Raw genomic sequence first — 72,089 nt, forward strand, 5'->3', positions numbered from 1 at the left:
TTTAGAACTTTACAGGTTTAACATACAAAGAAAAATGTCACTTTACTTTCTGTTGACAAAGACATAAATCATTTTAGTTTTAAAAAATTCCTCTCTGTGATCATGCCTCCCACATACATGGATGAGCAAAGACTAAAACAGGATCATAATCTTTTGTAGAACAGTTAAGAGAAAGTTTTAGCCTTATAGTTTATTGATTTCATCTAATCAGACAATAACATTTTCTTCTCCATTGTCAGTTATAACTTCTAAATCATGCCTAGTCATGCAGTAAAATAATGCAGCAAGTATTTCCAGAGTAAGAAGAGACATAATCAGTTTTTTTAGGGAAAAAATCCCCCATATTTTCTTATAAGGTAAAGAGAAACAAATGCAATATCAGATTGTCTGTCCAGAGGAAATCTTTAAATAACTAGACAAATCATTAGAATATATTTAAATTTTGATAGAAGACTTTATGATATGAGGACTTTTAGAAATAAATATTCATTCTTTGACTAAAATAGAAATGAAAGGACATATCATGGGTAGAACAATCATAAAGAGTTCAAAAATGCGAAAGTATACAGGAAACATTTTGTATTCAACAAATTATTTTGATAATAATTGTCAGAAACTATAATACTAAAGTTTCAAGAGGAATGTAGAAAAACTAATTCAGCAAGAGATAGGTCAAGGAAAATAAAAACACTCTGATTATTTGTTTGTTTGGATTTTTTTGTTTTTATGATGATTATGATGGTATAGAATAGGGCTGGATTCAAAAGTGTTCTTTGCATCATGATCTGCATCATTGACCTTTATTTCAATAAACTAATGGAAAAAAAATATATATAAAGCCTTGGTTTTATTTCTTGCTGTCACCGCTATAGTGCTGCATTTGCACTATAAAATCTTGAATATGTGAATTTTTTGTACAAACCAGTGGAGAAAAATCAATTATGTCATAGTTGTCTTTTTAGGAAACTGTTTACAGAGATATATATCTGTGAAGATTTGTTATTATTACAATATTACATTGTTGAATATATTATCTAAGAATGCAATGTTACATGGTAGCATGTAATTTGGATTTCTCAAAACCACTGGAAATAAAATTAAAAACTTCAACAGATTTAGTTATTTGAAACAGGAACAAGATTCCTTTTAAGATAAGAGAATAAACTTTTATCTTTCTTTGTAACTCACTTTTTTTTTTTTTTTAATTTTCTAACAAGCATCCCATCTGGAAGAAACCAAAAATGCACTAATTATATTTCCACTGTATGGCAGTAATGATCAATCTTTTGTATTCCACTGAAGTTTGTATGGAAACACTAAGGCTAGGTAGAGAGAAAAACCAGCAGTCACATGTCCATGCTTTGCTTCTTTTGACAGGTTTAGACCTAACAAAATGTTTTTGCAGACCTAAAGATATTTAACAGAATGGACAATCTTTTGGGAATCATTACTGTTAAAAGGCTAATGAATGGAATTGTAAAATTAAGTTGTTATCATAACTCAGAGACATGATTTCATAGCTCACAGTTAATTTGTTATTGACATAAATGGCAGCAATACATGGATTTCCAAAATTTTTTATTTCCTTCTCTTCCTCCTTAGGACTAATGTTTGGACTGAAATCTGTCTGATACTCTTTAAACCAATATTGATGAGGTACAGCAAGGTGCAACCTGCTGTAACAGGAAACATTTAAGATACCTCTTTTGTTTCTAAGACAACAATAAAAGTCTCTGTTTCAAGGTGGCACTAAGTTCAACTTAAAAACAATTTATATTGGTTTGGGCTGGAATAGATTTAATTTTCTTCTTAGTGGACATTTTCTGCTTCCCATCCTGCCAGTGAGTAGACTGAGGGTGCAGAATTTGGGAGGGGACACAGCTGGGACAGCTGAACTCAAAATACCCAGCAATAAAAGCTGGGGGAAATAAGGAGAAAGGGAGATTATTCAGAGTCATGGTATTTGTTTCTCCAAATCACTGTTATGCCTGATGCAGTCCTGCCTTCCTGCAGGTGGCTGAACACCTTCCTGCCCACAGAGCAGTGGGTTAATCCTATGCTTTGTTTCTCTAGCATGTGCCAGTAGTTGCTGTACCTGATAAATTGTCTTTATGTCAGCCCATGAGTTTTCACACATTTGCCCCTCATTGTACTGATAAATCTTATACTTTTTTATATAGCTTTGCTAGCTGAAGTATTTTCTTTATTGTGGTTTTCATAGGTAACACAGGCAGTGTGCTTCTGCAATCTGTATATTAACTACAAAGGGCTGGCCTGAAATGAATATGTGCTATGTTCTGCAAGTCCTTTAAACATGGCATTGCACACAGAAACAATTCAGTTATTGCTATTAAAAGAAAAAATAGTGGAAGAAAACTGAAAACAAAAATAAATTGGACATGGCATTTCAGGAAAGTAAAATAGATGATGATGAGTACATTTTTTGATACATAAGATTTCTTATGTTGGCTAGTTGCTAATAACTGTAAAATAAAAAAGGAATGGTATATCTTGTGGTGATTTTCCACTGAATTCCTATTTGCTTTGGATGGGTCCATTCTAATTTATTCTTCTGAGCTAATTCAGCCTTAAATCATCTTATTTCTCTCTGCCCTTGTAACTCAACTGGGATTTTTCCACATACCTAGTCATAAATCTAGTTGTAGTCTAATAATATTGCCAGCAGCTGCTAAAAGCTTTGTTCAGCATGCTCAAATTAAATTCACTTATTGGTAGCACTTGAAAATGCAGGTCAACCTTTTTTTTTTTCCTTTATTTGTGTCTGTGTATACGCAGATTGTGAGTGTTTATGTAGTGAAAGGAGATATAAAACAGATACAATAGCCATAATAGCCATGTCTCTTTTTCTGTGTAAACAGTTCCAGGCAATCCCACTTCCCCAGTTTATGTGTTTTCCTTAGCACTTCCACTGGTGGCAAGAGAACTGCTTTATGTTTTACAAATTTAGACTAAGACTTTTCATACTTGTCATCTAGTTGAAGTGAAATGTGAAGAAGTGTTAAGAGATGCCATGTTGGATTTACTGGACAGCTGTGAAAGCCCAATGCTGTCTTTGTGTGTAAACTGTAGCTTCTGGAAGGGAAACACTCACATTGAATATTTCTTTCCTTTCTGTGCTGGTGAAGAGAACATCCTCTGTATCTAAATTATGTGAGAATTTGTAACTTGTGGGATTTCTGCAAGCCTCACTGGATGAAGATCTGGTTTGTGGTCAGGGCTCAAAATGTAGGGAGTGGGACTACATCTGACTGCCAACTTGTCAGCTGCAGCATTCCTCAGGGTTCATTCTAGGGCTAGTTCTCTTCAGGATTTTTATCAATGATCTGGGTGCAGAAGTTGGATGCACCATTAAAAAGTTTGCTGCTGTTATTGAGTATTGTCCCTGCACATGGTGGGGGGCATAGGATGGGATGGTCTTTGAGGTCCCTTCCAACCCAGACCTTTCTATGGTCCTACAAGAGGTGGGACAAAGAGCCTTGCAGAGGGGTTTGGGTGTATTGGAGCATTGGACTACTAACATTAATTTAAAAAATTGGAATGGCATCTAACTTCACCAGGGGTGAACTCATGCCAGGCAAAAGTACTAATAGGGAGAGGAATATGTGGAGAGCAGCACTGCAGAAAGGAATGTGGAAGGTTGAGTGTGGGACAGGCGTGTGCCCTGGCAGCCATCCTGAGATGCATGAAACACAAGTGTAACCAGCCAGCATACTTCAGTGGGCACAGGGAAAGGCCACCACAAAGGTCTTGAACACCTCTCTTATGAAGAAAAGCTGAGAGGCTTGAGGCTGTTTAGCATAGAGAAAGTGATTGAAATATCTGATTGCTGCCTTTCAATAGTCAAAGGGGGCTTACAAAAAAAAAGACAGATAGAGACTTTCTAGAAAGGCCTGTCGTGTCAGTGGAAGGGCCAAAACTTCCAATGCTTTTAAACTTTAGGAAGGTTGATTTTGATTGCATGTAAGGAAAAAATTCTTTGCAAGGAAGATGGTAAGATGTCACAACAAGGTGTCCAAAGAAATTGTGGATCCTTCCATCACTGGAAGCGTTCACAGTATATTGGATTGAGCAACCTGACCCAGTGAAAGCCACCAGGGCAATGCAGTTGAACTAGATAATGTTTAATTGTCCCTTCCTACCCAAACCATTTAAGGCTCTGGGATATCTTTAACAGTGATGTGAAAAAGTAGCTTGACACTTGTCTGGAGCTTTCACCTTTATTTCATTTATAATTCACAGAAAAAAAAAAAAAAAACATAAAAATCAAAACATATATATTTAGAAGCCATGACAAATATGAGGGAATGAATTGATAATTATGTTCTACCTTTACATAATTTACATCAATAGTTAACTTGAATTGAGAACATCCAATGGAAGAAACCATGCATATGTGTATATGTAATTCTCATTAGAAATTAATCTCAGATAAGGATCACAGTTCATATAAATCCATCATAGTGTTGTCATGAGGAAAATGACTGGTAAAATTCTAATGCTTTCAGCATTCTGAGATTTCAAATGAATTTAAGATAAAACCTGAATTTTTCAAGCTATGAAAAGACAGGTGTTAACCTCTCCTGAGTCTTTTTCCAGCCACCTGCCAGTCTCAGTACAAAAACTAACACAAAAATGTAATACACTTTCATATCCATAGAAAGCCTTTACAAAGATTAAAGCTTTGCACAATCTTTCCTCCGTGAAAAAAAACCTCTTTTTTCCCTTAGTGAGATCTTTTATAACTGATTTCCATTGTGTGCTAGATATTTTTATAATGGATGTGATTCAGCTTTCTGGTTTCTTCCAATACTCCCCTCCCCCAAATAAGAAACACAACTTGTTATAATTGAATGGAGGTGGCTACAAGCTGACATCTGTGTCAATGTGAAGAACAAGGGCAAAGTTTCTATGGCTGTCTTTAAAGAACAGAAGGACAGGCTTTTCCTGGAATTCTGAAAGTAGTCTAAAGGCTTACACATCTAGACTTCCTTTCTAAATGAAAGATGAAAGGACTGCAGAAAAAAAAAGAATCAATGTCCTGTAAATTAATAAATAAGTTCTTATTTGGGGAAATATTGAAGACAAAAGTTAGAAGTCTATACACACCCTCTAAGGTTCAATGTTTGATAGTAAACTCCATATCATACCGGTGTTTTTATACATATATTGCTTACCTTTAAGTAGACATTTTTGTCAGGGATTAAATACCTTTGTGCTAAGTTCTTTTATCTAAGTGCTGCAAGCATAAATGCTGCCTATAAATAGAAGCTGTTCTTAACTTTGCCATCTGAATAGAAAACTTTATACTGGGACTTTAAAGACATGCTGACAAGCGCAGTACTCCATAGGAGTAACCCTGATTGGATCATATCTTATTTTTCAGAATGGAGCTACGTGAGGCACTGTGTGAACTGCAGCAGGTGAAGTTGCAATTTTTTTTAAAAAAAGCTATTTTTCAGTAGCAACACATTACAGACATTTAAAAGACAAAGGCTTTTTTGACTGTGAGAAATTAGAAAATAGCATTTTAGACGATCCCTATTTTGCTGGTTTGAACCGTAAGTTTGCAATAATGATTATTTAATCAAATGTCCACTAAATACAAATATTCACATCTAATATAAGAGAATATAGAATATATCAAGTTTCAAATCTGTGCTAATCATAATTGTATTGGTATTTTCTTTAGTGAAAAGTACATTTCTGCAATAATTTTTCCTATACCATCTTTTATCCAGAAGGTAATTTTTAAGAGTATGAGAATGAATCCTGAGAAAGTTTTTACCCACAGTGTGATTGAGCAGTGGGACAGGCTCCCAAGGGAAGATGTCATAGCAGAAAGCCTGACAGAGTTCAAGAAGCATTGGGACAATACTGTCAGGCACAAGGTGTCATTTTTGGGGTGTCCTGTGCAGGGCTACGAACTGTATTCAATGGTCCTGATGGGTCTTTTCCAAATCAGCATTCTCTCTGATTGTATGATCACTCCAAACATATTAAAGATGAAAGACAACTCTCTTGACAGGATGTTATAACATATCCAACACATCCAAATTTCTAGCAGATATGATAGAGAAACCTTTAAAAAATTATTAGCCAAACAAAATTGTGGAAATAATTGTTTTTTTCTTTAAATGAAAAACACTCTTGAGAAAAAAAAAACTTTATCTAGGAATGCTTATCTTTTTAATTACAATATTAAAATATGAAAATTAGTTTTCAGCTTCTCTCATTAGGCCATATCAACTTGTGTTTCTTAAGTTTACTTAGGATAGATTCTCTAGACAGGTACTTCTCTCTATAGGTGTAGGATTTTGATGTGGCAAACATGAATCTCCTAAAGAATCACTAAAATATTTCATAGACCTAGGCCATAACTATATATGAGAGGAGAAGAGAGTTGAGATGACAAATTCATTGCTGTTTCATAGTTAAATTTGAAAATTAATGTAAGAAACCTTTGTCTTAGTTAAAATAATTTTTTTCTGGCATTTAAATGTATTTATAATTAATTTTCATTATTTTTACGAGAAAAGTAGCATTTGAAGAAATATTAAATCTCGGAGCATTTACACACTGATTTTGCCATGTAAATAAAATCTTGACTTTGTACACATTTATTAACATTTACTTTAATAGGAACCATCCTCTCTCCCACCCTCCAAGTAATTACATTATTGAATTTCTTTGGCCATGTTTGACACTCAACATCTGGTACTAAATTTAGTCAAGTCATCTCTGGCTTTCATTACATTAATGTCAGAAGACAGAGTTCAATCATTCTGCTGATATTAGACATCTTTTTTTTCATTATTAGAAAATTCATCATCCAAATATGTCTTTCTCTTTTCATTGACAGCGAAGAAACCTTTGGAAATCATCTTGGAAGAGACATTCAGCTTTCGGTTTTCTACACTTCAGGTAGGTGAAACCTTCCCTAAGCTCCATTATGAGGTCACCCTACCTGATGTTGAATAGACTTAGTCCTGCCTGGCTCAGAAGTCAAATGACATCAAACCTTTGGTTTATATTCTTACACAGTACTTCAAATGTCATATCATAATCTCATTAAATGCCTGTATTTGTTTCAGATGCACTCTTATTTTTTATTCAAGTTTTTACTTTGGGTGCTTAACTAGAAAAAAATATTTAGCCAGTAAGTAATTATATTTTCTGTTTAAAAAAAAAACGTAAAAAACAATCAACAAGTAAATAACAACCAAAGAAAACAAACAAAAATCACTAAATCAAAAGGAACTGTTTTGAAAATATGATATTTTTCTAGACTATGTTTAATTAGAAAGGTATTTTGTTTAAATACAAGTCTTCTTTAATTAAGAATCTTTTGGTGTACGAGACATGTTTCTTTTAACAATATTTCTAGTCAAGTATCTCATAAAACAGATGTTTTTTAAACAAGAAATTTTTTAGCTTTGGTAGCAACATCAAATCAGCATGGTGTACAAGCAGAGTGTAAGCAAGTTGTATGCATTACGAGGTATCTTGGTGAACTGGCATCTAACTGTGGTCATTATTAGCACTTTTACCCTTATCACTCCAGTGCATGGGTGTCATGCCAGTTGCCTTTATGTACTGCAGGGCCCTCATTCTGCAAATTGAAAAGCATTCTATAAAGCATTTATGCATTTATTTCCTAATCTCACTATCCTCAGTTAGTCATTGCCAGATCCATTCGACTTGACATAAATCACATGTCAAACTTAAAAATATTTAACATTTCAAAATATAATGCTCAAGAATATGTGCCATTGCCAGTTTACAATTATTTACTGTTTAACTCAATCCCATTAACAAGCCACTCCTCTTTCTATGCATTCCTGGAGGAAATAAACTGGATAATACTTTAAGGTGAGCATACCAGACTACAAAGAGAAACAGGAGACTCTTTCTGACATGAGAGACACTCATCCCAATACTTTGCATTCAAACTATTGTCAGTAATAATGAGAATGTTATCCAAACTATACTGTAGTAACAACAACGACAGAAAATATCTACAACTTCATAGATTATGCAAGTTAAATACCCTCAGGCAAAAGATGGATTCCAGCAAAATATGCATAAAAATATGCACTTCAACCATTAAACTAGAAAGGACGAGAAGACCACATCTATCACAACTTCTGAGAAATTACTCTGTATGTGATAAAGGCCCTTAAAGTCAGGAGACAGATCATGAATCCCAAATGGAGAGAGAAGCTTTTTTCTAAACCAGAATAAAGCACCTCTCTTTAAGAAATGAAGCATAAGGCCAGCAGCTCTGCTCAGCATTCTCTTCTAGCAAATCATTTCTGCTTGGTTCAGCAGCCTGGCTTCATGGATTGCTTTAGGTCTGTAACAGTCCTCAAGCACTTCAAAGGGGTTTGGGCACTAAAAACAGAGTATGTATTTTCCTCCATGGCAAAATATATGGAAGAACAACAAATTTCCACAACAGGCATTTTTAGACCTACCTCCAAACCCAAACGCTTTGTTGTCTAATGGCCAAGAGTTTCTTATCAGTTCTGTGTAACTACTTGTTATCAAATTAAAGAAAATACCACTCTGCCTGGATGTTCTGCTTTCTGGTATTTTAAACGTATATATAGATAATTAATGAAAGTTGCTTTTTTTCCTTCTTTATGAGAAATAGGAACTCATAAATATAATATTGTTTCAAAGTTGTAACAGTTAAAAAACACTAGTGATCTAATGAGGGATTTTTTGGTATTGGTATAGTTGTTCATTTATTGGTTGGTGTGTGGTCTTTTGTTGTGTTTTGGTTTTTTTTTCCCCCTGTAGTAGTATAATCTGGAGCGGTGAATCATCATGGAATGGAATAAAATTGAATTCAGATTCTGAATCTGCTAAAGCCAGTAGTTCCTGTGTTTTAAACATCCTCATTCAGAGCAGACACTTCAGAAGGGCAAATTTGAATCTGATACATATCCCTATAACACCACAGGGTGATTTTTTTTTGCCTGTTTTGAAACTGAAAGTGCTGTACAGATACCCATGGAAAAGAAGATTCTTCACTCATGCAGATATTTATGCAGATACATTGAAGTACAAGCTTGAATCTAGCACTTGCATAACTGGTAGTTATGTCTTGGGGTTTCTTGGTTTTAAGCTGTGGTCTGTGTGATGGGCTGACCTTGGAGGGATGCCAGACCTTCACCCAGCCCCTCATACCCACTCTTCTCTTACTCCCCCTTCTCAACAGGGCAGGCAGAGAAAACCAGATGAAAAAGCTCATGGGTCAAGATAAAGACACAGCTTGCATGTTGCAGGGGGATGGGGAATGGAGGTTGCAGTCACTCCATAACAATTCCTCTTTGATGCTCTCTGCTCATCCTGAAATTGGGAAGTGAAGTAACTGCAACAAAGGTATAATTAATTATTTTTCATTAAACAGTGACATTATAAAGGCCTTGGCCCAAAATGCTTATATTTTTCCTGCCTCCAGATAGTTATTAAACTATAGTTATTAGTTATATAGTTATAGCTATTATTTATATTAAATGTACATAATTTTATGTGAATTTTCTGGGTATTTGTGGTTACACAACAATTTTTGCTTTTCCATCATGTCTTAGTATTTTTCATTAAAAAAATAAAGTGAAATTTTCTGTAGTAAAAAAAGCTAGGTAAAGTCTCCGTAAGGTTTGGACATGTTTATAGGAGTTTAACTTAATCCCATCCATTAATGACTTCTTATCAAATCCTCTTTAACAACAAATTTCAACTTTTAAATTCAGTGTAACAAATAAGAGATTTTTGAGCTAAATGCATTCATTTTGAAAACTGGAAGCAGATATGCTCCAAGATAGGACTGTAATTTGCCTTACTTTTCCAAATATAACCACTCAGGGCAAGACTGTCAACATAAATTAAACATTTCTGCGGTAAGGAATAGATCTGGTTAACTTTAATGTGTTCACAATCTGATTTATTTTGTTGACTGTATCACAGACTATTCAAGAAGCTGTTAGTGTAGAAGAAACCAAGAAGGATTTACACCTAACTTTAAGCAGGAACAATTTTCATAGTTGTATATAAAATACTCTTTTTGCTAAATGCTTCAGATTTTCTTTTGCATTTACATATGAAAGTATTGCTTATTTTCACCTCTTGTAGTCGATATTTTAATTATTGCTACTGAAAACATCTATTATTAAACAGAACAGGATTTTTTTATGTCCAAGTTGGCAATCATCATTTATATTTTACATAATTTAATTTTTTTCTAGATTTTTTGTCTCTGTTGTGACTATCAGAAGTAAGTTGGTGGATATGTAGTGTTGGCAGTACAAAGCAATACCTGTCCTTCTAACCAGACACAGCTTTCACTGACACTGGACAGATCAAGACTGAATCTTAACAGCCCAGCCAACGTCAAAAACGCAGAGTCCAGCAGGCTCAAATGCCCACGTTTTTCCATCTTCATTTTCCTCAGGCCAGCACGTCCTTGCTTGCAGGAAACCCATCTGGTTCTGCTGTGTAGGAGGTGGCTGCAGGAGGTCAGAATGTGAGGAGCCCAGGCTGGTGCAGAAATGTCTTCTGATCGCCAGGAAGCCCCAGGGCAGCGCGGCCCGGCTCTGCAGAGCTCTCCCAGCCTCTCATGCGAAGAAGTCAAAGCAGCTCTGGGCAGCAGCTGAGCAGTGCTTGGAAAGAAGTACAACTGAATCTTCCTTATTCCCCACGGATCCGAAAAAGAGATATTCCTTCAGAGTACGTGCAGGAGAAAGGCTCTGCTGAATGGTATTTTAATGTACTTCTGTCAAAATTGTATTTGTGCATTTTGCTGTTTTATCCGAAATGTAGTTTTTTAGTTTTGTTTTTCTTTTTTTTCTTAATGCCGATTTCTCTAACATTGCCAAACATTAGCAATTTGTACCACTATTAAGGAGTTTATCAGTAGCAAAGGTATGAATATAACATCAATCTGACAGCAAATATTTTTATTGTGGAATAGTCACTAAATGCACTACTAAAATGCCAAAAAAATCATGAAGGACTTGGTGTTCAAGAGTCTTTTTAACAGCTCAGATCAGGTTCAACCAAAGGTCAGTAAAGCTTTGAACAGACCTTTACTACTGTTTTTGGGCAATTTCTGTGTTTTATACATGTATTTTGAAATAACAGAAAGAATAGAAAATACCAAAGCACTTAAATTAAACAGGAAGTAGGTACCTAAATCTAAAATTTTAATGCCTGTTCATCTGTCACTGAAGTGAAAGGAGTTTATATAATGCAGACTTTACAGATAGTATTACTAAACATTTCCAAGTTAGAAATCCTGAACATCATAGCATCTGCCCAATTATTCCTGAAAACCCTAGTTTAAGAAATAATATGACACAGAAAGTATAGTTGAGCCTCCTGTATACTTCTATAATGCTTTTGATGAAAGGTTGTGAAATGCCTTTAAACAAACCTGACAGGCTGAAGTATCTTTTAGTGCAACGAAAATCTGTGCTTCAGTTTCCCCTACATGCATGAAGGATTGCAAATGTACATTTCTCATGCTCATGACAGTCACTTAAGCACTAAACAGGAGGCTGTCAGTTAGGTAAAAGAAACAGTAGTAATATTTTAATAAAAATAAGGAATGGTTTGTAGTGAAAGGGCCTTAGAGATCATTCAGTTCCAACCCCTTGTTGTGGGCAGGGACTCCTTTCATAAGACCAGGCTGTTCAGAGCTCCACCCAATGTGGCCTTGAACACCTCCAGGGATGGGACATCACTTCTCTGGACAACCTGTTCCAGGGTCTCACCACCCTCATAGTAAAAATTCCTCCCTAATACCTAAACTAAATATATTTTCATATAATTGAAATTCATTCGCCCTTGTCCAATCACTACAAGACCTTGAAAAAAGTACCTTTTCTTGTGCACTGTGTAGGATCCCTTAGTTTCTAACACAGGGTCCTCAATTTCCTTGCAGGGATAACTCTGAGCACAGAGGCACCCATGCTCCTTTTCACATCTGATAGTTTACGTGTGCTGTACAAACACACATTGTTGCCACAGTGTACGCTCAGGAGTTGGATACAGCTGAGTGGTGGGTCAAAAATGTAAATTTAATTTCACCAGATACAAGCCTTCAAAAGCAGGCATAATATTTAGGCACAACTCATTTCACTGTTAGAGAATGTGCTAGGGGGCTTATCACTCTTCATTGACTTTGAAAAATATCCAGCAAAGTTTATGTAGACTAAAACGCTAAGTTGTAAACTGTTAATCCATTTTGATTTATGCCTCCATACCCACGAGATGATTAAGCCTTACCATTTAAATCAGCCTTCAAAGTACTCAACCTTGTCATGATTTTGCCTTTTAATCCTTTAAAACTGAGTCCAGAGCAGAAATTTTCTGAATACATTATTCAATTTCAAATACACAACTTCAATCCATAATTAGTCTTTTTTTTCTATTTTATTCAATCATCCAGGGATTGTTAAAGCATAATGGCCTCTGGCTTTTTGAGGCCCCTTAGGCAAATCATAATGTAGCTATAAAATAAAAATAGTGTAGTCATGCCTACTGCTAAAGAGATATTTGATATAATGTGTTATGCATTTTCTTCAAGCTCACCAGTGAAAGATACAACATGAAAGCCTGGAAATTATTAAAATGAGATTCCTGTGAGGGAATTTTGTTACATGTTGCATGCACCAAAGAGATACAATATTGAAGTGAATATTAAATGTTCAAAATGACTATCATTAACTATCACAATTCAAATATATTTTACCCCTTTTTGGTCATTTGAATGTAAATTCAGGTTATTGTACAGATTCAGAAATTTAGTTTAAATGTAGATGGCTTTTTCTGAAAGATGTGCTATGTAATTTTAGCCAATATGAGGAAAATCAGAAAACTTTCTCATTTAGCCACCTTTTGCTCTATTTTGTTTTAAATTTTAACATTAATACTTATCAAAAAAGGAAGCTTTTGCTAATAACTTTGCTGAAGATTCCAGAATGTTAAATACAGTTGCTTACAAAACTCATGGCATTTAAAATATTAATTTATATACGTCATGGAATACATGCTAATTCAATGTTATAGTAAACATATGTATGTAAAACTCAGACTGGTAAGTTAACTGTATTGTGGTGTAATGTTCATGGTCATTCTTAATGTCTACAGCAAATCTATTGCAAATGTCTTTATTGTGCCTGCATATGTAAAACTGTAATGAATAGATTCTTTCCATAAGTAAAATACAGTTTTTATTTCTAAACCAGAACCAGTATTCCAATGAATCCTGGGGAGAAAAATGCATCACTTTGCATCAGTTAATAAGATGGGATGTGGTTAATTTTTTTTTTTTTTGCATATTCCACAGAATAAAAAAGGCATTTACTTTTAATATGGGCATCTGTGCTTTAGACCAGATAACTTTGTTGATGCTGACAGTTGTTCTGTAGGCTAGAATCATTCACAAAGTCTAAAGCATACATTTGACAGCAAATGCTTATATAAAATGATTTAAATAAGATGACAAAATCTATTTAGCAGTACTAATGTCTCTGAAATAATGGAACTGTTTCTAAATTATATAATTTAAGAGACAGGTTGTGTCTGTACAAGCAAAACAATGGCAACATGTAAAGCACGTGATGAAACAGAATACATCAATACAAGCAGGTGAGATTCTAGCATTTATTCCCATATTCTGTGGAAAGCTATTTGTTCTGGCTGCGTTGGGAACAATATTGACTGGAATATCCTGTTACAGAGGTTATGAATATAGGAAGGATGAAAAATACAGACAGAGAGAAAGCAGCAGATATAGTTTGTCATTTATATTCATTTTAGTCTCTTGCTAAAGGTTAGAAAAAAAATGTTGTTTGTACAGCATATTGTCATTAATACAGGTCAAGATAATAATCAGTGAAGACACTAAAACTCAACCCATCCAAAAAAATTCAGATGATTCACAAGACATGCAATACTAAGCTTAAATTCAAGATATTCAAGCCACTGGCCAGAGTAATAATTTAAAGCTGAACTGGTCATTCTTGCTTCAACTCAGTTCTTTCCTGCTTTCTCCACATCAGCCTGGAGAACATAGTGATCTTCAATGTAAACAAGGCCAAGCTACGACATCTCTTTTTGTGGACCAGTTCTTTAGGTTTTCTGCAATTATTCCTCATCTTTCCTAAAGAATGGTGTAAATTTTGTGAGCTTTATTACGAAAAATTCATAACATAGTGAGCATCTCCACACCTGCTGTTGAGCTTGTTCTATGGGCAGAAGAGAAGTTTAAATTCTTTGAACCAGGGAAAGAGGAAGCCTGTAGCAGTGAAGAAGTGCAGCCTTGAGAGCTGTCAAAGGCTCCTTTACGGTCAGGGGATAATCAGACAATTCAGGCAAGGGAGGCTGGAGGGACGGAGCACGTTAAGAGAAGCACCTACATTTGATCAGCAGACTAGTCTCTTGGCTCCAAGGGCTTTCTTACCTAGCTCTCCACTAACCTTGACAGATGGCTAGACAACTACATTTGGACACTTAAATCAGTGTCTCTAGTCTAATGCTGCATCAATTTTCATTGATTATAAAAAAAAAAAATCTAAAAAAAATTTAAAAATTTAAGCCGTGGTGAACTAATAGAAGATAGGCAGATGAAGGAGAAACACCCTCCTAAAATTATTTTTTTAGAATACTCTGTGACCATAAAACAATTAAGAGTTTTCCGTATTTTTACAATCTTGAAATTACAGAAAATTGAAGAAGGAAACATACGTGTTATTTCTGAATATTCAACATACATACTATTGCAGAGAATACCTGCAATATTTCCCTTGTTAGTAGCATCAGCCCTGAGGGAATTTACCAGACTATGGTCACTGTGCTTGTGTGACCCTTTTGTGTATATAGTGGGAGTATGTGTCCATTGAATGGAGTATGATACATGTTTTTTTTCAAAGTCTAAAGTCATCTTCACTGTCACTGTGTTGCAGCATATCCAGAATTAAATATTTTTGGAAATTCCTCCAGATTAAAAAAAAAAAAAATCCTTGTCAACTGACAAATTTGTACAGGATCCAAAAATTTTAAAGACTGGAGTTATTTTAGTCAAAGATTATATTGTCAGTAATAAATATATCTAGTGCTTGTGTAAAGTGTTTTTTTACAAATATTTTATACGCCTATTATTGTTGATGTCTATTGTCCCTTATTATGACTTTCAAGCCCTCTGATCTGAATAAAAACACAAAAAAACCCCCACCTTATTGCAACTTTTTCTTTTGTATTAAAAAAATGGTTTTGATTTTGTAAGTCTTACATCTCATGAAGTCTAGAGAAAAGAGCTGGGAATTTTGATAGGTATGAGAAAAGCAAAAAAATTGAAAGATTTTAAGGCTAAATGCATATAGATTAAATAGTATTGTATAATATTGTAAAATATCTCAAACTTCTTTTCAAAGTTAAGCATGCCCTCCCTACTGAAGCACAGAAAATGCTCTGACGTGCCTTGTGAACGTCCCTGTATTGTGCACTGCCTTTCACCTTCAGAACCCAAAGCATTAGTAACTTTGCAGTTATTGACTCACAAACCCTAGTTTTTGATCTGTGTTTTCACTCAGAGGAGAATTTCAGATAATTTAATAGAAATTTTTTAAAGTTTCATGTATCAAATACTATGTGACGATTTGCCCATGGATCAGTCACAGCTTTGGGAGAACGCAAATTCATTTGGTATAGTTTGCTCCTTTCAGCTTGGGCTGACTCACTTTCCCTCACCTGTGCTTTGCCTTGTTCCTAAAAGTGAGAAATGTACTCCTTCACAAGGAAAGGAAAACAGATCCATTACACACTTTTTTTCTCTGTGTGGCCTCACCTTATTTTTTGGTGTGGTTTTGCTTCTTAATCTTGCCTGAATTAGTCAAAACAATGACAAAATTGTAAGTATAAATGCATGACTTACCTGTTAGGCAAATGTGATAGATAACATATTCACTGCAGTTTGGATAATAATATGTGAAAAGGAGAGATAGAAAAAAGGAGAAAGAACCACTTCTAATAAATATGTATGCTTTAATAATTTGCTATTTATGCTCTCCTGGTATGGCAAATCCACTTAATATACAGTCCTAGACTCCACAGCTTTTTAATAACATTGCTATTATTTAGCCTGTTCCTGTGCCACAGGTTTTTTTCCTTGTCATTGATTTTTTTTTTGCAATAGAAATATCTGTTTTCTATTTTCCATTTTTATTAAAGTTTAAACTTAAATCAAATGTTACCAGTTACCAAAGTAAATTTTACAGCTACATGAAATGCAGTGCTATAGCATGTGAAGAGACAGAAGATAAATTTGGAGATAGCTATAATTTATATCTCTAAAAGCTTGGAGATATGTATATTTTTATATACATATGTGTGTGTGTGTGTCTGTGTGTATAGAAATATATGTATACACCTTCCCTTCAAAGGTGTGGTCAGCTTTGGGTGAATACATTAGGACACTTAAAATTTTAATATAAAGCATTGGGTGTCATTACTTTTAAAAGTCCCACGACTTAAGCTCAGAAATATAATTGAGCTTTATATATCAAGCCAGCTTTAACTGTTCAAGTCAGATTAAAATGCTGAAGCAATATATGCTATAGTGCTTCAACATATGTTATATATGCTTCTATAGTATTTTGCCCAAATTTAGTTTTCAAAAGTTGTAATATATTATACTCAATTCTTAAAGTTTTGGTTCAGCACATGAAGTACTACAAAGAAAAAAAAACCCACCCAGTAATATGAAAAGTCAGTCTTCCAAACCACCTTGTATTTGAAGAGGCCTCTCATAAAATCATAATCCTAACTCTTTGTTTGCCAGGCCATTGGGCAGTCATGCAAATTACATGTTAAATATTTGTTTAGAATTATTTTCTACTCTATGTACATACTTTAAAATAGTTACTCTTGATGAAAAATCTCTACAGAATGAAGCCAAAGTAACACTTGTATTTAATAAACACCTTATTTTCCTCTATTTGTACTGAAAGGATGAGAGGCAAATGCAGACTTAACGTAGATATTCACATTCAGTGTTTTATGAGTATAGTTTAGAAACATAGTAAATGGAAATTGTTTGAGCAAATGGTAAAATTATAGATAATCAGTATGGAAATGAATTTGATCAAATAATCAGGAAACCAATGACTTAATGACTAATCAGAAGTACGAAAATAATTACAGGAGGGAAAGAATTAAATTGAAGTGACCATAAAATCATGGAAAGCATTTTTACCTCCCAGCAATACACCTTCAGTAATTCCCCTCCAAACCCCGTAAATGTTATATTTATAGACTGTCAGTACAATTCTTTTAGGCAGGAAAGAATTTCTACAAATGAGACCCAAGGGACCTGCACTGAATTGCCTTTGCAAGATATTTCCTGTGAACTTGGAAAAGTCCTGACAGCTCTCTGTGAGGATTCTGCCTCATACAGCTTTGGGGAGCTGTGATAAAGGTGTCTACATCACCTATCTCCTATTATACTCACAAGAGAAAAAAATTTTTTTAGAGCAGATTCATCTGATTTACTTTAAATATCTACATTGTGAAGAGACAATGTCTCTTTCTCTCAGCCACAAAAAAAAGACCCTGGAATGAATCCCATTTTACATGTCCCTCTTTTGAGAATTGTAAAATGAAGAGTGCGGTCCTGCCTTTCTCCTCGGAAGAATAATGAATTTTAAATCGGAAGCATTGTGAATTGCACTGGGTTTAAATATGATAAATATGAATATCTGGATGTAGAAATAGAATTGATAGATCTAATTATCAACAAATAATTCTGATATATCAATCCACTAATGATTGAGCCATGACAGAAGGATTAATATAGCTTAAAGGACAGAGAAAAATGTCATATTTACAGGACTATAAATAAAAGGAACCTGAAACTCAGTCCCAGAAATAAATGTGTCCTGAGGTTGGATCTGTTCTTGTTCTTTTACAAATAAATTTAAAGTAAATATACAAGATTAAGTGAAATTCTTAAGATCACAGACTCATTGAATAGTTTAGGGTAGAAGGGACCTCAAAGAACATCTAGTCCAACTCTCCTGTAATAAGCAGGGAGGGACATCTTCAACTAGATTAGGTTGCTCATAGCCCCATCCAACCTGGCTTGGAATCTTTCCTGGGATGGGACACTCTTTCAGTGTTTCACCATCCTCATTGTAAAAAACTCTTCTTTATAGCTAGTCTAAATCTACCCTCTTTTAATTAAAACTCATTACCCCTTGTCCTGTCTCAAAAGGTCCATGCAAGAGGTTTGTCCCCATGTTTCTTACAATCTCCCTTTGTACTCCCATGTACTGCAAGACCACAATGAGTTCTTCCTGAATTCTTCTCCAGGCTGATCAACCCAAACCATCTAAGACTTTTCTCATAGGAGTGATGCTTCAGGCCTATGATCATTTCTGTTACTCTCCTCTGGACCCACTTCAACAGGTCTACCTCTTTCCTGAGCTGAAGAACCCAGAGCCGTATGCTGTACAGTGGTGTCTCACAAGAGCAGAGTAGAGAAAGAAAATCACCTTCATCAGCTTGCTGGTGAAGTTTCTCGTCTTTCTGTCCAGTTGCCATTCACCAGTACCACCAAGTACTTCTCAGAAGAGCTGAGCCCCTTCAACTTCAAGCCTGTTGACACTGAGGGTTGTCCTGACCCAGATGCAGCACCTTGCATTATATGGCTTTGCCTGAGCCCACTTTTCCCCTCTTGAAAGGCATCCTGTCCTTCAGGTGTGTCACCTGAACCACTAAACTTGATGTCATTTGCAAACTGATTGAGGGTGCACTCAATCCAACTATGTCACCAATGAAGACATGAAAAAATACTGATGCAAATATGGACCCCTGAGGGGCACCCCTTGCCGCTGATTTCCAACTGAACATTGAGCCATTGAGCATTACCTTCTGGATGTGACTATCCAACTAATTCCTCATCCACCCCATAAAATCCCCCCATAAATTCCATCTCTCCCCAGTTTAGAGCATTTGGTGGAGCAATGTTGCCCCTTTCAAACAACTTCTCATCCTTTATTATCTTAGCACAGCTTCTAAGAGGATCTGTTCCATGATCTTCCCAGGGTCTTCTGTTTTCTGGCATTTTTAAATGCAAATGCATTGTTTCCCTTCTTCAAGTCACCAGGAACCTTACCTGACTGCCATGATTTTAAAGAATGATGGAGAGTGGCTTGGTAGCTACATCAGCTGATCCCCTCAGGACTCTGGGATGTATCTCATAAAGTCCCATAGACTTATGTATGGTCAGTTTCCAAAGGTGGCCACAAATCTGAGCTTCTCTACCCTCTGAATGACTATTTTGTATTTTACTGACTGACTTTTTCTTTTTAAGATGATGTCCGATCTATAAAGATTGGTGTCTGTGGTCTCAGGAACTGTGAGTGTAGGTGTGTGAGTGAATGTGTGAGCACTAGTGAAGATCAATCTGCCCTAGATGGTGAGCAGGTGAAACAGCTTATTAAGTGTGAAAAACAAACAGGGAGAGAAAGAATCTTGTTTGTACCGGCCTGAATGTGGATCAACTCCTTTCAAAATGTTCAAATCCAAAAAAAAATAGGTTGCTTATTCACCAAGACCTCTTAGAAATAAGACCTTTAAAATCTTTTTAAAGCATAATGGAAAATGAATTTTCAGATGTGACCTGAAAAACAGAGATGGGGACTGCATGATGTTTTTTGGGGTTTTTTTAAAAAAGGCATGAGGGATAAACCTGTGGGTGGAAGCGTATAGATGTACACACGAATAATTATGCATATTTTACACATTTTTCACATGAACATTTTTTTTTAAATGTGCTGTTCACTCATTTTCATTCAGAGGGAAAGTTTACAACAGTACTTGCTTTGAAGGAGAAAGACATCCGTTTGTTACGCTAAATGATTTCTAAGCTGAAGATGTGACATGTTATTAAACTTCATCTTCTTAACAATATTGCTGTTCTGCAATCATTACAAAGAAATTGTAGTATGGAACAATACACAGAGAATATCAGTAAAAAAAAAAGATGCATTTTAAATGGTTTTGTGAATACATGCCCTGTGCTTAGACAGAACTGTAGAATTATGTTTGGATGAAACCTGAGGTGACAGTTAAGGGAACACACTAATTTAATAACAGTTGATGAATTAAGAAACTGTATTACTTTTTAAAATCACTTAGGAAGTCTCCTTTCAAACCCCTTGGTAGTCTGGCTTATTCTTCTGGACAGCATGTCAAAAAGATTTGGAAACACACAGTCTGTACAAACCACCGTGTCTGGTTCAGCTTCTTTTTTCACTTTCTAAAGAAACTTACATCAAAGATTTGTATTTCCATTTCAATAAATATGCTTTGTTTAAGGGTTTTCTGTTCGGGACAAAATGATGCTGATTATCACAAAATTTATTCTAAGCTGAATATATAACCTGTAGCATCCGTCACTTTATATAAATTTCCATTAAAAGGAGGAGACTATGCTAATGAGACAAAGTCCAAGCATTCTTAATGATGATGAACCACTCCTTCATATTTATATGCAGCAGGAACCAAACCATTCACACAAATGTAAATTTCCAGGAAAAATCTTAATATGATGGCACCAGTATCTAATAATTATAATCAAATAGCACAAACTTTATAAACTCGGTGTCACAAAAATATGTTGGCACAATTTGAACTTGACAGTTGTGGTTTCTAAAATGTTTTCAAAACAGTCAGGGAATGACTATGACTGAAGTAAAAAAAGAACTTACATACCGAAAGCATAAGGCTCAGTACTCAAGAAGTCCTCAAAGAAAGATATTTCAGTTACTTTTTAAAATTGATTTAAATATTTTCATAATTACTCTTGATATTCCATAACAGATCATTTTAATTAATTCTTTGCCAGTATGAATATGACTAATGTTAGAGCAAAATATTATTAATTATGTAAAATTATTAAATTTACTACCTATACTCGCAATGGCTACTTCAGAAATTGCAAAACTTTTATCCTTCCTTAAATACAAAAAATTATATGCCCTGGTCTTGAACTTTCTCAAGTTCTTTACCCTATTTAATTTCTGTTAAAACTGTTTAGAAGTTCGAATTTTCAGACCAGAGATCCTTTAGGTAATGTTTTTTTAGCCTTTCTTGTGTTTTAACACTTGCACAGCCTAAGAAGGATTGTGTTTCTTTCCACTATACTCCATCCCATATATATGGAAAGAAGTAGTTCTTCATTTGAATCATGCATGGCACAGTCTTATTTGGAAAATAGAGTTCTAGGAGCAAATCTTGATAAACAGTATAAACTATAGGGAAATACAGATCTTTTATTTCTTTAAAAAATCATTTTGATAATTTAAAAAGTAGGATGCATAATAGGGAAAATATTCTTGCTCTGGAAAAAAAATTGGAAATCATTAAATTCTGATTTACAAAGAAATACCACCATCCAAGATTCACATTCTAAACTAAATGAAAAAAATAATGAAAATGCAAAAGGAAAAAAACTGTATGCCTTATGAACTGATGTTCTTTCAGAAAGATTATTGTAAATTGTGGTCTTTGAATTAAAATGGTGCAGAATATGAAGTGTTCAACCCTCAGTCACTTCTACTGATGAGAGGTTGTTAAAGGTATAATATAAAAGTCAGTGTGCCTAAATATTGTGTCGATGCTTAAGCCTTTGACTTTTTATGTTCTTTATATGTATTACTCAATCCTACTAATGCCATATCTGGCTGTATACTTCACCAGAAATTTTTGTGAAAGTGTCTACTCAAATTTTGTTACAGGCAAAAGGGAGCACATCATAAGCACAAAGCCAAAAATTTATTGTTATTTCAATTAATGTTTTAGCTGTCCAAATCAACTACTACAGAAAATCCTTGCTAATAGCATGGGTTTATTTTCAAAGCAGGCAGAGGTCCCAGCATCAGTAGTTGGAGGGGCCATAGCTCTCTGGATCTAGTGAGGATTTTGGACCTTGCAATTTTTTCATGTGCCAGGATTTTGTCTTGGATAATACATCTAATATTCACTACAAACCATAAGGAAATAGTTGATATGCCATGTTTCTTTCATGGGGCATTTCAAACCTTTTACCAAAGATGGAATTATTGAAATCCCTAATTTGAAGCTTAATCTGTTGATAGGCCGGCTGAGTTTTGTATTCCAATGCATGTTTAATAGGAATGATTGACAAACAGATGTAATGGCAGCTGGAGTGGAAAAACTGATCCATCAATACAGCAACGGTTTAACAAAGATTAGTAGGTGAATGGGCAGAAAAATACTAAACCTCTGCCACAGATATGTTAGCAGTGAATCTTTGCCTCTCAAATTTGTGTTCCTATCTTGCTAGTGGGAACTGGAAAATATTCTCTTTAGGAAAAGTCTCACAGGTAAAGCTAAAGACTTAGGCAGACGATGATGTTTAAATAGAAAAGAAGAAATAATTATGTAACATTAATATATTATATAGCTTCCTCTTGCTCCACAGCAATTAGTCTTAAAAAAATTATGCCTATTCCTGCATATCAAGGAAAATTAAGTAGTTTTTTATGACTTAGGAACTTAAGAAGAAAGAAAAAAAAATTAAGAAATAAAAAAAATCAAACCCATCAAAACCTGAGGAAATAGGACAAGATCTTACAGAGAGGATGACTTTATATTTTCCTAAATATATATTAAAAAAAAAAAGGGTGTTTCTCAGTAGTTACTATTTCATGTCGCTAAACTAGTTAGAACAGAATTGCAGTAAAAAATTTTGATCCACCACTAAAAGCTGTTCCCAGTTGTGGAAATAAATTCCTCAGCTCTTTCATCTACCATGTGAACATTAAGTATAGGGTACAATTTATCTCCTCCACAATCTCCTTTAGAAGGCTGGAATAAACATCAGCAACTAATCCAACAGCAGCTCCCACAGAGGCTTGTAGGGCTGGCAGTCAGTTGGTATGAGAGATCCTATGCAGGAATGCATTTTAAGAGTCTGGCACACAAACCTAATCATTTGTATTCTTATACTAGGGTAATGAGAACTGATAATCTTAGCACGCTACACAAATGAGCTGTTGTGTTCTACACACATTAGATCAAATTAAAAAGTTGGAACTTCAAATTTGCTAAGGATTGTAAGAAAATAGGAAGTAAAATATCAAAATACTTATTAAAAGTTGTTCATAAATGCATTCATTTTAAGGAATAGAAAAGCATATAACTCCTAAAGCAAAACATATTTTTCCATCAAGTTGTACTTTGATGAAATATTCCAAATCAGCTTGAGATGTAATTCTTTTTCTTCCTCTCCTCATATAAATATTTATTTGCTTGTTTGCATAGTGATTTTTTTACACCAAAAGAGAAAGGAACAAAAATAATGAGTTATGCACTAGTACATTTATTAGGACCTTAAGGATCTGTGTTGTTTTAAAAGCTCACTATAGAGATCATTGGCCAGTGGTGAACACCAAACAGTTAGTTGCCACCTGAAACCCCACAACTTAAATTTATCCAGGCTACAAAATTTTACCTACATGAAAAAAGAAATTTTAAAAAGAGAAGAATGATAATAAAGAACTATATGAGATGGATTATAAATAAAAATAAGTGATAGGTTATGCAGAGAAAAGTGTATACATACTTGAAATATTTTAATGACTTTTTGTTTTAATTAAAACACAATGTTTTTCAGTCCTCTCTTGGATCTACCTTTTAGGTGTGAGACCAAGGATTCACTGCAGAATCAAGACAATACAGCTGTGTATTAAGTCAGCCAAATTCCATGACTGTGTTGGGCATTTGTTGTCTGAAGAAAGCATCTTATGTAGGAATAAAAATTCCAAAACAATGTAGCAGTGTATTTCCATATTTAGGTAGAAAACAAATACATTTTTTTATTGATGTTCTTTGTCAAAGATTTACGTGATTGGCGTTTAATCTTCTGCTTTTAAACTCTAGGAATAACCAGTATTTTTTGTTTATTTCTGAAAAAATTTTGATGTCTTATATTCATGTTTAATCTCAAGCTAGAATTTTTTCTATTGAATATTTTGGATGACTCTCTGTGATTAATTCAGTCCTTTGCTTCGTCCATATGTGGCTAAATAATTGGCCTGGTAAGAACGTGTCTGTGTATGTACTACCTTTCAGAGGTTTAATTTACAAGATTAATATATAACAGACATATTAAAAGCATACAAATTATAGGCATTTTCATTAAAAAATACTCTATTAGCAAAGTTAGGAAATCACTTCCGGATATAGGTCTAGTTAGGTCTGAGAAATTTGGTTTCCACAAAGATACACAAGTATGTAATATTTGTACAAATACACATAACAAACTTACCAACAGCCATCATAGGACAAATTAAAGACCCATTTACTACCCAGTCTTCAAAAATAGCTGACTTAAATAGCTAAAGACTATAAGAAACATGGAAATATAATTGCATAAATATTTGACCTAAATCTGTATGGAAGTACTGGGTTTCAGGTAACAGATAACATATCACAGGAGGATTTTAAAAAAACTGATTACTAAGTGGCATGAAGAGCTGCACTTAGACCAAAGAGTGTTGTTCCAATTGCTGCTTCATAATTTGAACGATTTAAAGTAGAATTTTTATGTGAAATAATTTTTAATTTAAAACATACATTACATATATACTGATTAATAATTTGTCTTTTTGACAAACAGAAAATATTGAATTAAAACCTGGAAGAAGTTTTGAAAAACTATGATTCTTACCTTTGAAATGAGTGTAGAATTACACCAGCAGTATGTCATGAAAACAAGAATAATTAGTTCTACCAATACAAAAAGGGACACTCTTCAAGTCTTTCAGATAGTTTCCATATTTTATTTCGAAATCTGAAGTCATCTATTCTGGAAGAAAGTGTTTTAATAATAAACTTATATAGCCAGAGTTCACCATCACCAATATACCACTATCAAAGAAGTACTGTTTATTTGATGCAAAATCCAAATGACTGTATCTGCATGTTACAGAAAGAGTTACATGAAAAGCTGTTATTTCATGTCAGTATTTGGTGACTCTTGCCTTTTTCCTTAACTTTTTATTCTGGAAGTCTGTGTATAGAAAAGAAAGAGTGTAGACTATTTTGCCCTAAAAAATCCTTTGCAGAATCCTATTAGAACCACAGATATTGTCTCTGGAAGGGATTTCTGGAAGCTGTCTAGTCCAAACTCCTGCTTCAGGGGTGTGAGGCTCCATGGGTACTTTAGTTACAGTGTCTCAATGCTGCAGTAGTGAAGACAGTTTTCTTAGTATTTCAATGTATTTTAGGCTTTTATTATTCACATTTACCTTTGTAATCCACACTGTGATTTTCTTAGCATACCTAGGTGTTAGAACAAAAGAGGGGAAGAAACAGACACATACCTTTTCATTTTTCAGGAGACCGTGTCATGGGAGTATTCAGAATAAATTTTGTGAAGTATTTTTTTTAACATATGGTCAGGCCTTATAGTTAAGAACAGGCTCTGGTCTTGTCTGGTTCCAGCTTATGCTGTTTGGAAAACAATAGGATGCAACAACACCCCAATACTTTTGTAAGTACTTTTTTCTATATGTATCTGTGCAGACAAAACCATTGACTTCTAAGATGCTTCTGCATTACTCTGTATCTGAAAAACATAATTCCTTGGCTTTAATGGCCCTTGGATCAGGGCATTAATCAAAAATTCAGAGGGGAATCTTTTTCTTTACATAAATACTTTTATGTGGGGAATAATAAAGCTTCTGTATATTCTGCAGTCATTTTTATGAATAAAAATTATCATGGAAGCTGAGACTGCAAGAAGTCCAACTTCAGATGGCATTTTAGTCCTTAGAGCCTGTAACAATTACTTTAGAATTTATAAAATATGATTCAGCCCTCATATTCTCATGTATGGCACCATGAAAATAGCTATCCTCTGCACAGCATTTCCCTTCAGGAAATCCGGATGTGTGAGTGATCAGGAATGCCACCTGCCCCCCATCTCTCCTGAAGTGATGTATTACTTAAAGACATTTGTGTAACACGAGGCAATTAAAATCTCCAAAAATTAATCTTCATGTCATTATTATTTGATGGAAATATTTACCTTTTGTTTAAAATAGCATCTAAATGCTACATTAACAACAGATTTAGTGATGTTTTATGTTCATCCCTTAAGTAATGTGATACAACATTGTGGAACACTGAGCACCTCAAGATGAGCAAGATGAGAATAGCAATCCAAGTCTTGAACTGTTGCTCAAGAAATTTTCCTCTGTAACAACTGATGGATGTTTTTCACTGCCCTCCAAGTACCCAAAATTCCAGGGTGTCTGGATTCCAATAAACTTTCCCAGAATTCTCAGCCTGATATCTTGTTTGTATCAAGCTTGAAACTTCTTGTATCAAGTTTCATAGATATGTATGTATGTATGTATCAAGTTTCATTGATATCTATGGTGTCTCCTCAAACAATATCTATGGGATTTGATCTAACAAGTATATCTAAAGGATATTTGACACACAAGATCTTAAAATTGCAATGGCGACAGCTTTCAACTTACAAAAGAGCATGCTTGCATAGACTATTAGTTAGATCAAATCCTTCTTTTTTGCGTGCCATATGAACTGTGTAAACATGATGTGCTGCAGGAATGGGAATCCGTTGTATTCTACCCTCCAAAAGCATATATAACAAAGATACAAAAGAATTTGTCTGGTTTGGTCTCCTTTCCCAGGAAATGTACCTTTAAAATTATTATTATTAAACAGCACACTACACCATTTCATTTGGGAATGTGAGGGAAAATAGTAGATTATATTTGAAAGTTTGGTAATTTTTTGTTAATATGTCTAAGAATGGAACTGTTTAATATGCATTCAACCCAAATACACGCCATTATGGAAGTGTTATGTTGGCTTTGAATTTTGAAAAATGGAAAGATGCTGGGCTGTCTTAATTTCAAACTAAAAACAATGCTAACATTCTAATAATGTTAGCATTATTATTAATTATTATAATAATTATATAGAATTATTAATAATAATGAGTTGACAAAATAAATGTCATAGTTTCTTTTAAAAAAAAAGTTTATCCTGGCATGCTATAGTATTTATTCATATATAAAATTTTCAGATATCTTTCTATTTGAAAAAGTAATTACACTTCTGTAGTTTATTTGGTAAATAATTAAAACTAGAAGAATTTTAAAACTCCTGGACTTGTAAAAAAATTATCTGAAAATGAAATAGTCTGGATGAATTTTTTAACAAAAACAAACAGCTGAAATTATAGTAAATAACATTTCTCCTAGAAACATGAAACCATACTGTTTCTTCTTTTCTGTATTCCAGCATTCCATTTCATAAACTGTAAGTAAAAATCAAATAGAAGTAGTCCTTCCAGTAGCAATATTCGCATACTGTGAATGTTTTGAAGTTAATGTCTTAGAACATAAAACTTTGGTAAATGTTTTATGAAATGTACTGTGTGCATGAACTTGCACTCTTGCATCTTGGTGAAGCTGAATAAATAAAATAAAAATTCTTCATCGCATTTTTGCTTTCATAGAGATGAACAGCATCTGGCCTTTTATGTTCTTCCTCAAGGTTAGCTGCTTTCCATTAGACTGTGGCTCTTTAGAATTTGTTCTGTTGTGTCAAAAAGCCAAGGCTGACTGTTAGGAGATGTGCAGGAAAAAACCACCATGATTTATCTTTTCATTATGGAAAATATATTGAGTCCGGCTACAGTTCACTTCTGTTTTAAGGAACAGAAGGATTTGGCTCCTCAAACAACATAAAGAATATCACAAACTTCAGAAAATTGAAAAAGAAAGACAGTTCTTGACTTATAACACAAGATTATCTTCCCTGTCTCAGATCCCCAGTGGTGCACCAATCATCAGGTCCCAGAGGAACTCACCACTGAAGACAATGTATACAATGAAAAAACTCTCCAAGGAGTAGATTTCACTTGCAACAGATTGTAATGCCAGAGGGCAGCCTACGGCTGAGCGTGAAATTCATTAATGGAAATGCAGATATTCTCTGTTAGGGAGTACAACAGAAGACAAATGTGCCAGTCTTATGAAAGTTTCTTATCTTTTGAATTAAGTGTTTGATTTGCCTTCAATCTCAGGATGATTTCAGTACATCTACATGAAACTTGCAGATTGTTTTGGTGTGACTAATAAAGTGTGTTGCTGTAGACATTGACATCCTCAGAATGTTAATCCAGAATTCCTTCTGGTGATGACTTTGAGACTCAGTATCCATTTTTTCCTCTTGCCACTATCACTTTATCCTGTGAAATAATGTCTTATTTGTGATAACTATTATTTTTTATTAACATACAAGAAATGAATCCTTCTAAGGTGTTGTGGTTTCCCATCCTGGCCAAACTTATTTATTCAGTTTAGCACACTATACACACTATACAGTTAGTAATCTCTTTGTAGGTAAGTTAAGTGTTACATGGCAAACATCTTCCATTTGGAGTCATACAGGGAACATTTTTGTCATACAAAGAGGGGCTGAAAATTGATCCTCAGATTCCAATCAGAGAAACATTGACTGCAAGTTGAAAAGGATTATATTCAAATCTGATAGGTTCAACACATCCCTGAAAATAAGTACAAACTAGTTTTCAGTCTGGAATAGATGACAGAAAGGTTGATCTGTCATTCAAATGGAAAAGAACATGCAAAAATATTAGGCCATTTCTGAATAGGCAAATGTCCTAATTGATGTGTACACTTATAGTCTTTGTTGGATAAGGCTTTTTAAGTGCTGGGTTGGGTTTTATTTCTTTTAAAAAGCTTGGAGAGGCATCACTGCAGGCAATGCAATCAAGTTCCAGTGCTAAAAGTTTGTGGGAAATTTACTTGTAGCAGGAAGAAAAAGAAGGAAAGAGAAAGACAATTGTATTCTATGAAGCTGAAAATATAAGCTCAGTTTAAAACAAAAAAGTGTAATTAATTGTTTTAATGTGTTTATTTAGGGAACAGGTCTGTTCAAATGGGAGGTGAAAAATGGTAGTGTTGGTTACCTTGAGGTACCCTAGCAACAACATCATAGCTGCCACTTACACCGGTGTGCTTGACGAAGCACTGTTCTCGCACTCAATTAAACTCTCATCCTGACAGGAAAAAAATGGATCCACTTTGTTGCACGCTGTCAAACATGCTTTGCCTTCCACCCTCCATTATTCTAGCTAAGTAAAAATGTATCAAACCACTTGACTATGCCTGTCACTGAAAAAAAAAAAAAAATATGACAATAGGGTTTTAACAAGAAAATTTATGAATATCTTTCCCAGCTTTCTGCAAACGTCAATAACATTAACAACACGTTTCCAGTTGTTCGAATATTCCAAGAAACTTCTAGGAATGGATGTCACATCCTTCTTTCTTATGTGATGCCGTTCTTATGTCATGATTTTATTTTTATAAGCAGACAATGATTTTCTTTAGCTGAAGAATGATCATATCATATCAAACCTTTGTCCTTTTTTGTTATGGCAGTGTACATTTTCCTCATAGTTGGAAAAATCACTATCTGAATGCAAGGCAGACCCCTCCCTTCTCATTATAAAGGCTCACTACATGGCAGCCCAGTAGGCAACGTGATGATAGGAAAGTGGACAGCGAGCCACATCCTGGAGATTCCTTAATATTGCCAAACCCCTTGCAGTGTTATACAGACTGCCACAGAGCACAGTTGTCCTTACAAAGCCAAAGGCATGACTCTCCCTTCTGAAGGAAGGCTAAATGGTAAAGGTCTCTTTAATCCTGCTGAGCGAGGCTCCCGTACAGCTGTGTAACTGACTTGCTTTGACATCAATTTAGCTCACTCTTCCTTCTGATGCTTTGAGACTGCAAGGGAAAAGAATGTTTGCCACACTGTTGTCCTCAACATTCTGCCAAGTAACTGTTAGCAGCTGAGCAAAGTGACATCTGTGCATGTGGCAATTGTCTTTAGTCTGAAGCTATTTCTCTTAAATCTAAGCCGGAGGGCTTGAATCACCATTTCCCCTCATCTTGCCAATTGAAGGGTGTTATTTTTACACACTTTTTTTTTTTTTTGAAATAACTACTGAAATCAACGACACTGAAATAATAACTTCTGTTATCAAGTACTATTTACATTTGTATTCTGACTTTTTCATTTACAATAATTTGAGATCTCTGAGAATTTGAAAAAGAACAATTTAATGTGTCTGATTCAGCATTCAAAGCTATTTCCATTAAATAAATTCAATTTTTAACTGCATTTAATTATTCTATATAGTAAATTTATTTGATTTTTTTCCCTGTGTGAAACTAAATTCTTTAAATGGAGACACTTAGTGTCATTTTAGTGCTCTAAGCCATCCCATCTGTCCCCCAGATGCTCCTCCAGATCCAGGCATGGGTTTCCATAGGTTCTATGCTCATGAAACACGTTTACATGTGCTTGAATATGCAAGTATATCTAAAATAACATCACAAAGCTCATTTAATGCAAAGTTATTGTATGCACATTTTCCCTTTTTTCTCACCCCTACCTAAACAAGCAATATTTGATATTGTCTTTCATAGTCTGGACTAAAGATAGAAATGAAACAAAATATGTTGTTGCCACATTTACTCTTCATAATCTTCCAAAATAGACAGGTTTTCTGATTAAATTATTCTTAGATATAGAAAGAAGAAATAATACTTCTCTAATAACTGGAATTTTGATTTTTGAAAGCCAGGTTTTACTTCCATAACAAATTAATAATACCTCAAAAAATATTAATAAGGAAGTTGATTTGTTAACAGAGACAAAAGATGGTCAGATCCTCAACCTACAGAAATTAGTATAGCACCATAAAAGTTGTTATGTCTGTGCAAATTTGAAAGAACTGAGAATCTGACTTTCATATATAATATAGGAAATTTTTCTGTCAGAAACTTATGTAGAAGAATACGAAGAACTCTAATTTGTATATACAAATAGGTAAGACATGGACAGTATTTTGAACTAAAGAATATATATCTTTTCACTTTGAGTTTATCAATATTTCAATGCTAAATTTAGCATACATATCTATACATGTAGTAATTAAGCTGATTTTTCACTTTACAAATAGGAATTAGAAAAAAAAAACAAACCCCATGCATAGTCAGTTTACAAAAGATTTGCTTGGAGGAAGATAGATGCAGGTCAGAAATTGTGTTTTGGCACCACATCAGTCATGCACAGAAATTGAATGACCTTACTGAACTCAGGATAAGATGCTTCTGTCCACATGGCAAGAGTGAGAATCATTGTGTTTAATTCCCAAGTAGTTTAAAACTTGTGCATGCAGAAATTGCTGCCTTCTTTAAAAAGTGACCTTTAAGAAAAAGACATTTAAAAAACTCTTTATTTCTTTTTCATTAATAGAGAGCAGTTCCTTGATTAGCCTGAAAATTAGCCAGGAATAAGCTTTTTCTTTTCTTGTGAGTTGGAAAGAAAAAAATACAAAATTATACAGAATAAATAGTAAATATAAATCTAGCGAGAATTCATTGCAAAAATAAACCTGCAGTGTTCTATGTGTTTGTAACCTATTTTTCCCACAACACTTTATTTTCTTCTAATTTCAGAAAATATATTTTTGTACAAATAGCTAAATACTATTATTCTTCCTCATGTGTGTATTGTTCTAGTTATTCTGTCTGAGTGTTGCTTTTGGTTAGGGTGGAGAAGGACCTGTATATGCACTTGGAAATTCCTAGCCACAGCAAACTCATTTCCTTCAAGAATATTTAAAGCCAGCACAGAAGTTATTTATATACATATGTATATATATATATATATATATATTTATAAAAAAACCCAAACTTATTAAACACAGTAACATATTTACAGCTGATTCTCAGTAGCTTTTCAAATTACCCAGGACTATGAGTTGAAACACCAGTGATGCACAATATCTTATAGCAGCAGCTCAAGAAAAGATTGTCCAAACTTAGGTAAAGCTATCAGATAGGGAAAGTAGCAAAAAGGCTTGCAGTTTTCATTGTTGAAGATGTTGGGTAAACATAGATGCATATTTTTCCTTCCACATACAGATACACATTTCAAATCAAGTTCTGTGTAGAGTACTTAAATATTTGCAGGCTCTGGGTGAATACACAAAAATATTTTATCTGTTTTCCCTTTTAACTGACATTTAGTATGACAACTTTTCAACTCCTTTCATATTTATTATAAAGGTATGTAAGGTGTAGTTGTAGGCAGTGGTCATGTATGCAGTGCATGTACTAACCTAACATATACACTCTAAGGTTATAAATACAAACACAGGTGTTGGAATTTTCTTTCTTTTTTTTTTTTTTGGTCTTTTTGTTGTTTTAAAGGAATCTAATTAAATGGAGGGAAAAAAGAAGGGGTAAAGGAAATGAACTTTTTTTTCCATAGGTTGGGAAACAGAGAAGTGAATGGAGAGTGGCATATACACCTTTTCAAAATTATGAGGAATAGTGCAATAAGCAATCTTCCTCACACAGTTCAATCATACTAAATTCTTGCTTAACTTGGGGTTTGACATATTGTCTGCTCACAACCCCATGGCTTCCCACAGTGATCCCTGAGTTTTTCTTTGCTAGGATTACTGCTGTGCTTAAGTTCTGACTGTTGACATGTTTTTATAAGGCACTTTTATTTACAATGATTCCACCTTAAAGTAAAATCACAGAAACTCGGCCCCAGCCCCATGTATTATCACTTCACGTCTGCTGCTCCAGAACTTCCAGATAGTCAGGCTCAGCATGTAAATTAGCCTTGAGCTCAAAATACTCATTTTTAGTTTGTTCTAGAAAAACCTTTCTTGGCCTGGAGTACATGAGTGTCTCCATCAGCTTCAACTCTTCATGTGTTCCAGGATAACGAACTTCCATGTCAGGCTGGAGCTGGACAATATTTTTTCTTAGATATTCTGTGATCCCTAGTTGCTGCAGCTCTCTCTCTTTTTCAAGAATGTTTCTATACAAGCAGCTAGCATCCTGAAAAGACAGAAATTCCGCAGATTGGTCTGTAGCCTTGTATTTGACATTTGGACCTGTAAGTGGCGAACTGTTCTCTCTTTCCAGGAGACTTCTGCGAAGGTATTTGGAATCATTAGCTTCCTTCTCACTTCCCTCCTCCTGCTGCTGTTCGGTGTGCTTGGGACTGAAGGATGGGCTGTGGTACACCTGAACCATGGGGGTAACTATTCTTTGCTCATAGAGCGTGGCAGCCGGGCGCTCCGTGGTGTGGTGTGTTGTCTTGTGCCCATACATGCTGTACTGAAGGTGAACAGGGCTGCTGTCCCTCACTTGCTCATCCACTTGCTTCTTTTTGCATCTCCTGCGCCGGTGCAGAACAAGAACAACTATTCCTGCTGCACAAAACACAATAGTTATAAACACAATGAGCAGTCCTAATATTAGAACAGAAAGTGGGACAGCATCTGTAAGAGACCGCAGGATGGTGTCTGCGGTGTTGGCAGTAGGAGAAGAAGTTGTCACAACTACAAAACTGGCACGGGTCGGTAGAGCAGGGCTGTTTATTAAACCTGGACACAAGACTTCACTCTTTAGGGATTTCAATTCTTTTTTTGCTAAGTGCCCGGGAGATTTACAAAAAATATCACCCATCATGGTATTCTTACTCAATTTTTGTATCCATTTTTGCAGTCCAACTGAATCACATGTACAGTCCCAAGGGTTGTCTTCAAGTTCAATTTGTACCAGCATATCCAGTTCATCCAAGACATTGCTCACAGGCAAATGAGCAAATTGGTTTGTTTTCAGATTTAGTCTGGTGAGGGGAACACCTGAAAAGATATGGGGGGGCAAAGCCTGCAGAAGATTGTTATTTAGGTAGAGAACTTTCAGTTTTGGCATTACATTAAATGTCCCTGGCAAAACTTCTTTGATGGCATTATATTCAAGGTACAAGTACTCAAGGTGCTGAAGGCCAAGGAAGAGATTTTGACTTAGCTTTGTAAGGTGATTGCCATTGAGATATAGTTTCTGTAGTCTGGTCAGATTCATAAAGGAACCTTCCTCAAGGATTTCAATGCGATTGTTCCCCAGGTGAAGCATTTCCAGGCTGGCATAGTCCACAAGATCTGATTTCAATAACGTCTGAATGATGTTTCCAGCTAGGATAAGCTTTTTAGGATTTGGAGGAGGGGGTCCTAAATCAGACAAGCTTTCAATATTTCGCTCCTGACAGTGCATAAGAACTCCTGAGAGCATATGGCTGGTGCAGTGACAAGGGACAGGACAAGAGATTCCTGGAAATGTAGTAGGCTTGGAAGTATGAAGCACTAAACTTGGTTCTTTAGTAGGAGCTTTCAGAAGAGGAATCACCTTAGTTGATAGATGATTATCATTGATAGAGGTGGTTACAACCAAGGGCAGTGACCCTGAAGGATCTTCAAGTTCATTAACAGGATGGGTGGGACAAAGAGATTCTTTTTTCAGCCGGCTTAATATGCTGCCTTTGATAACTGAAGGGCTATTGCATACAACATCACCTATTATGGACTGAGGAGGCATGTTTTCTAGCCATATCTTCAGCTGCAACAAATCACAGTTACAGGCCCATTTATTGTCTTCCAACTGAAGGTCTAGTATTCTTCCAATGTGCTCCAAAAAGCCAACATAGGGCAATGTCTGTAACTGGTTTCCACGCAGATCTAAATGGGTCAATGGCACAAAACGAAATATGTTTGGAGGAAGATACTCAATGGCATTATCATTCAAAATAAGCACTTTAAGCCTGTTGAGCTTGCTAAAGGCACTTGCTTCAATCACTGTGATGAAATTGTTGTCTGCTTGAAGAAACTCCAAATTTTCCAATCCATTAAACGTATCTTCTTTAAGTGTTTCCAAAGAATTGTGATTGATATGAAGTTGCTTAAGTAGGCTGAGACCATTGAAAGCCCCAGGCTCAATATCTGCTATATTGTTAAAACCAAGATGCAGAGAAATAGCATTAACAAGGCCAGCAAAATCATTCACATGTAACATACTCAGACCATTGTTTAACAGATTAAGATGGAAAGGCCGTGATGGTGGGACATTTATTTCTGATATCATCTTGATGTCTCTTTTGTCACAGTTGATAATCATGGTGTCATCCTTTTCTTCACAGGAACACAGACTCTGACAAGATCCTCTGACTGAAGAAAAAGAAGGCTGTGACTGGAAAGGATCAGATGCAACCACAATTGAGCATAAAACAAAAATCCAAAGCTTCATCTTGTCCAGCAGATTCTATTAAAAAAAAAAAAAAAAAGGAAATAAGTAATAGAGTCATGATTTCACAAGGTTTGGGTTGTTTGTTTGGGGGAGTTTTGTGGCTTTGTTTGCTGGAGTTGTTTTTTTTTTTTTTTTTTTTTTTGTTTTTTTTTTTTGTTTTGTTTTTTGTTTTTTGTTTTTTTGGTTTTTTTTTTTTCTTTTTGTTTTTCTTTTCCCTGGCACAAATGAAAGAAAAAAACATTCCTAATCTTCATCACTGAGCTACTTCTCCTTCCAAGGGCTATCATATCATGCAAAACAATTGAATTATTTTCTAATTAGAGAATATAAATTTAGTTTGATGTACTGAATGAATAAACAGAGTCATAAGGGGAAATCTTCAGTACTTTCATGCTGATAGCCAAAGTAGGATGCAATCAGGAGTGTGTTGGTTTTATTCATATACTGTATAGACTACCAGTGGAAAACAGTAATAGTTTACTGTTCCAAGAAACTTATATCAAAGCTAATATAATATTTTGAGCCATTGCTTTCTGTCACTATAGCACTGCAAATTTTAAGAGTACCTTGCTAAGATTAGCTTAATGTTACCCAGCTGCTGAAGAGAAATAAGATTTGGTTTGGATCAGTAATGTGTTGCGAGCAAAAGCCCATTCTTGCAGGGTACAGGGAATCTCTCTACAGTTCTGCATTATGTATGGAAATCAAAGGGTATTTCCTCTGAAATCCTTGTACCCACAAACTGAAAAGGACATGGACAAAATAATCATCTCTCTTTGCTTAAATTTTAATGCATTTGTTGTAGTCTGTGGGTGAAAGTGGGGCCACAGCACAAAGTAGTGTAGCGTTTGCATGTAATGTACATACAAAAAAATTTGCGTACACAACATTAAAAAGGAGAACTGAGAATGCAGTGTGTGCCAGAAAAAACGAGCAAGCAAGGGCAAACTTTTTGAGATTAATATTAGACTCCTCCCAATGATAATAATCATCAATTTCCACAGTGAAATGTTTAAGGACCTGACTGTGCTTTACAAATTAAAAATTATCACCACTATCAGCTATATGTTATGTAATATAATTATCACCTTTCCATCTGATCTTAGACTTTGAAACACTTGATAAATGCATCATTACAATACAGCTATGGAGTTGCAAGTAAAATTTAGATGTTTAAATCAGTCATTTATTATTGGCTTGAATTAAGTTGCCCTATAGGCTATTAGAAGATTCTCTGTTTCTTTCTGTCAAGGCTGCCTAATTAGCAAGACCAATGGTAACTCTTGATACATAAGATAGAGGGAAATCACTGTTTATAATCTTTAGTTAAGTATTTCCACATTTCAAAAAAAGTAAATAATAACCAAAAAATCCCCTAAAATGCAATGGATTATTTAAAACCAGTAATGTTTATGGGGTGTGCTATTTATTTGAGTGCTGAACTAAGCAAGACCCTTAAGTAATCCATCTAATAAAGGTCAGAATCTTTCAAACTAGGCTATGGAAAGATGAAGTACAGAATGTCACTACACAACCAACAGTGTCAGTTTCTGAAAGATTAGAACGCTTTACAAGGATCAATTCAATACATGCATGAACATTTTTATAGTGTGGTCATATGATTTGGCATCTCATGAATGCATATTTTGAATATCATGCACCTTGGTTACTAGAAACACTATTTCTCAAGGCTTCCCTTAGAACAGATTGCAAAGCTTTACACATGCAAGCACTTAAATGCTGTGGCATGAGTATTACATACACACACAAAAAGAACAACAGCAAGTGTGTCCACAGTGAATTTTGTTTTTCTCCATGAGTAGCTTCTGATAAGTGAGAGTAGAAATACGAGTTTATAAGTAGTAAGTACAATTCAAAGTGTGAGAAAAATTGTCCTTAAAAATATGAGCTTTTATCTTTGTTTTAGTAGTTGCAATATAATTTTGTTGCCTCATATAACCCTCCTTGAACTCCAGCTGCCCATGTTTAATATATATGTCTTTAAGTCTGTTTTCCCAAGAAGTATTTGATAAGACACACCATGTCAAGATGTTATTTTAAAATATGCAGAATAATTCCAGGATCACATTATGCTAGAGACTTATCCTTGCTTTACATGCATCACTATCCTTTCCAGTGACCCAAGGTAAAAAATACAAGCTCTTGACACAGATGCCGGCTTCAAACCTATACTATGACTAATTCAACTTTATTTCTGTACGCTTTTTCTCATTAGAAATTCCAGTGTCAATCCGCATCAAATTCAAACAACACTTATAAGGTCCTTGAGCAAAATTAAACGAAGAAAGAAATCTTTAAGGCATGTTGCATTCTATTGCATATTGAGAAATTAGGTTACTAAAATGAAAGCTTTCCTCTCAGAGATGAAAGTAACAACATTTGTAACCAATTGGAAAACATTCACATTTTAATCATCGTCATACTTCTGTAAGCAGCACTGCCAGAACTCTTTCACAGACAAATATATACCCACACAATAAAAATTAATAGGAGAGTTTTATTCTTTTTCCTTTCTCCATTTTTTTTCCTAAACACTCAGAAACATGTAATGAAGTTCTCAGTGGGCTACTATTGTAAAATAAAAACTGCCCTCTTGTAACAGATGACTAACATTTAACTGAAAGAATTCACAATACAACAAAATGTAATTTGAAAGACTTTTCATGTGGTGAGGTTTTTCAGCAAATTCCACATGGTAACTTAAGGTTTTTTTTATCTGCTTTCATGTAAGTCACTGCTGACTGCATACTGTAACTAAACTCTGTAGGAATTCTAAAAGACTAAAAATGTCACAGTTTTTTCTGAGGCAAAGTTGAATACTTCCAGAAGTAGTCACCTTACAGCAAAAGGCATCTCATGCTTGCTAAGTAATAATTGATTTGGTTTTAAAACATTGAAATAGCTTGTTTCATTATGCTTGAGGGTTTATTTGTTTGATTTTCTTAATTTAGCTATATATTAAAAAAAAAACAAACTATGTTGATGATTTTCAAACCCCCAAGCTAAGAATTAGTAATTTCTAAAAGCCTTTGGGATTTTTTATTAAATTCTTAAGGGAATTACACTCAGATGATGCATTTAAGACCATTTTTGCGCTTGAAATAGAACCAAACACCCATTCCTCTCCTTTAAGAGGTTCAAGAACAACATTCCCTTAATGCACATATTCTACACAGTAATCAGTTTGAATAAATGTCCCTGCAAACTGTTTAAAATACAGTATAAACTTCCATCATTTAACATAAAAGTTATGCAGAAAAATAAATGCAACTTTTACTGAGAAGTGAAATTCTCATGTGCTTAGCTAATTAGCTAACCGGAATCTTTCTTACCTGTACAGCAGCAACACCCCCCGGTACACTCAGTAATGCACAGTTGGAGCAGCTGTTTCCATGCAATGTAATTTTTCCCTCTGAAAAACGCACACTTTCTTCTGAGTTTCCCTTTGCTGCAAGCTCCGGTAATGCTACAGCTCCATAAAGTTAAAATCCTTGTTCAGAAGACAAAGTACAAAGCATTCGATTGAAAAAATCTTCCAGGCAGCCGTGCACGTCAGACCATCCTGTAAGCAGTTGTCCTTTTTCCTCAATTAAAATTCACAGCATACTTCACAGCTAGGCTGACTTTTCTGCATATAGTTAACTGTTTGCAAGCATTTGGATGCAGTACACAAACAAGATGCTCAGCAGAGCTTGACTTGATCACTTGGTTTGTCAGATTTTTAGATGCAAGCTGCTCCTGTGTTCTCTCTGTTCTTTCTAGTCTTTCTTGTTAGCTCAGTTTGTTATTAGTCAGATTGCCAGGGGCTGGGAGGTAGGCGTAAATAAAGAGACTTCTTGGCTTTTGACTCAGCCTTTAAGCCCTTCCCCACCAGAGAGCTTTAATCTGCCAATGTCATTTGATACAAGATACAGCTCCACCTTGAGACAGATCAGCTCCTCCTCCTGCAATTTCTCTCACCTCTTTTTCCCCTTATCTAAGTGAGCCTCAGAAAGTAAAATTCAGCTAAATATCTTCTAGATTGCTTAAGGGCTGTTATACCCGATTTTGCAAAAAAACAGTAAACATCCACTGCAGCTCGTGCAGTTTGTGCTCTTGGGCAGTCCTTGCATTTAGTTTGTATCTGCAAATGCTTGCTTTAGAAACCTGAAAGCATTCCAGCCCAAATACACTCCACAAATCACACCACAGGGGAAACTTTGTCCTCTGGAAAATATGTCTATCACGTTGAAGTGCAGAATCATTCAAATATATAAATGAGACTGTAAAGATGTCAATCCAGTCCACTCAGTGTGAATGGGGTAGGGGTGAGTATGCACAGTTGTACATACTTTACTATGGAAAAATAAAATTATGGAATATTAGTGCTTCTGCTTGCACAATGACTGCCGTCAGCCCTTTTTTAAAACTGCCCATCCTGCTCTGTAGGAAGAAGACTGGGTTGATTGTAATTGTCTGTTTTACAGATGTTAGCACAGCATTGGTATCTGTCTGTGTGAGATTGCATTTTATTTCCATGAAACACTGCGTAGATAAAAAACGGTCTGGTTTGGGGGAGGGCATTTTTAAAGGCACGTATCATGCTTAAGGTATTATTTTCTCTGTGCTCATAAACAAATAATTAGCAGATACAGTACAGCCACTGGAAAATGCTTATTCCATGCAAGGAGGGCGTTCCTTATTCCTCCTGCACTGCATGGGATGGTTTTATAAGCAGCACATGCTACTTCCTTGTTCATCCCACTGCCACAGAGGCACAAAGCCTTTTGTGAGCAACAATAGATGTGGTGCTCCAGCATATTTGCCCTCTACAGCATAACATTTCTGGTTCGTTTTTCCGTGCCTTGGATTATTATACAGACTGTTTACTGCAGCCTCCAACCAGTCGGATTCCAGTAATTTCTTTTGCACTGATGGATCTCTAGGTGGCCTCATTGACCTCAAAAAGGCTATTGCAATTTACTGTTCCATGTGCTGAAGGCTATCAAGACCTTTTCCTATATTTTTGCTCACACACATATATGTAAACTTTTATATATAAATTTGTAAGATTTATATCTCTCTATATTTGAATATTTTTAATATAGAATTTGGAAAAAAAAATTAAAATAAGAGGAAATATTCCTGAGGAATTGTAACAATTTGGTTTTTTTTGCAATTTGTTACTTTTAATGAACCTCGTCACTCAATCTCAATTTGCAGACATTTTACTAAGACTCAAAAGTTCTCAGCTGTTTGTGACCAGCTAAATAAATAAATTTTTTCTTTATTTGTTTTGAATTTATGAATTTTAAGTTACATTATTTCTATTTTTACTGAGCATTTTTCAAGTGTTAACACTTGTGTTTGGCTGTTTGAGATAGAGAATATCTCTAAACACAGATATTCACATTAAAAATGAAAACAACATCATTATTTGCTTTTGAGTTGACAGCCACAAGAGTAAAACATGATAACAAAAATATTTCCAGAAATCAATTGCTAAAAATAGGACATTTTCCTAATTTAAGCACACAGAATTAAAAATGACTGAGAATGTTTATCAATATTATTTGTGATTCAAAAACTGCATATTTATCAAGTTTATAAAAATGTCTAATGTTTGTTTTTTCTACCATAATTTTATGAATCATTAAGCAGGTTATGATAAAGAATGTGATTCTGCAAGTGCATCTACATGTCAGTTGAACTGATATAGGGTTTTTACCCTGTACTTCAAGTCTTAATCAATTGTTCCAACAATTTTAAATTTTGTGAACTTTGGATATATAAAATCTAAAACTGTCAGACTTACATTTACTGCAGGCATATTATTTGCGGATTAGTCTTCAAAATGGTAATCTTCATGGTGACTTGTTAATTTGCAACTTCATTGTTTAAAGATAACAGGAGGAATAAGCATTTGCATTTGCTATTTCAGTGGAGAGAAAATATTTTTTCCCCATCATTCAGAACTCATCGCCACTTCTCAGAATGCACACAAGGAGCCATTGATAGCACACAAGACGTAGGAGGTAAATAATATATCCCTGCTTGCAAGAAGTTCCAAGTCTGTATCAACAACTCTTCACCTATATTTCTTGCAACATGAACCCTTTGAACTCTGTAAGAGTACAGGTCTGACAGCTTAATATATGACATTGAAAGGAAACATTTTCCTGGAACCACTAAGTAGCATCTGACTATTCACATGTGAGAGAGCCTGCTGAGGAACTCAAAACTCATGCATATATTATAAATTAAAATTGTATATGGAAGAACTGTCACCAAGGCTAAGACTTAACTAAGAACATGGCATATGCACATACACACAGAACAACACCAAAAAAACCCATAATGTAATGTACTATAATTTTGGAAGCTAACCGTGCCTAGTATATTATTTAGTTCAGACACAGATCACCTATTTCCCTCACAGAACTAATGTCTCTTTTTACATATTGGGATAGGTCTTACTCAAAACCTTCTACTCTGAACACACTGTTTGTGTGGCTTTTTGCAGTCATGAACACATTGCCATTGTGTAAAGAAGGGTAAGGATTCCCCTCTACAAGTGATACACTGGCCTAGTGGCTACTCTCTAAGCATTTAGTTTCATCTTTATATGACCCTTATTGAGAGGCAATTCTTTGAAAAGTCTGCTGAAAAAGATCTTCAGATTGTAAGGAAACAGGTTAAAGAAACCAATTTCTATTATCCTTATGCATTTTCTAACTAAATTAATTTAGACCCATATTTTTATACTTAATATAAAAGTACACAAATCATTAAATCATAGAATGGTTTGTGTTGGAAGGAACCTTAAAGATCATCTAGAGAATCACCTCCCTCATCCTGCTGGCCACACATCTTATGCAGCTGAGGATATGGTTGTCTTTCTAGGCTGCACCTGCATATATGTAACACTGCATGCATTGTATTTACCATCAGGCAAAAATCACATTTTCTGAAAAAAAAATATTCAAAGAAAGGTACATTGGAGTTAATATTCTTTCTATTTCATTTTTCAATTTAAAAAGTCATATGGTACTTTAAATGTTGTACTTGTGTGAAAATGCATTTTATACTGTTATGCTTAAGAGCCTGATTCCTTACAAAACACTGGATTCTTATTAATTTATTAAAATATGATGCAATGGAAACAGATGAAACCAAAGTATTTTCCCTTGCATACTTCTTTAGTAATCCTGTTTATTTGTGTAAGTCAGATCTCTGAAAATGTGTAAACATTTCTGAAATTGTGGTTTCCTTCTTCAGTATCTGTGCAATAGGTCTTGAATCTTCTTTATTTCTTTTTTGTTTGTTTGGGGTTATTTTTGTTGTTTGTTTGTTTAACCCCTTGACAGAGTACTTCCAGTTCTTCATAACGTAAGAAGAGTTTACTATCAAAGTTAAAATCTGCTATCCAATTCTGAGATTGTTCATCTTGTTCATAAATTTTGGTATTGGAGTGAGAAATATTTCTTGATCTGAACAACTTCTTGGAACAGACAGATTCTCCTTGCCTTTCCTCCTGAATTTGGCAATATTTGAATGTCAATTTAAAAAAAAAATGCCTAGAGGCAACTGGTCTGTAGAAAACAAAAGCACCTGAGTACTTGCAATCTTCAGTTATGATTAATCAGTTGGATATTTTTCAAAGTGTATTTTGCTTGCCAATGACCCAAGAACATACACACAAAAAATTGAGTCATGGTTTGGCATTGGGTAGTGTGTTAATAGAACAAAAAGATCTCTACAAATCAATTTTTTCTTAATAATTTCTGAAACCCCAGAAGCCGTGTTGTCCATTGACCTTAATTACTGTAGGTTTAGACTGAAGTGATCTTCTCCACTACCACATAGCCATTCAAAACTTTATTTGAATCTGAATGGGATTAAAGTACCTTTTGCCCATGTACAAGAGAAAAGCCAGTGTGAAACCAATTGAATTTGCCTAGACTTCTATGGACCTTGACTTCTTTTCTGATTACTTTGGGCTTCCAGTCAGTACCCATTTAAATTATACCCATATTAGTATATATGTTACTGATCTTTTACTTATTTTTTTTTAAACAATGTGTTACAGTCAGCCAATTAATTACCATCTGCACCTCTGATTAGTCAGCTTCAAATTATAGTTACAAATATTCCAATTGAAGTATAGTCAGAATTCCTGACTTTCAGGCCTGAAAGCAGCTGACTGCCTAGCCCTCATAAAACTTAAAAAATATCACTTCAGTATCAATAGCTGATGAAGCCCAAAGATAAAAGAATTGTGTAAATATTTTGAAATTGGTAATGGAATATTTTTTTTCTTCTGTACTGCAAGACAAGTAGAGATAACCACTGGGTGTGCAGTAATCAATAATCAGAACAGAGGATATGATATGATTTGCATATGTTTACATTTTTTTGGGGTTTTGTGTTACAAAACTCCTTTTCTATTCTTCTTCAATAAACATGAGTAAGAAAACATGAAATATTGAAACTGTTGTGTAAAACAATTTTCTTTTCTTTTGCCTATGAATAATGCATAGATATTTAACATTAGTATCCTATTAAACACAAATGAGTTTCTACATGCTGACTATGCCTAAGTCTATTCATGATAATGTGTGCTTGTGCCTAACTTAATTGCACATTACATGCTACTGCTATTCCACCAAATCCAGCTAAAATAGATTATATCAGGCAACCTGGAAAAACACCTTAAGATTAAAGTCTGCCGTAGCCAATCAAGTTTGGTATTTGGCTAGATTGCAAATAGCCATAGCATTTAATTTCTTTCTCTTGAAGGTTCTATATACACAGTAAGATTCACAGACCCAGTATCAGTTAAATGAAGTAGTGAATTAGCATTTAAGCTCTGCTTTGAAAAAGATTTTATCTTTTTTCTGAAAATGTATACCCTTTACAAAGGCACTGTGTCCTGAACTCCAGCTTTGAATGCATCATACAGGAACTGAAGCAAGTGAGCACACCTGTCAGAGAACACTCTGGATCTGTAAAGTATAGGTAGTGTTCTGCAGAGAGTGGATCTTGATGGCTGGAAACATACTTCTCACCACTCTGACTTCCAAATACAGAATTGATGGGAGTCTGAAAGTTCATTAAGTCCAAGTTTGTTGATCTATTGTCCTTTTTTTAATGTATGGGCATATTTAAGTTAATTTGTCTTGTTTGCCTTAAGATGCCAATCTTTGGAACACACTACTCTGGGAGTCACTGTAATTCACTGTGATTCTAGAAATTAACTATCTTAAGCTGGTAGGTACCAGTGTATGCTGGATCGGTTTGGGATGCAGTTGATGTTCACAGCAGTGTGTACAGTGTCATATTGTAGATTTGTGACTAAACCAGTAACATGTGGTTTTTACTACTTCTGAGACATATAAAGACCTCCTGTTTGTCCTGCTCTGCCCTACCATGGGTAAGTCAGGAGTAGGCGAGAAATTAAGAAGGACACAACCAAGACAGCTGCCCCAAATGGACCAAAAGGATGCGCCCTACCACGTACTGTGATGCTCAGCAAGAAAAAGTAAGGGCAGGGCTGTTTTTGGAAAACTACCTGTTGCTCAGGGAGAAAATGGGCACTGCCCTACTCATGTGAGGTGATGACTGACCATTTTTACATACTTTCTCCCCTTTCTTTCCTTCCTTTATTGAACTGTGAGTGTTTCTCTTTTTTCTCTTTTGGTCTTTGTATTCTTTTCCCCATCCCTCTGCAGCTTGGAGGTGAGCAGGCTGTGTGGTGCTTTACTGTCTAGGTGGCTAACCCACAACACAGAGGTACAAAAAAGCCCCCCATCTCTAAATCCATAGTGGCCATTTCTCCTTTTGCACTATATCCAGGAAGCCAGACTTCTCAAGAAGTAGTAGAACTGGAAAAAGAACTCCAAACACCTTATTTTGGCTTTACTTCCCAAAAGTCAGTAGGTAAATTCACTGTTTGCTGGTGCAGTTGATGCATGTGTAAGTAAAGACTGCAAGAGTATTGGGCTCTAATTGGAAGCACCCAAGCTGTAAAAATCTGAATACACCTGACCACAGATACTACTCAGGAAAGGTGTGACAGATCTGTACTATTAAATGCAGTTACATCCTTAAGTGTGTTTTCTTAGCTTACTAATCTGCCACCTAGCCATAGTCCTTGTCCCCACTCACACTATTATCACAGAGCAAATAGAGCACATCAGAGAAATTCCATTTGTTAGTTATAGAACCCACTTTCAGCCTTTCTGTCAAAGTGGGAAGAAGACACAAACCTACATCTGCCAATGATCTCATTTTTGGCTTCTATTTTCAAACAGATATTTATTTTTAGAAAGCAACTTTAATAAATAAAAGGTTCATGTTAGTCACTAAAAATATAAAAACATTATATAGAAAAAAATCCAATCAAGAGAGTAAGGAGTATACCATTTCCTAGATTAAAAAAAAAAAAAAAATAGGAGTTCGCAGCAAGTTCCCGTTTATTTAAGAAAGTGTATAGTTATATCTAAACTCATTTGTTCAGAAGATATGTCAGATTTCTCTTCAAAAAAATTATACGTGAGCTGTATAAAAAATGCTGAAATGCATGGAGAGGTGTATTTTAATCACTTCAGCATGTTTTATCAATAACTTACATTGTAATTTTGATGGCATGACTTCAGACTCATATGGTTCTCTTTCCAAAAGAGGAATGGGCTTATACAACTTTATTTAGCATTGCTTTTTATTGGGCAGATGTGGACTCCTGCTTTGCTTTTGTGCAGTCAGCTAATGCAGACCAAATGAACTTTTGTTTTCACTTTTGAGGTAAGAATAGGAATTTTTATTCATGTAAACTGCATCTTACCTTGAGCTGTTGTTTGTGGTTCACATATTGGGATTTCTTACATGGACCAAGAAGAGCATTGGTACAGCAGAATCAAGCATTTTCCCTTCTGTAAAAGGGAAGAAAATCCTCTTTAGGCTGAGGAAAGAAAAACTCAATTTAGTGTCCTCAGGGGTGAGGAATAAGGACAGGAGCAGGAATATGTCTGCTGGAAAAAGATGCAGAAAGTAGGTCAGGAAGAGTGAACTTCTGTTCTTTCTTCTATTAAAGAAGATGAGAATAGGGTAAAGTAGTGACTGTATTGAGAGAGTTCATCTCACCAGCTGTGATCAGGTTGTTGCACACCTTTACTTTTTCTCAATGGCAATAACAGATACAAAAGGCAGGATTATATACGTTATTTCTGCTTTCAAAAATCTGTTGCCCTACACTCTACCAGCTATGTAGCTTTCCTATGAATAAAGTATTTTCTGAACACTAAATCTTTGCAACAAATTGGCCTCATTTTTATGTGGAATTTTATAGACAAAGCAGCTTTGTCTAGAGCCCATAGTAAGGACAATTTCTGAAAAAATTTTCTGAGTTTTCCATAAATCTTTATGTGATTGAAAGATGCAACAACTGACCAAGTACTGGCACCTGTGAAAAGCCATATGGATTTCACTGAGTCACAGACCATCAGCAGGAGTGAGCTTCTCCCTAGGACAGCTACTGAGTCAGTAGCTGGGACTGGTATTCTGTATGACATCAGGGATAGATTTTTTTCATAACCATCACTTACAGCATGGTAGTCACTATCTCAGTCCAATTAATAACTAAGAATGTGAATAGTGAATGAATACAATGTGCAGTGTAACCTGACTGAATAAGTATGAATAATTCACCCCCCTCTGTTTTCAGGTTGTAGTCGAATTTGTTTTGAAAAAATAAGAAAAAGGGTTTCAGAATGAACCATATTTTTTTAATTTAGAGAGCACTGCTCTTTGTTGCATATAATCTGTCTTAGATAGAAAAATAAATATCTACATTTATTACTGAAAATATTTTTCCTTTTTAGGGTTTTTTTTTTCTGTGCAAACAATAGCCATATTTTTGCCAAAGCTCAACTTGTCTTTTTTCATTGACATTTTACATCTTTCAGAGGCCTACGGGGCACAAAATTGACATCTTGATGTTGCAATGACTTCAAATGGTGAAGCAGGTTGCAGACAGGTTGTAGGGTCTCCATCTCTAGAGATACACAAGTCCTGATTGGACCTGCTCTGGTCACGCTGCTGTAGCTGACCCTGCCTCAGCCACAGAGGGTGGACTCGATTATCTAAGCAGATCCCTGCCAGCTTTGGTGGTTCAATGATTTTATGAAATGCTTTGGGAATTCAAATTCTGTTTGGTACAGAATTTTAAGGCACAATACTTTAAAACAGTTATTATAACTGGATTACTATATCTCAAAACATTAAAATTAGTATGCAATTAGTTTTATTCAAAGTCATGTACCGTGGTATTGCTTTTACTGTGGAGAGAAATGTAAATAATACTTTAATTATCTTAAAACAAAGTGTAAAATCTCTTCAATACAATGTTAAAGTAACACAATTCATACTAATCAAGTCATGTGATATTAGCTTAGAGGAATTCCAGTATATTAAGAAGCTTATTTAATGACAACAATTATAAGTACATGTTCCTTTTTAAGTGTATTATTATTCAATCTTGCAGGACTCTAGACCAATCTTTGATTAATTTGTAATATTTATGCATTGTTTGGAGTAAAGCAGACAGCGATTCTGTTGCAATTTAAAATAATGACCTAATCCAGTTTTGAAAGGTACCTTTTTAGGATGAAAATGTGGGGCATTAATTCTCTTTTACTTGATATTTCTTGTTCCAATCTGGTACAGTTTGACCCCATCCAGAAACTAAGCACCAAACCAGCCACTTGCTCATTCCTTCTTCCAACAGGATGGGGAGAGGAAAACTGGAAAGATAAAAGTGAGAAAAATTGTGGGCTGAGAGAACGGTTTAATTATTGAAATTAAATATACAGTTATTAATAATAATAAAAATAATAATAACAATGATTATAATAATGATAACAACAGTACATTTTAATGAAAAAAGGGAAAATAATAAAAAAGAGAACCAAATAAACCTGAAGGAAATGTGATGCTAATGAAAACCACTGCTAACCACCTACCAACTGATGCACAGCTGGTCCCTGAGCAGAGAGTCCTCGTGGCCAACCTTGCCTTTGGTTTTATCTCCCAGCTTGGCACTGTATGGTATGGAACCTGCCTTTGGAGGGTTTGGGTCGGCTTTCCTGGCTGTGCTCCCTCCCAGCTTCTTGCGCACCCCAGGGCTCCTTGCTGTTGCGATGATGTGAGAGGCAGAAAAGGCCTTGGCTCTGTGCAAGGACTGCTCAGCAATAATGGAAACATCCCTGTGTTATCAGCACAGCTTCCAGCACAAATCCAAAACACAGGCCTGTACTAGCTACTGTGAAAAGAATTATATCTATTCTAGTCGAAACCAGTACAAAAGTGTGCAAAACAGATAATCAAATCCACTGAGACGTCAGTTTATGCTCTTTTAAAAAACTGCCTGCACTTCTGGGACATTTATTATATAATTTTGGAAATGTATTTTTTTACTATCAAAGGGTGTAACTTTCAAAGCACTGGACACTTTGAGTGAACTTCCAGCTAAAACATGGACCAAAGAATAAAACCTAATTTGAAGATCACAGGTCTTCTGCCTAACTTCTAAAGATCACAGGTCTTCTGGCTAAGTTGTAATTCTAAAATACTCAAGTAATTGTATTTTCTAAACCACAAAACAAGCAAGCATTGAATTTCAAGGCACTGATGCCAGTACATTGGTTATTAAAGTATCGATCATCTTTTACAACCAGGCAGCAGAAACACAGATTATCCTTTGAATAATCGCTAAAGCTCAAACAAATCACTGAATCTCAAACAAATATATTCAATTAATTAATTTGACTTATTTAATTTTATTATTTTATTTTATTTTATTTTTTTATTTAATTAAAATGCACTAAGCTATTCTATTCAAACAACGGAATCAGTGAATCTCTATTGGTTCTTTATTGCAAAAATACAGTGTATTTTTATATACTAGCAATGATGCCACATTTTGTTTTTCAACTTTTACATTAACTATTTTTATGTTTTGGTTAACTTTTTTTATTCTTTGTACACTGTCAGTGTTATGCTAATTCTTTAATTTCCTATAAATATGAATTGCAATTCTGAGCTGAAAGCTTTTAACTGCATATTTTTTTAATTGTTGAAATATCAACTGTAGAGAGCTTGAACATTACTGTATTCATTTTTTATTTCTGCAGATAGCAAATAAATTATAATAAATAACAGTGAATGTCTGAATTTGAACTTTTGACTGCAGATCAAAATAATGCAACGTGAGTTATTAAAATTATATATAGAGAGAGTATGGTCTGCATAGATGTGCTCATATGATGGCAGAGATAAAGAGTGTGTTGACTATGTGTTGCCTTGTTGATGTCCAGTTGTGTTGCTTTTATCCAGGTGACATTGATTGAGATTAAGACTAATGCTGTGGTAAACAGGAAAAACACCCATTGATTTCTACCAAAGCTTTTGTTGACCCTATAGAGTTATTGGAAATAAACCTATATATTGGGATTTTTTTAACAGAAAATTGTTTACAAACAAGAATTGACCAAGGAGTGTCAAGTAATATGTTACCATTGAACATGCTCACTCCTTTCCCAGTACTAGCTTGCAATTTGAATGTCTTTTTCATTTTTTATTCTCTGACACTTGACCTACACAGGGAGAAAAAAACCCAGCAAAACATTGCTACCGAATGTTCTGAATATTAAGAGATTTTCTTAGTATGTAAAACTTGCTTTCTTCATCCATTTGTCTTTATTACCCTGCATCATAGAGATAAGATATGGAGGAGCAGTTTCAAAGTACAGGTCAGTAAGATACAAACGCAATTCTGCAAAAATCTGTTCTTTAGCAGAAAGGGCACTGATCGAGCTGCAGAAGTCTGATGGCACGAAGGCAGATCCTCAGCATGGAGTTGCTGGATCTAAGTTGCAGTATGACTGACTTGAGCGTCGGGGGGTGGCACAGAGCAAAGGGCTCTCCTGGTTGTAAACACCATTCCATGATACAGACTGTTTTATCAAGCAAAGAATGGGCAGCTGATAGGAACTCCAGCAATAATACTGCTTTCGTATTTTACAGTTTATAGGAGAAATTTGTTATGATTAATTTTGCATCATGCTTTTCACACCGTCACAGAAAATCACACTTGTCATTTGCAATCTGTAATTCCTTTGTAACTGAATAAGAACTTAAGTGAAAAGAAAATTATCCAGCAGGAAAAGAACAAAATATAAGAACTTAGATGACTTTTGCATCATGGTGCTCACTATATTTCCTCTTTTTATATGCATACACACTGATAATATACAATCATATTATTATGACTCATTTCAAATGTTTTTTTTTTGGGTTGGAAGGGTGGAAATTCACTAGAGAAATATTTTCATTCTCTATTCATTCTGAAAGTATTAGAAAGTATATAGAGCATATTTGAAAGCGTTAAAATGTCCTGGTCTTCTTCAAACTATTTGTCAAAATGGAAAGTTTCTTGTGAAAAATAATGTATCTAAACTCAAGTGAGAACTGAACTTTCAGTGAAGGCAGGCAGGATTGCCTCAGATTTATAGCCCAACACCACCCTCTCCTGGTAGTACATCTCAAAGGAAATGCTATAAGTGGACCATCTGAAACATGTAGGAGTCTTTTTATATTGATTTCAAAATATTGAGATCATTTTTACTAATTAAATAGTATTTTAACTTACTGGCGAAGCAAGTTATTTCCTCGTGTTGAGAATTGTAATCCACTAAAAAAAAAAATCTTCTGGTTTTACTAGTTTTCTAGTTTTATCCACATGAATCTAAGGTATTTTATTTTAGGTACATTTAAAAGTATGTACAAACTTCTCCAGTCTTCAGACTGTTCACAGCCCATATGTAGTTAACACTGTTAAATTTAATCACTTAGAAAACTATTATTTATTCCCTCTACTGATTAATCTAAATTTCAAATGGTTAAGGGAAAAGTATCATCTAAGAAGAAATCATAAATTTATTAAAGTTTTAAAATAATATGAAAAATTGATGAAAATAGCACTTGAAATACTGGGAAGAGCAATAAGTAATGAATTAATGTATTTAGATAACCTATTTGGTTTATACCTTGCTGAGGAATAACAGCTTTTTCTTCCCTCTATGTACCTGCAAGTTCTTTGGAACAGCTTCTTTTGCATCTATATGTTTCCCATCACAATCAGTGTCAAATCTGACTGAGTCTATTGGCAAAATCTCAACAGCTATCTAAAGAAGTGCATTGCTACTGTAAAAGCAGTAGTCTACCCTGTCATGCAAAGCCCAAGAGAAAAAAAGTCATAAAGGTCGTCTGGAATCCATCCTGTTCACTTCTTAATTATTAGTGATCCCAAAAGTAATAGGCATGTGAATGTGGAAATTGAAAATTGATGACCACTGGCATTAATTAGTTTTCAGGGGTCAACATCTTTTCCATAGAAAATAGATGTTTGATGTCAAAGTTCAACCTTCTTTAAGAGTAGGAAATTTATATCTTTAAACACTGTTTCATCCTAAACCATGATATCCCACAATTGATGTATTTCATTCTTTCAATATACCTATAATCTATGAAACAAGATAAACCACTTGTTATAGGAAAGTTTCATAGAATCATAGAATAGTTTGGGTGTGAAGGGACATTAAAAATCATCTATTTCCACTTCCCTGCTGTAAGCAGGGACACCTTCCAGTAGAACAGGTTGTTTAACGTCCCATCCAACCTGGCCTTGAAAGATAAACGATCATTATCTACTTTTAAATAGCTGTGAAGTCTTAAATAATTGAAATGTTGTGAATAGCTGGCAAAGGACGTGCTATAATGTTGCAACACAATAAATTATAAAATACAACTTGGCTGTTTGAATATAAAGTTCAGAGTTATAAATTTTCAATTGCATTATTTTTACCATCCAGTAAGAAAGACATTGTGAAATATAAGCTTATCTTATGTTTTTCATTATTTAATGTTTTTCAAACTGTTCTTATTTCATTCTATTTTAAAGGGTTTCAAACTTTATTGAGTTATTAGACTTTGATGACTGGCTAGATCTTCCCTTTTACTGTCATAAATAACAATACCAAGTAAATACAGCTGTAGACTACAGTATGTTAATTATAGTTTAAATGTTACTTCTTTATTTTAAGTATCCTATTTTACTCATATGCTATACTAGCCTACTGAATAATATGAATACATGTTAATTCAACAAGAATTTTCCATCCCTTTCCCTATTTTTAGCTGACTGTTGTACATATTTTCTTATATTTTCCAGAAACTTATCAAGGACATGACATATTTTAATTTGTTGTAATAATCTGCGCACAAATTAAAGTTCTTGAAAGCCAAAACCTTACATAAAGAGATGCCATCATATATGAGACAGGATTATTTTATTTCCATTATTGAACTTTTACTTAACCAATTTATTATGTGGGTGAACAGAAAATAATTCTTGTTCTTTTTTTTGAGTATTTAGATGAGCTGGGTGTTCTCATACTAAAACATACAGAAGACATTTAATCAGATGGTGTCTATCCTAAGACATTTGTTTTCCTCATGGCTCTTTTTTTCTCCTTAGGGATTCAAAATGTTGAGTCCCCAAGAACTGTCTTTTTTATCTTGACTATAACATGATCCTGCCCATGATGTAGTAGCTGAATATCTTAATTCAAATCACATATTTTCTATTTCTGTGCCTCTACTTCTGGGAAAAGCATTCAGAATCATAATAAGCACAACAATTTACTCATCCTATAATATGGCTACAAGCTGATGATCTCAAGGACTACATGATGTCTTTCATTCTTACCTTGTTGTTACTTTTTGCAATCTTGAAAACTATTTGCTCAGTATGTGAAAAAAGAATTGCTTTTCAGGGAAATGATAAATAGAAGCCTTCAAATTAGTCAGCATACATAAATTTATCTTATCTGATTTTAAACATTCTAGAATCACATGTATGTTTTTCTAAGGGATATTTTTACCCTAGAAATCTTGCAGATATCATAATTTATCCTCTCACATTGATTTGCAGTTTTCATTATAGTGTCAGGGCTTTGAGGGCACCACTAAGCTTCAGTGGGTTGGGCCAGTGTTACCTGGAAAACCCTGGCAATGGACCCAGAAACGCTTTTTCAGCATAGACCTGGGCATCCATTGCCTCTAACCAGCTCTGTCTCCTGACACTTCTGACTTGCTGATGGGGGTCGTGGGTTGACTTCAGCTGTGAATTTTCACTTTTTGTTTTTCTAAGGATCTTTGGACTGTTAGGGAGACCTGATGCTGACACCAGACCTGCATTTGTCATCCTGCTTTGCTGCTGTGGGGCTGCACCCCCTCAGTAAGGGCAGGGTCTGCACTAGGGTTATCTTGGCTCCATGCTCCTTCTCCTGGGAAGCAGATTCACACCCCCTGGCAGATGTCATCAGCTCATTTAGCCAGCTGGCAAAAGATTGATTTGAAACTAACAGAGAACAAAGCAATAATGTCAAAGATAAGTAAAGGCACTGTCCATAGTACCATTGCTTGCAATTCAGACGTGCAAACCAGTGAGAAAAGAGCAAAGATTTACACGTGCATTTGCAAGCATGCAAGAATAATCCTAACTGAATCCTAGAGAAAGGAATAGGAAGCCAGCAACATGAAGGTCATACCTTTCTTGACAAAGAACTCTAGAGACTGAAGATATTTGGCAATACCCTGCCAAATGCAACCTAAATGAAGTCACCAGCCTTAGGACTCTAAGGAGCCCGGGAAGGGTGAGAGTATGAGCAGGAAGAGGAGTATAAAAGAAGTGTGTCTACAACAGTTTAACTGCATCATTTCTTACTCCTCCACAACAATTAGATGCAGACTAAAACTGATTAGACTCTTAAAATCTTTTTTATATTAACAATAAATTCGTGATTGCACGTATATGAAAGGTGTGCTTCCCTCTCCTCTATAAACCAAACTTTGAGTGTAACACGAGAGCTGGTCCTGTTGATTGCATTAATTCACGTCTACCCAGTATATCCTTTGTGGGCTCCAGATGCTTTCCCAAAGCTGCAACTCTCCTATAATTTGAACATCACAACTGTAAAACCCTTCTGAATTATTCCAACAGGCTAAGTTGTCTCATAAAACATTAACAGTTTGTGTTCAGGTAGCTAAATTAAATCACAACCCTCCACTGAATATTGAAATGGGTCAAGAAAATACATTTTAATGTTTTAAACATCATTGAACTGAATTTCAGCCAGAAAAAAAAACCTGCTTAGCTATTATGGAAATACAGAAAATTCACATTTTGCTGTTACTATTTACTTTTACAATTACAAAATGCATTTTAGCATCGTCACCTTAGTTTTATAGACATTATATGAAGACATCTATAAGATAATATGAGATAATTAGGTGCATGTTTAAGTTTGATTAAAAGGTTATGTTCTTTCCAATGTAGCATGTGATAAAATTTTATTAAGTCAACAAGACACAATGTCAAGCATTTACACATTTCTTTATATATTCGTATGTATCTAAGTCATTTGGAAGTATATGCTATATGAAACTAGTTAGTATAAATATGTTCTTCTAACCAGTTATAAATAAGCCATATATAAATTTTCAATACTGTATTTTATTTCAGTAAACATAGAAATCTGTATCAATTTTTTCTTCCCCACCCCCAGGACATATGGAAATACTGTTTTCTCTTTTCCCCAGTTAGCAAACCTTTGCCTTTCACAATTGCTTTATCGTGCTCATATACTTCCTTCCCATCATCTTGTTCCATTACTGATTGCATGTCTCATCAGTAATTTTGCAATTATCTTAAATTATGTCCCTAGTAATTCTTTAAATTACTTTTACTCACATACCTTAATTATTGGTATTCAAATGAATGTTTGAATTTAAATCTGCCTTTCATTCCTTTCTAGTCAGTAGCTAGCTCAGGAGTTCATTTTCAGCCCAAAATTACTAACTTGTCGCAGAAATAGCAATCGCAGAAGGAATTACGGTTAATGTATTTAAAAAGTTATCCGTCTCTGCCCTCTAGTGGTCATGTTATTTCTCAAGCATATATTCAGAGGAAAAGAACTCCACAGCACAACTGAGAAATAAAATAATTATTGATTTTCAATTATTTCATCCCAGTTTACTATATTCAGGCAACTTTTTTGTAAGAAATGTTTCTGTGCAATTCCTTTAGATTCATGCTTCCATGCTTTCAAAATAAAAACAAATATTTTGTAGACAATCAAATAAGGTGATTTTTCCATGTCCAGTACAGTATGAAGTAGCTTTTAAATTATTTTGCCCTGAAGTTTCGCTAAATCCATTTCAGATGTCTTCACTTTTGAAGCACTGCAGCATGGCAGATCATACCCAAACTCATCCAGGGCAATTTGCTTGAAATTCCAATTTTTTTTCTTTTTTTTCAACAAAATGTACAAGATAAGAAAAGGGGAAAAAAAAAAGAAAAAAGAATTTTAAAAATCAGCACAAATACAAAAATTGTACTATACTAATTACTTTATTTTATTAAATCTAATAATAGTGTTTTAAAAGGTAAGCCAGTATAATTTCTCATTTATAAGAAAACAGTTCCAAGATATGAGCTTAACATCAGTGAGATTCTTCCCTACCTGCAGATATTTGCTTCTAGGCTTGATGTCAAGGAAGAGTTGCTACCTGGCTGGCAGCCAAGTCTACAAATCCTCTTTTGGCCCCAGGAAGTTTTCTTTCTCCACACCACTGAGACCTGTCTGATAGTTTGTTAATTCTCTCAACATCTCAACTGAGGTGCAGGCGGAAGCCTCATCTGCTTCGTGTCTGTTAATTCTGTCTGCTCTGGACTGCTGACTCTCCTTGAACCTTCTCTCAAAGTCCAGTTGCTCTCAGTAGACAGTGGCAGCCTCCTCCATTTGGCAAGTTTCACCTGACTTTCCCTTGCTCTTTGGAGGAGCACAGAATTATAATTCCAGTTCAAAGGGAGCCTGAGAGACATCAGTCCTAGATCAGTAAAAGGAGGACATATTTCAAACCTGAATGTTGTTGTAAAGGGATTCGTCCTTCCACCCTTTCAAATTCTTCAAGGATGAAGAATTCACAGCCTCTCTAGGCAGTCTGTTTCAGTGTTTGTTCACTGTCATTGAAAAGATTTTTTGCTGTTTCTTCTTGTCCTATCATTTCATACTCTGGAGGAGTCCTGAGACCAAAAAGACTGGCACATGATACTAGCTCCTCAGTTAGTGGCTTGTGACTATTGGTGTTCCCTGGGGCTCAGTATTGGTGCATGTCCTATTTAACATCTTTAATGGTGATTTGGATGAGGGGATTCAGTGTACCCTTGGTCAGTTCACAGATGACACCAGGTTAGATGAGTGTGTTGATTTGCTTGAGAGTCAAAAGGCTTTGCAGAGGGAACTTGACAGACTGGATTGATGGACTGTGCATGAGGTTCAGTAAGGTGAAATGATGGGTCCTTCACTTGGGTCACAACAACAACATGCAGTGTTGTGGCATTGAGGAAGAGTGGCTTGAAAGTTGCTCAGCAGAAAGGGACTTGGGGATGCTGGTTGATGCACAGCTGAACATGAGCCAGTGTGTTCCCAGGTGATGAAGAAGGCCAGTGGCATCCTGGACTGTATCAAGGTTAATGTGGCCAGCAGGACCAGGGAAGAGACTGTTCCCCTGTACTCGGCACTGGTGAGGTGATACATTGAGTGTTGTGTTCAGTTTTGGGCCACCCACTTCAAAAAGGACATTGAGATGATGGACTGTGTCCAGAGATGGACAACAATGGTGATGAAGGGTCAAAGAGAACCTCTTATGGAGAGTGACTGAGGGAACTGGGATTGCTTAGTCTGGAGAAGAGAAGGCCCAGGTGGAACCTTACTGCTCTGTACAATTATCTGAAAGGAAGTTGCATGAAGTGGAGTCAGTCTCTTCTGCCATGTCTCAAGTGAAAAGATGAGGAAATGGCCTCAAGTTGCACCCAAGGAGTTTCACATTATGGATTAGGAAAAAAAATCACTGAAAGATTTGTTAGGCATTGGAAGTGATACCTCAGGTTTTAGGTTTTATATTTTTCAGATTCTCTACTGCTTTAGTCTGTATTTCTGAGCTTCATATTAGGGGACAGTAAGCTCTCTTCACAGAGTAGGTAGACAAAACTATTAAAATTCCTTCTCTAGCTGGGGACCAAGGGCCATCAATCCAAATCTCAGGCCCAAGAACACAAACAATGGTGGACCAAAGAGAGGAAAATAAGAAGGATGGGAATTCATAGCCAAAAGCTATAATAGGACAATTTGCTCCAATATGCTAATGAACCAAAACATATACAAATGTGAGTCGCCTTGACCGGTCATCCATTTTGTGACAATTTTGGGTTCACCTTGAGTGTAGCCCTGGCTGGGCTCTTTTACTGCCCAAGGTGTATCCATTGAAGCCTTCTAATAAATACCTACTTTGTTCTTTAACTCTATCTAGTCTCTGTTCTAGGTCAGTCTTCACAATGCAATTTGCCCAGGGAGGAAGGGAAGTCACTGTCTCTGGTAGTGCTCGTGAAGTTTCTGAAAGTGGCATTTGGCTGTATGGCTCAGGGGTGGTTATGGTGGTGATAGGTTGACGGTTGGATTGGACTTCCTTGAAGTTCTCTTCTAACCCTGATGATTCTGTGGTTCTCTGTGTTTCTGTTACTGGTAGACTTCAGCCGCACCTACGTGCTTCTTTTCCACTGTCTGACAGAAGCAAGAACATCCCCATATGATAAACCATGCCGCTGCTCCTTACACTCAGAACCCTATGCTCATCCTTGGTATGCTCAGCATTTACTTTGGGGGTGTCATTAATGCTCACAAGGATGAGCAGCAAGAAGCGCTTGCCTAAGGCCTCACTGATTTCTCCACACATCCTGGATGCAAGACCCCAACAAAGAGCAAAACCTCTCAGACAGCTCAGATAGAGAGAAAATGGACCATCACTACTATCCCATGCTCATCCTGCAGCAAGAAGCTCCTAAACAGCATCACAGACTGCCCTGTCTTTGTGTCATATCACACTTGGTTTCCTGATATGCCTTTCCTTGTGGAAGTTGTTTCTGCTTATCCATTACCAGGCCTTAGCTCTTCTTCTGTATGAGCACATCTGCAAGAGGAGAAAATCTTTTGTCCTGTTGTTGAAAAGCCAGTCTTGCAGCCTGCCCTAACCTTGTGGTCTCTAAGCTTTACTGATTCAAGCACAGTCTTAGCTCTCCTCTCCGAACAAAGCAGGGTTGAGGCTGTTGGATTTCCAGGACATCTACGAAAAACTCATCAATCTTCCTGCTGCTGAGTCCTGCTCTGATTTTTTTAATATTATCCATCCCTTACTGCAGCCCTTTCAGTAAGTGACCCAGTGCCACACTGAAGTACACCTGCTTGAGGATTGGGGTGCCCAGCTAGCCCAGCTCAGTCCTGGGAAGGCATCCATTGTTCCTTGCACCTAGCACTGGGAAGCTGTCCTCTCACAGGACTCAGCAGGGTAAAGCCTCCTGATCTGCCCTTGAAGTCTGCTGGTCAATCACTGTGTCTTATGGTGAATTATTGCTTTGGTTGTGTCAAATTTGGCAGTCTTAGTCTGTCTCAAGCAGTGCCTTCAGGACTGCTGCCCTCACAAGATGACTGTCAAATCCCTTTTTGACGCCAATGGTTGTTGTCATTGCTAGCAAAAATTAAATAAACACTGCATGGTTGTATAATCCCTCCCCATGCAGAAAGAACTTGAAGGTGTATGTCCTCCTTAATCAGGGAAGTCTATCTCTCTGAATAGTCATTGTCCAAAATGTACAGTTCCTTTTTGCCAGCCCTGTTTGTCTTCCTCAGTATGATGAAGCTGAGGAAGGTGAAATGACAAAACTACCCTGTTGTGCAACAGTCACCTCCACTTCTTGCAACCTGCGGTGTTTTATTTGTATAACACTATGTATATTATACTACTCTAAAAAGGCAGCAGAAAAAAAATCTCCCAGGTGAGCAGCACTACAAAGTCTACAAAAATACTGTTGAAAGTAAAGATCAAAATGGGATAAAAAATGAATACGTAGGAACCAGAAGGGATTACCTAAAACCAAACAGAGGAAAAAGGAACTAAATTTCCAGGGAGAAATCAAGCTAGGAAAAAAGGACCAGTCAACAACGACATAAAAGGCAAAAAATCATTTTTGCTTTATTTTGTCTCCTCTGAGTTTACTTTTTAAAGTTACATGTCATACCATATATTAAAATGCATTTTTTAGTCACTGTGTTTTTATTCTTTTTTTCATGGTGCTTACTAAAATTATGGCAAAATATTTTTGATAGATGTCTTTTAAATGTGTTGTCAAATTAGGTTTTGTACCATAATTCTCCTAGCATTTTGTATTAGTTCCAATGCAAAAATCAGCTTCTGTCATATCTACATTTTTATGAGATCTTCCCTGAGGGAATCAAGACATTCCCTTGTGGCATCTCTATTCATTTAATATGTAAGATTTAGAATCTCCTTAATATTTTAGAGCAAGAAGTTTTGATGGCCTGCTCTGCTTTTTGGTATTTTAATTTCTGTGATTTAACAGATCCTGGCACTTGGCTCCTACGTTTGCAGCTTGGCACATGTTTAGCGCATGCGTATGTTGTCACTACTGTGTTTTCTCCTTCCAAGAGCTAACCACCATTCCTTATTCTGTCACTAGGACAGAGAAGGTGGTTTAAATCCTCTCAGCCCAGTCCAGTATGCCCTGCAGTCTACCACTAGGAAACAGTGTTCTCTCACACAACTAATTAAGGCAGAGTAGTGAAGCAGTGGTGTATCTGAAGACTACTGCAGCACTTCTGGAAAATTGTCAGCAATTACTTAATGTTGATTTATATATGCAATATTTAACTATTTTTAATTCTTCACATTTTTATTTGCAATACAGGAACGCAGTAAAGCATTGACTTTTGTATGCACTCGAAATAATATCACTTACTCCCTTCTTCTCTGTTCTTTAGGTGGCTAGAGGATCAAAAGGCCCTCTCAAGAATTTGATGAAAGAGACCATACAAGGATAATAGAAAGGGGGTTTTAATATGTTGTTTTCTTAAAATACTTCAGTTCTGTGAATTTTATCTCAAACTACATTTCATATGCATATGATCTACAGTGTTATGTTAGGCACTGTTAAACTCTCCCCATCAGGGGAGATACCTGGGTGCTCCCAGTTGAAGCTGAATTTTTGAACTTTGTGTTTCACGGCCTTCCCCCACTCATATCAGCACTGCAACCATGTCTTCTGCCAACAGAGATCTAGCACATTCCAGTCAGGAGGGCTATCCTACCACATCTCTATAATCACAATGAGATCAAAGCCCTGTGCCTGCACACAAATCTGCAGTTTTTCCTGCATACTGTCTGCATTCATGTACAGGGTAAGGTATGAGCTAAGATGCAAAGGTATGAGATCTAAATAATTAACTTCACCAAATGGCACTGTTGAGAGGCCTAATTTTTAAAATTAAATTCTGACAGAATAACATCATGTTAATTATGGTGACAATTAAAAAAAGAACAAAGGACAGTAAGAAAAACAAGACTCATTATTATTCTTCTGAATTGGTAAACCAAATCACTAAATAACTTTACTACAGTATACAAGTTAGGCTTCTGGAAGAACTTTTTTAGTTTAAATGAAAGCTAAATTATAGATTTTCAGTTCTTGTGTAAGGAGAAATATTTCTTTTTGGTCTCTAATGCTTTCATATCCCTAATTAGTCATGTAGGAATATTTACACATAATTTAATTAATTTATATGTAACTCTTTAAATTGCATAATTAAAGAAATGTCTTTTAGCTCTCACTTTTTCTGCAGATGAATTAAAGTTTTACTATTGCTTTTTGCTATGAATTGGTTGGTTGGTTGGTTGGTTGGTTGGTGCGGGGGATTTTTTTTTTGTTTTGCATTTGTTGGTTGATTTGTTGGTTGTGGGGTTTTTTTGTTTGTTTGTTTTATTTTTGTACATTTGAATAAACACACAACGACATCTGATATAAAAACGAAATATATTTTCAGACTCATATAAATGCTTGATAAGGTTGATGATATTGAATCCCTCCTATTGAACTCCTAAGTTCTCATTATACTTGGTAAGACAGAACACATTATATTTGTATGCTATGACTTGTGAATTGCTGAATCATGGTCTTGCCTTCTCAGCATTTCCGTTTAAGTAAACCAATAAAGAAGAAAGAGAAGGGAAGTAAGCTCACACATTACCTTCAAGAAGCAACATAAATCTACTTTAAACTTCCTCAGATATTTATACAAAGAGGGAAATCTCCAATTATATTAATCAGCTCTTCAAAAACATCTCAAAAGTGTCTTGTCACCCAAAAAGTCACGAATCACACAAATTACTTTCTAGCCTGTCAAGGAGGAAAAATGTTTTCTTCTTAATAGCTTTCAGATTCAAATCAAAGCTGAGGGTTTGGAAGGAGAGGTGGAGAACAGGATGGCCTCTGTTCTTGCTTTTTTTATAGTTTGATGATGTTTTCTTCACTCTGCCTTTGCACATTGATGACAATGTCTGTAGGTTTAGAGCAATATGAGTCAATAGATGACCACAGTGATTTGTGAAGGACTTGCAGTACTTGCTAATAGAAGAAAACAGCATCTGCAGACAAAAGGATAGGAGTAAATTGTGGTTGTTACTGCCTGTTACAGGTGCATTTGACATTTCTGACACTCCCTTGGGAGGATTGATCTTCCTGTACTCAAACTGGTCTTTTGAAAACTTGCTTTTTTACAAAGAACAGGAAAGAAAAAAAAGTGGGTGATAAATACTGGGACATACTCCACATCCTTAAGTGCTTCTATAATGTGACTAACCATTACAATAGTGACTAAAACCAAATTTTGTAATGGAAGTAGTGAGAAGTTATAGCTCCACTGCCAAAGCTTGAGTGATTGCCCAAGTGGATATATTCAGGCAATATCCTAAATCAATATCTGAGAGAAACTTCAGAGCAAACCAGCTTCTCGCCTTCGTTTACAAACTGGATTTTGGAAATTAGGTCAGTTGGTGCTTCCCAGTGTTAAGATTAACTACTCGGTAAGGAAATTTGGAGGTTGAGGCCTCTAGGATATGCAATGGAGTAACCTACAGTTAATAAGTTACCTGAACAGAAAAAAAACCCCAAACTTTGAAAGTAATGCTCACATTATTTTGATACTTCTACATGACAATTTTTCCTCAATTCTTCCGTCAGCTCTTTAATTACTACATAATTTTTCTACACATTGACAGTTCCAAAAAGTTCTGTGAATTAAGTAGCCTCTGAGTAATTGGAATGTGACCTAGCTAATATGCTTGTATTTCCCACATAATTTCATACACTTCTATTTCTTTCAAACATTTTTTGTAAGCAAAAACGCAAACCATAAGCAGTATCAATATTTATTCAGTGGTTATTCCTTAAGTTTTTGCAATTATATATGTGTTTTCAATTTTATATAATGAAACAAACTCAGCTGAATTACTGATATTGTTTTTTCTTCAAAGAAAAAATACTTTTTATTTATTTATTGCTTTCAAATGTCTCATATTATAGAAATCACTTATTTCATGGTTCTTAAAAACAAAACCTTTACTCATTTTTTATAGAGATTCTGTTTTGTTTTTTTTTTCTTTTCCCTTTTTTCTGCCCTATTTCTTTCTAATTCTGAGCCTGGGTTTCCTTTCTGCAAAAGGGATTCCATTTCATCAGGAGATGATCATAACTGAGATAAGAACAAGTGGGATAACCTTCTACATCCAAAGTACTTATGTCCTGGTCATCTAGCAGGCCCTGCTTGGAAAACAGAGGGTGTGGGCTTGGAGTCTGAAATTTAGGAAGACACGTAATACAGGTCACCCACTATGTCCAAAATACATACAATGAGATACGGTCAACTTTTCCAACAATAATAGTACTAAATCAAGGTGGTAGTGAATGCTGTGTTTTATGCTGAAAGTGAGTGATGTGGCTGGGCTTTGTTGAGGGAGCTGATTGCAAACATGCTGCCATGTGTCCTCTTTGGAAACAAAACCTGAATTTAAAATGACATGAAGTAAAACATCAGTTGTGAGTGGCTTGGCTTGGCTTGTGTAGTGGCATCTCTCAGCATGGTTGCATTATATGTTATGGTTCGGACCAGAAGGGTTGTTTTTCCCCTTGTTTGTCCATTTTTTAATAAATTGCTAATTTTTACTCTCTGCGCTGAAGTGCTGTCCATATCGGGTTCTCAAACTGTACACAATGGGCATCTTTCCAATTATACTTTGCCAGAAAAAGCTGTCATTTCATCTGCTGGGCCTGTGATGATCTAATTGATGTCCTGGTCTCCTTCCGTCGACACATAGCCTATGACTAGGTTGGGGTAAAGCACTGGAAAATGCTTGCAATATGGATATCAAGGTCCTCAGCACTATTTATTTTGCTGTACTTTTTATTGAATTAAATTTGCTACTAATATAGATAGACACTCACATTTATGGAAGTCTTGGAATGCAGAGAAGTTCTCCAGTTCTGCTGCAGGTATCTAGGGACTCTCCATTGACTAGGAGATGTTGCTATGGGGTTTTGTTTGATTGCTTGTTTTCCTTCTCATTTGTTTGTCTTTTTTGAAAAAAAAAAAAAAAAATTGCTAATTAATTTAGGTCACTATAGTTTTTACAACTTTAGATGTTTATAAGAATGGTTATATCCAAACAGAAACGACTAAGCTAATGATTATGCTTAAAATGTTATTTTTGAGGAACATAGTCTGAAGTCTTTTTTTTCACTGAACTGGGGTTTAGCTTTCCTTGAAAATAACAGATGCATTGAGGAAGAATTAGCAAAACCTTCAGTTAGTTAGTTAGTTAGTTGTTAAGAATTCTCCAGTAGATGGAGGTAGAGAATAGCACATTTTAGAAGATGTATGAAAATATTTTTTTCTCAATGGTAGTGTGTACATTTTCTGTCAATCTTCCTAGGGTGTTTATCATAACTGTTAATAAGTTGCTGTCTGAGAAGACGCTCAAGAGAGCACAGGCAACAGCACCCAGATAAGAATTCAAACCATCTCCACATATGAAAGGTGAGTTGAACAAGTTAACAAATGGATTAAGAATAAATTTACTGCTTTCCTAGCTCTCATTTCACTTTCTTAAAAATAAACACAGCTCTATTTCGTGTTTTGTGTATGGACAGACACTTGTAAATGTTTAATTTCAGATTAATATATAAGATCTATACTTTTAATTTAAAAGAGTTTATTTTAACATGCTAACTCTCATCTGCATGATTTGAGTCATAATCATGTTAGTGTGTGGTATCTTTTTGTTTATATATTACTTTCATTATGCTAGCACATTGTAAATGCTGTCATAATTTTCTTCACTTTTCAGTTCTTTTGTAAAAAAAGTGTGATGGTTACTTTACTGGCAACTAATTCTGCTGTGATCTCTGCAGAAGCAAGCATACACTAAAATTAGAGGAAAGACTATGGGAATATAAAGACTAAACAAAAATTTAAAAATATCCATGTAGTCACAGCAGGAAGATACTAATGATAGAAAAAATTGTCATTTCTAATCACATATTTTATTCAGATAGACAACAACCCAAAAATGCTAGTGAGTGTCTTCTCAAGCAGTGTATAATTTTTTTCTACTTGGAGCTCTGAAAACATTGGCCTGAAGACAGATATTTAGCCTTGCCATAAAATATTGACTCCATCTCCTTGGAGAGAAGCTGGTTTCTGAAATAAGGAATTGTTTACATAAAAATATCCTAATTTTTTTTAATATGTTTACTATAGATATTTACAGGGACTTTGTCATGATGGCGCAGAGACACTTTGATTAAAAAGATTGTCTCTTTCTGCCTGGCAACTTGCAGAATGTGTGTTGATTTGATGTTAACAATAAATGGAAACCTTGAAAGTTTTAAAACAGTCAAGAAAAGTGGTGAGGATGAGTGGTCATTCCTTTGAAAGTCAATTCATCACCCATAGGTCAGTGTCTGAGAAAACTGCTGCGTAAACCTTGTCCCTTTTCTCATGGCTGGTACTCCAATGGTTGCTAGTGTTCATGGTCACATGCAAAAAAAAATCAACTGTGCCTAAAAATTTGGATGTTACAGAGAAAAAAAACTGAGCTATGAGAAACTTCAGATTTTTATTTTTCATAGAGCCTTAAAGATATATAATTTTATCAGTAGTTTTGAAAAATACCATGCATATTTTCCAAAAGCCAGATTTATGCAAGAATTTATATTTTGGATGAAGAGCTTGATCATATTTCAGGAGAAGGCATTAATTTATCTCTCACTTTGTAAGAATTTTGCTTCATTTGTGGTTTGGTTTTTTTAGTTGGTTTATTTTCCTTTTTTTTTTTAATTATCTTTTCCCATGTAATAGAAAGCCATCTTTAGATTTCTGAGGATTTATAGAAAGAAGTGATTGAGCTGAAAGAACAGTTAGACTCAAAGGACAGATTGCCTTGAAATCATTCTGAAGAATAGGGCAAAGCTGTGGTGCAGGTCTGCAACATCATCAATAATGCAGTGTCTCAGGAGCTCTATAGTGTTGGGTAGGTGAGCAAAAGATCTCTTTCATTTAGAAAGAGATATGGAAAGACTGACCTTGTTTCTCAAGAAAGCCAGTACAAGAAGAAAATTTCCTTAGAATACCACAGAGGAATTCTTGATCATTTTACCTCAAAAAAGAAGGAGGCTCTGAGTAAAAATGGTTGCAACATTTCTCTTTTTTTCCTTCTTTGTTCAAGCTCTCTCTCTTACTACCATCTTCAATGAAAGTTTGCAGGGAGTTTTCTTTACGTTTTTTTTTTTTTTAGTATCTCTTTGCATAATGAAATAATGTTTTATGACAGTTGTGGATGAGAAGCAGTGTGCAGTGGCATAAGACATTAAAAATAGCATAGTATATATGCATGTATATGTATACATATATAGATATGTGAAGGCAAGGGAAGTGTCTTTAAAGTTGTATATTGTGCCCTAAACCTTTTTACTAACCTGGTTTTCTGTCACTTACTGAGACATGAATTATTTTAGCAATAGTAAGAATTGTTAGGATTTGTTGCATTCTCATCTTAGCAAGAATTCCCTCAACCAGAACATTGGGCATTTGGAATACATCATACATCAAGGACAGCAAATACAGAACATTTGTTTTTCCCCGTGTCTTGCTGCTCTACAGGTCAATCAATCTCCCTCTTCTACTAGCCTATACTGGGATTCTGGCCCTGTTCTACAAGCATAAGAAGTCAGTTGAATTTGTTATTCTTTGTGCTAGAAGCCCCTCAAGTCATCGACCAGAGAAGAACATTTGTAGCTTTGTTTATGAAGTGAGCATTCAAAATGATTTTCAATACTTTCTGCTACTCTTTATTCCCTTTATTCTTTCAAGTGTCTGATTTTTTCATCAGCTTTCCTGTGTTAAACAAAAAGTGCAGTACTGACAAAAGGTCTTTTTGATGACAGAAAGAACTGCAGGAGAGATTGATCTGTACAAGAGAGGTTTTTTTGGTCTGAATGTTTTCCATTTTTCTTTCCTTGTCTATGGATCAAGATGAGTGAATGATCTCTTATGTTACAAATTAGGATCCCCGGTCAAGCATAAAGAAAAATAATTGGTGTGGAGGGAATGGAAGTTAATATCAAATGTATATTTTGAAATCATAGGCCTCTTGTAATCTTTATGTAATCTAATGTTTTTTCCAGGGCCATATGTTTTGCTTACATTAGTTTAACTGCTAAATCTATTTCGAAGTACTATACTCCAGGTCTTACCAAGTACACAGTGAAAGGATTGGCATTTTACTCTGACCTCAGAGCTCTCCCTTACATTGTAACTTCTGCATGTCTCTGTACTGCAGGTGACAACTTCCACCTTCTACCTTTCCAGGCTGACTTCATTTTCTAGCAATTGTTAACTACTTTGGAAGTACTAAGTGTCAGCAAAAATGGATTTAACGAAAAGAGTCTGTAACTGCTGAGTTATTTTAAAAGGACAACCACACTGCTTTGGGGAGCAGAGTGCTCTCTCTCCAGCTGCTATGATGCCTCAAGAAATAGTATAATACTCTTGATCACCTCATCTTAAGAAGATCTGTCATTTCTAGCTGATCCTACAATATTTGATTGTTTCTGCTAGTGAGTTTCTCAAAAGTTCAAAAGAAATAGTTACTGCTCCTTGTCCTCTTCGCACTATTGTTCGAAGCACACAATTCTATGACTTTCGTCTGCAGACACTGCTTTATACTATTTTACTTTAAAGCAAGCAATACTAGTAAAATTGATAAATACAAATGTCCTGTTCTGCAATGATTCATGCAAAACCAATGAGAACAGAGCAAACCTTACATACCATGATACGTACCTGTTAAGTATCATGGCATGCAAGATAAGTATCATTAGTGCGTCTTGTTGGAAGTTTTTTCCTGCGTACCTTAGACTAAATCAGTTCTACATGCAATTATTATAGTTATGTTGCACTTAAATTTTTTAAAGAAAAATAAACTACAAGATTTTTTGAAGCCTTTTACAAGATTTCTAGTAGAATGTCACTCTTACAGTAAAATATAAAAAAAAAAACTATTTTGCAGTTTTCTTTTTTTCTGGCTCTGCATGATTTTTATTAAGCTCCACTATACTTATGTTTGTTTGACTATAGATGTTTCTTTAAATATTTTGCTATTCCATAGCAACTTCATTATCTACCAAAAAAAAAAAAATTACACCTTGGAGATATTATTTTCAGGCACAAAATAATTTAACTAGCACCTTTGCCTTTCTAAGTTCCACTATTGCAGGTGACATCTGATATACTTTTAAAGATTATGTAAATTCTTGAATGTGAAAGAAAGCAGTGTGCTACTTACTGAACAAAATAAATCCGTTGACACAGAAATTTCTGGCAACTGGCACCTGGTTCATTTGCTAACTTCATGGAAGTGATGGAGCATCTCAGATGTTTATATTGACATCATTATGTAAAACTTACTAAAATTTTTGAAAAAGAGTGCCATTACTCTTCTTAGACAGAAATAAATATATTCTGGGTAAATCGAGAAAGACTTTGCTCTGCTTCATGCCAAACTAAATCTTTGTGACAGCACTAGCAAACCCTTGCCAAGACACCCTGCCAGTGTAGTAGGGCTCTATTGCAAGGATATTCCCAAACAGAGGAAAAGACTAAAATAAAAGGAAGAAAGGAAGAAATGCAGTAGAAAAGACAGCAATGCTCCCAGCCTCAATATGTTATTCCACATTTTCATAAATTCCATCCTTGTGAACTGAATTGTTACTTGGATATGTGAAGATGCACAAAAATCCAATTGTTCTTTCCATTTGTGTAAATACTACATGGAAGCACTGTTACAGATTTATATTTTATTAAATTTTGCCTCTGAAATGTGGCTCAAGCAAAAGCAATTCAGAAAAATTTTGGCTTGGTTTGACCCTTAACACATTCTTCAACATCAGCAAAAAAAAAATTAGTATTTTTATTATAAGGAGATTCATATATGCCTTGATTATCTGCTTATTTAATAACTAAAAATAATTATGGAGTTCTTAGCCTATACTTAGAAAATAAAAGATTCATAGTAAAGATACTTTTGTTCCCTATGAGGTGTGTGGAAAGAATTAGAAATAACAATTTAAACCTGGTTACAATGTTTAGAAGGAACATTTTGTCTGAGGCTGAAATACCAACGCAGCAGAATACATCTGATAACAGGTAGCCCGTAAGAAATACTTGCAAAATGGTGAAAGTCAGAGGCATCAGTTCAAAGCATGAGGGAAAAAGTTCAGCTCAGGTGAAGACCCTGACATAGCTATGGATGTGGCTACTAAACAAATCTGGGTTTTTTTTATTCCTGTGAAACATAAACTTGAAAGAGAACATGCTCTGGAGTACCTGCAGACCCTTCTCTTAAAACTCATATGTGGGTTCTGGTCCCAAGTCTTATGGATTTTCATGTAAATTTTATCTTGCAACTGCTTCATGAAAAGTACACAAACTGACATGGCAACAAGGAAAGAAGTTCTCAAGTGTCATACAGAATCCCTCTCCTCTAAACACAGGGGATCTCAAAGACTTCCCTGCATGCAGCAGCTTCTACAGCATGTGCAGAGAGAGTGGCAATTGAACCATGGTGGTTAGGCTTCCCAGCAGTGACACACAAGTTTTGTGTGGTCCACCGTGAGAGATTTAAAATAGCTACATAATGACCTGTAAAAATCTATGTCTTTATATATTTGTGTGGGTTTACTGGCTGTATTGCACTGTGGAAACACGTATTGGCATGCTGGGTCATGCGATTGATAACCCACCGGCACAGCTATCGAGACCATTTGTGGATCGTAATCATGAAAATTACAAGGAAAAAGGAAAACTGAAAAGGATTTCTTTACCTCTTCTTTTTAAAATTCAACAGAAGGAAGGCAGACCGTTCAAGTGACCTATACATCCACTTTGCATTTCAAAAGATATTATGATCTTTAATGTTAGCAAATTTTGAGAATGAACAACAACCATTATACCTTCAGCACCTCATGTGGCACTTTGTTATACACTGCTTGTTTAAATGACATTGGAAATTATATTTTTTCTTCCTGTATAACTCATACACAAGTATTAATATAGCACTATATAAAAGAAAGGTTGAAATTGCGTGCAATGGTAAATCACCAGGGCAACAGGGAACTCTTCACAACCTTACAGTGTTGATTTTCCATTTCAGAAGCTCTAAAAAATATTACTTTTACAGAAATAACCACCAAGCTGGGAGAAAAAAAGAAAACAGTATTTTCAAAAGCCAGTTAGAAAGTGTGAATCATACTATTGTTAAGACATTGCAGTTTTGTGTGCATGTCTGTTTATATTTACTTACAATTTAACGTGGGTTTTTCACTGTTAAAAGACTGAATGTCTTTAAATGAAATTTACGACAAGTTTTTGAAATAAAGGACTATTATTAATATCTTAACACATTGCTGTTGTGCCAGTACTGGAAGATTGTTTCCACTAAAATACTCCTTGCTAAGTGTCAAATGTAAAATTTAAAACATTCATATTTTCTAAATGCTTTATCTCAAACATTTTGAATGCTCTGATCTAACTAATGCTACATTAATTGCATATGATTTTTAAACGAGGCAATTTCTTTTTGGTTCTGAAATAAAAATTTTCCATGTGATCATATTTCTATGAGAGCCTGTGAACATGTGAGATAATTTCTACCATGTCATAAATCTTACCTTCACTTTCCAAGTCTTTGGATTTACTCAGTACATACATAAATACACTAACCAGAAGAAGAATGAGTAGAATGCTGAGAATAAAGACTAGCACATACATTCCCTGGACAGACATGAGATCAGAACTCTATAATTTCTTTTGCATAGCTTAATTACCTCTATCTTTAATGAAAATCCTGCAGGTAGATAAGAAGAACAGAAGTCCTTGCGGGCTGATTTTAATGAAGTTGCATTCTGTAATAGAGAGAGTGTATGGAAAGTTATGTCAGACACTGATAGGAATTATCTGAATGTAGCAGTGATTCATGTGGCTTTAGGTGAAGAGCAGAAACATTGAGATCTTAGTTCATTTAAGGAAAACTAAAAGTCATTCATTTAAAAAAGTATGTATATCTGCATGCAATATATACAAGAATATATTTTAGTAAGTTTGCAAGAAGTAGAAGTCAAAGAACAAATAGTGATTGATGCAAAACATTTATGATCCACATAGCTTTATCCTAGAAGATTCATGGTCTCTTTTTTTCCTCCAGCTCTTTGACAGAGTAACTGCAGAATTTCTCCTGAGTAGCTGCAGAATTTCTCCTGCTTCCATAAGAAGCATTTTGAAAAGAAAAATGGAGACACAATCTCTGATCACCTTAACTCTTCATGTTTTTTTTTTTTATTTTTATTTTTATTCTGCATAGCATGGAAAGAACAATATGTGTTACTCACTTTTTCCAGTATGGCTCCGCATCCAGCTATAAAGTGATGAGCTTGTTTGGCCCAAGTCATACATCTCTCCTGATTTCATTTGATTCTCACTTGTAAGTGATTTCCATCACACCAGCATTCGTCTATTTCACACTTACATATTGTCAATACATTTGCAACATCATTGCTATGCTGCCTATACTCAACTCATATAAAGTAGTCTTGGATAAGATTGTGACATCAAACATGGAATACACTAGAGCTTTTGTGACATCAAACATGGAATACACTAGAGCTTTTCTAAATGAGAAGAATAGTTAGTGAAAGTGCTGGAGAATGCCAAGGGGAAAACCTTTATTAATGCAACTAATAGAAGTGACAAAACAAGAACATGGAATACTCTCAGAGGCTTTGTCATTTTAAAATCCCAAGCAAATATACACTGCAGGAGTCATCACCCTCTTAAAAACCTCCAACAGTGATAAACTAGTTTTTCTGAAAGATTTGGGACAAACTATGCTTGTCTAACACAAGGCCTTCAGGGAATCCCTTTGGCAGGAGTTCAAGGGCATCGCTTCTGAAGAGCTCCACAGACTTTAGAATAAAAAATTATCCACATACACCATGCTAAAAAAAGACCTGTAGGACATCAGTCTAGTTAAAAGTCCAAGGACATGTTCCTGTAGAATTCCCCAGGGTGTCAGAGGGAAGAGTATTTCTGCACATCATTGCATATTCTTCATAATTACTGCAGGAATATTACCAGGAGAACTGCTGCA

At 35.2% G+C, this 72,089-nt stretch overlaps 1 protein-coding gene across 1 annotated transcript; it reads right to left on the reverse strand.

The window, feature by feature from the left end:
- Positions 1-32,780: 32,780 nt before the first annotated feature.
- On the reverse strand, positions 32,781-38,860 carry SLITRK6 (SLIT and NTRK like family member 6). Its single transcript, XM_058800198.1, has 2 exons — positions 38,657-38,860; positions 32,781-35,318 (listed from the first exon to the last, which is right to left on the reverse strand). The coding sequence occupies exon 2, from the start codon at positions 35,301-35,303 to the stop codon at positions 32,781-32,783; it is 2,523 nt and encodes an 840-aa protein (XP_058656181.1). The 5' UTR covers positions 35,304-35,318; positions 38,657-38,860.
- Between the last annotated feature and the right edge of the window lie 33,229 nt (positions 38,861-72,089).

The sequence above is a fragment of the Ammospiza caudacuta genome, chromosome 2 (assembly GCF_027887145.1).
Source record: "Ammospiza caudacuta isolate bAmmCau1 chromosome 2, bAmmCau1.pri, whole genome shotgun sequence".
Taxonomy (NCBI): domain Eukaryota; kingdom Metazoa; phylum Chordata; class Aves; order Passeriformes; family Passerellidae; genus Ammospiza; species Ammospiza caudacuta.

Bases quoted from the DNA above. Each gene is read 5' to 3' on its own strand.
- SLITRK6 (XM_058800198.1), bottom strand. From the start codon at position 35,303: ATGAAGCTTTGGATTTTTGTTTTATGCTCAATTGTGGTTGCATCTGAT.